This window comes from Dipodomys spectabilis, unplaced genomic scaffold (assembly GCF_019054845.1).
Source record: "Dipodomys spectabilis isolate Male_0828 unplaced genomic scaffold, ASM1905484v1 ptg000001l, whole genome shotgun sequence".
Lineage (NCBI taxonomy): Eukaryota > Metazoa > Chordata > Mammalia > Rodentia > Heteromyidae > Dipodomys > Dipodomys spectabilis.
The window spans coordinates 8,625,690-8,676,906 of record NW_024870678.1 but is presented as its reverse complement, the minus strand read 5'-3'; the positions used below and the strand labels follow the sequence as shown (position 1 = coordinate 8,676,906).

Genomic DNA, 51,217 nt, shown 5'->3' with positions numbered 1-51,217 from the left:
GGAGGAGGAGGAGGAGGAGGAGGAGGAATAGAGGAGGAGGAGGAGGAAGAGGAGGAGGAGGGAAAAGAAGAAGAAGAAGAGAGTGTAGTGGCTAGAAGTGGCTGTTCTCTGTCAGCATCATCCCACGTCTACTTGCATGTCCACGTTCCTCTGTGAGGGCCTCCATGGAGACAAGGGCTTGATCATTGTTCGTTTGGTGTGGCGACTACAGAACAAATTTGTGAGCTTAAATAATGCTTCTTTTCAAAGGAGGAGGCAACAATGCTTGCTAAGAAATGTACTCATTATCTTGCCCATGTAGTTGTAACCCCTCTGTATAGTATTTTCACAATAAAAAATTCTAGATAAAAACATCTTTATCTAGAGTTGGCACAAAATACATCAGAAAAAAAGAAAGAAAATGAACTATACAACCTGTGGATGGAGACGGGAGGGAAAAACTGGGAAAAGGCAAAGAAAGGAGTGACGTTGTCCAAAAAGAAATGTACTCATGACCAGATTTATGTAACTGTAACCCCTCTGTACATCACCTTTACAGTACTAACAACAAAGACACACAATTGACTAAATTTTGTGGTCATGAAGCTAGGTGTGTTTGTTTTCTGCTGAGGTTACCAGCGACTTTACCACAGGCTGAAAATAAATCTTCTTTATGAGGCCTCCATCAAAAATAGGAAACTCAATAGATTTTAAAGATTAAAAAAATGCTTCTTTCTTCCAACTCTAGTTCCAAAATGAGTCCTAACTAGCCTAACTAGATCTCTCACTGAAATAACTCTTACTCTTCTGCATTATTTTGAAATAAATCTCCTTCCACCTTTATTGTCAAGGCAGACATGATAATACAGACCATTTTCCTGCTTGAAACCTTATCGTGTAGGTCACTTTACCTGCTTTCTTTCCTGAGGTGAGGGGTGATTTTACATAGAAACAAGGATTCTGGGGGACATAAAGCTCACAGATTCTAAGAGGTGCTGAGAGCCATAGTTTTCACTGTATAAAATGAGTAAGTAAGAGTATCCTAGGGATAATCACTCAGGCTGTGCCTGAGCAGGGACTCCATCCTCCAAGACCTTCATCCCAGCTGGAGTATGGTTGGGGAGGGAGGGAATCTTATCAGTCGGGAGGAAGATTGCATCCATGACATTCTGAATTCTCACAGTATTGCTGACTTGACCATACCACAGCCTTTAGAGTTTACTATCTCCTTCTAGTGCCCCATCCCCTCTCTCTGAGCATATAGGCCTTTTCTGTGGTTATCAGGCTTTCTTACCCAGCACTCTAAATTTCCCCAAACAGCTCAGAAATGTGCTGTCAACTGCATTTTATTTATTTTATTTTATTTTTTGGTCGTGGGGCCTGAACTCTGGGCCTGGGCACTGTCTTTCAGCTCTTCAGCTCAAGGCTGGTGCTCTACCACTTGAGCCACAGCGCCACTTCTGCCTTTTTCTGCTTAAGTGATGCTGAGGAATCGAACCCAGGGCCTCATGCATGCAAGGCAAGCACTCTACCATGGAGCTACCTTCCCAGCCCCTGCCAACTGCATTTTAGTAGGCTTTGTGAGTCTGCTTCTAAAACACTTTGCTCTACCACGTTTAAAGTAGGATTTTAAAATTTGGAATCAGCAAACTTAGCTCAAATATCTCTTTGTTGCCTAGATATTCTTGAACAAGCATCTTAGTCTTTCTACTTTCATATTCCTATCCTCTGAGATGTCTGTTATTACAGTACTATTTATTTCTCAGACAGTTCTTGACTTAAGATGAGAAGAAAACGTATGAAAGCCAAATTGTCAACTATAAAGGTTATATAAGTATAAGTTTTTATTAATCTGCCATTGAAAAGTCTCATTTTCCTGAGAGCATGGCGCCAATGGACCATGGCACTGATAGGAATACCTTCAATTTTGTAGAATTTTATTCCAGGTATTCACTTATAAGAATAACCTGTAGCAATTAGTTTTTATGCAGTGCATTACAATGTGTTTTATAGAACATATCATCTCTTTGATAGTCACAATTATTCTGTGAGGTGGGTATTACTACTGCCATTTTCCAGATGCAGAAACTGAGCCACAGAGCAATAAAGAGGCTTACCTAAGGCCACACCACCAGTAATGAGAAGAAGTACAGCTTAACCTGAGCTTTCTAATTCCTCCCAAGCTCTTTCAACTATGTCACATTCTTCTTCAAAATAATCACTCATCTGTCACTTTACAGGAAAAAGGTTTCAGAGCAAGTAAGACAATTGTCTCAAGCTGCCAAAAGTAGGAACTTACTTTCCTAAACTGAGTTTAATGCTTCTATTTCTGAAATGGCTTTGATCCTGCAGTTGTCAAGATGAGATTTCTTGTTTAAACTTTAAATATCCATACTTCTGCATAAATAAACAGAACCTTCAATAGCTCAGGAACTATCAAAGGAAAGCTAAGGGCTTATATTTCTCTGCCAGAATCATTATACATTATTAAACGGTAGAGCACCCATACAGAGCAACAGTTCTGTAAAAGCAACAATTCACCCATTTATCACTCCTTAAAATGACTGATTGCTATTTGTGAAGAAGAAGAAAATAACAGATACATTTGAGTATTGTAATCTCACAGATGGAGGTCTGCGTGCTGAGGTCAATGTGATATCCATTTACACTGTTGACCAGGTTTGAACCCAGGATTTACTACCCCCAGATTGCTGATCCTGTCTCTCTTATTCGTACAACAATCGATACAAGACTGAATAATGCTAACATTGAGATCTATCTTGGATTGTGAGGGTTTCTGTTTGTGATTTTAGAACAATGCATTGGCATGAGAACAAAACACCACTCTTGAATTCCCTGGGGCTAAAGAATTTTTAGTGTTTCTCCTCTGACTTCACACTATCAGCTTTCATGGGTCTGGATTCCATCTCATCCCCACAAGTGGAGCAGTTATTCCATCAGTGCAGGTTGCGTTAGGGACCAGACAGTCCCTTGTCCATGAGGTTCGGTCTCCTTTTCCACAGAGAGCAGAAGCTGTAGAGTGAGAAAGTCGCACTCGTGCCTCAAAGCCAGGAGGAACTGGCAAAAGCAAAGGAAAAGGAGAAAGGGACGGGAGCACTTGTGAGACAGAAGAAAAGAGACCAAAGACCACACCCTTCACCGAGTGCCATGTCTCGTCGCACACCCAGAAGACCAGAATACCGTAAAATTGTAAGGTCTTTTATAAAGAAGTTTGTTTTTTTCTACTTTGTAGGAAATGTTTTGAGTGATTTGTCTTTTCCCAATGTGTTTTGGAAGGTGATGCTACAAGTAGAATGTTTCAATGAGGCAAAGAGTAGGTTTTGGTGGGGATTACCAACGGCACCTCTGGGGATTGGCACAATTACCTCTCACAACTGTAACAGAATAATCAATTCTTGGGAAAGATTTCAAGGCCTACTTTTCTGAGTAATTACATACATAAAGGTGTCATTTTTCCTTTTGTCTCCCACAGAAAATATGAAAACATGAGGCAATTCTTCACCTTCCATGTGCATGGTTAGGAAATGAAATGTATAGAAAAAACTATGTGACAAATTAAATAGGAATAAGATAGTCAACGTTATCTAAAGATTGTGACGACAATATATTTTCTAGTCTTCTTTGTATTCATAGCGTCTGTACTATTATCTTTCCTAAATATTCCAAATTAAGAGGTATTTTAAAATTTTAACTTTTCCACAGATTCAGTTTATTTTATCCTCTTATTATCATTTTAACCATTTAGATGTTGCATATGTAAATCATGCTTCATTTTAAAGCCATATTAATTATTTCAGGAGGCTGATGGGCATTTGGTATGATTAAGTAATTTCAGCCTTGGGTAGTTCAGACTTGGTAATTAGTTGGCACACTCTGGTTGGAAACACCTACAGACCCTTCTTCTCTCTAGCATTCTGGAACCGTGATTGTTTTCTAAGGGGCTCTCAAATGCTAAACCATAGAGCATATAGTTCATACAGTAGCTAAATGACTTAATTATGCATTTAACAAAATCTTTTTATCCTGATACATCCAAAATCTCTGCAAATAGTAGTACTTTTTTCATATCTGAAAGTGATGGCTTTTTATTTTGAAAATCTAAGAGATAATTTCAAGTTTATATTTCTTGGAATTTGAGACCCAAATGGAAATGTAGTTTGAGGTACAACCTGTGGTTGTGAGGCTGAATGGAGAAAATGGACTTTTATGGATAAAAAACTTGAATGTTTAAAAATACAATAGTATATTGAGAGACAGAGATAGAGAAGAGGGTAAGAGATAGAAATAAAGGGGGGATGAGAAGAGAGAGAGACTATTTGTGTGGCCAAAATTACAAATGGGCACAATGATGAAGCTATGTTGTGTAGATAGAAAACCATTTTTCTCATTTCCTTTTATGAAACTTGTATCACTACTGTTAACAAATTTTTCTCTCCTTCTGTCTGTCTCTATCTGTCTCTCTCTCTTTCAGCTTGGCTTTTTTTTTTATGCTGCAGTGTTGACACATAGCAGCACTACTTTTTCTGCAGTAGCTCCTTTACATTAGATAGGTATCTATTTGTAATGTATTTTCTTGTGATAATAGGATTAAGTTCTCAGAAAGTTTAAGAACAGAAAAAAATTGAATACTGATGACCCTTAAAATTGTTTAATAGGGCTGGGAAGGTGGCTCAGTGGTAGAGCGCTTGCCTTGCGTGCTCGAGGCCCTGGGTTCGATTCCTCAGCACCACATAAGCAAAAAAAAAAAAAAAAAAAAGCTGGAAGTGGCGCTGTGGCTCAAGTGGTAGAGCACTAGCCTTGAGCTGAAGAGCTGAGGGACAGCGCCCAGGCCCAGAGTTCAGGCCCCACGACCAGACCCCCCCAAAAAAAATTGTTTAATAATATGCTGTTTATGTGACTTATGTCCTTTATTTCCCACTAAAAGCATTATCATACTCATTTTTCTATGCCTTAATTACATATATTACCTATCAATAGATAATATGAATGAATATATAAGTATTAATAAGCATCTATGACATTTTGGTTTATATTTTTCACATGAATTATCTCCCTATGTGCCAAATAATATTAGATTAGATTCTGTTTCCTTAGAGTTATTTAGTGATAATAAATACTTTACCTTACTGTCATCATATAAATCCATGCCAAGAAAGGGGACACTGGTGGCATTGGCTTAACTTCAGAAATATTTGCATCAAAATAGTGTAACACATTATAGAAACCACTTTGTTAATCAAGAAATTGATCAGAGTTAAAAAAAAAACATTACTATGCTTTTAAAATCCACACATTATAAGACCCTCTTCCCTTATGAATGAAATAGTCCAAGATACCTGGTCTTAGAGACAGGGAGGGAAGCCTTTTGCAATCTGAAATCCACATATGGTCTTGGATGGAAGTGCAAGAGCATGTGAGAAATAATGCTATTTCCGTGGAAGGAGACCTGCCTCAGTCTCCTGCTCACTTTTTTCTCCAGGCAGACTAGTGCCTTCACATACTTAGTGAGAAGTGCTGTGTCAGAGTAGAGGCCTGGAGCCTTGACTGGAAATTCTGGCTCTGGCCATGCATTGCTGGTTATTTTGGGCAATTTCCTTCATCCTTGTGAAAGCTCATTCTCTCTTCTGTTGAGTGACAGAACTGGAAAAATTAGTTTAAGAGAAAAAAGATTTTTACGCAGGGTCTTGCTATACATCACAGGCTAGCCTTGAACTCATGGCTGTCCTGCCTTACCTTCACAAGTGTTGGCACTACACCTAGCCCTGTCCTTTTCTTACTTACGTACTATTCAGTAGCAGAACCAAAAGACAGAGATTTTTTCCAAAATAGATCGATCTTTATTTTCTGTTTCCCACATGTTCAAACTGTCTCTGCCAAATGAGAACTAAATTAACCTCAGTTTTGGTTTTGACTTGAAGTTCACCTAAAAATAAAACATATTTTAGAGATCCTCTTTTTTTCTTTAAATAAGAAGAAAAAACATCCATGAACTTGCTCCTGAATGTGGAATTATCCTAAGAGACTCTTGGGCAGATGTGAAACTCATTGGGGATTATGCAGACTCATAGAAAGTCCAGCCCCCTTATCCCTTCCAGACGAAAACAGAGTAGAACCCAAAGGCCATTCCAGAGCAACTGGAAATAGTCTTCCAAATTAGTAATTAAAAAAATTCCTCCAGGAAAATACATGATAAATTATATAATTTAAGTGAACGCATAGAAAGGTTACCTCATATCTAGAAAATAGCTCTTTTCCTCAGCCTCAGCAACAAAGCCAAATTTAAGTACGGTCTCAAAGGTGACATTTGTTGAAATAATAGGAAGGTAGAAAAATGGAAAAATAAACAGATGCTTGCATAAAAACCCATCTACCTACCACCAAAACCCATCTCTTTTTTCCCCCACCAGAACAAAGACCTCTTTGTCCTCACCTACGGAGCTCTGGTGGCCCAGTTGTGTAAAGACTATGAAAAGGATGAGGATGTAAACGCATACTTAGATAAGATGTGAGTAAAAGGCTCTCACCTTTGTGGAATATTCATTGTTTCTTAGCATTATATACTTTTTTTTCTGCCTCTAACAGCTTGCTCTACGGTTACAATGAACCACATCTGGAAGGTGAATTTAATTTCTTCTCCTGACACTTGGGCTGATATTATAAAATCATAAGTATTTCCTCAGGCATCTCAACTGTGAAATGCCTTTGCTTTGAGTTAGAAATCATTTCCTTTTTGGCCTCTTATACTCAGAAGATGTGGCAAAACTGAATTCTTCTTTTAGTGATATGCTGGAACCTCAAATTTCATTCTTTTCTTCAGTTTTTCCCCCTTAATATAATATTACAATATAAAAATTTGCCTTCATCACAATAGAAAACCTAGCAAGTATGTGCAAACACTAACGGGAGTTGTCCAAGAACAAAACCAAACCATGAAGAATTATAGGTTGGAGATTTTTCTTTTTTTTTATTGCTTGGATGTTTTTACCATTACTGTAATTGACTTGGAAATACATTAAATAGAAAACCTTATTTTAAAAAAAAATGAAGCACATTCCTGTATTAATGAAGATTGCTTCGTGCCCAAATTTAACCTTCTAAATTCTTCCAAATAATTATATAATCATCATCTTAATGCCAAATAATAAAATCTGTCAACATTTTTAACTTTCAACTAAGGACTATGAAAAAATTGCAACAGAGAAATATCTGGAAAATATGTTAGAGATGTCTTAGGCTGGTGAAAGTGAAAGGGGAAATTAAGCCTAGCATTTTAGACTTTAAAAAAGATTTCATTGTGTTTTCCCTTAGAACACAGAAAAAGGTTACATTAAGAGGAAAAACTTGAAAGGTTTTTTGTCTTTAACTTTTTTTCTTTCCATGTACTATTCTCTTTATTCATTTTGGAAAATTCCTTTCGAGTTTTGGTACATATGCTTATTTTCTTTTCTAATTTTAATGTTTGCATGTCTTCTAGATTAGACAGGTGCATGCCTGTAAAAGCCAACTACCACCCACCTAAGACTTGCCTCACTCACTTCTTCAGATGAATCTGGTGCAGCTGATAAAGCTGTTCTATGCTTTGGTCACACTTAAACATCTAATATAGCACTATCAGAAGTGACTTTGGTTTATTTGATTTCTATTAAGTTTGCCTTGTTTGATAAAAGAGCTGTAGAAAATGAACAAGAACATTTACTTGACTAAAAATATATTTGGCTAGTTGAATGCAGATGTTAATAAATACAAATAAGGTATTAGTTAAAAATAAACTGATTAATAGCTTCCAACAATGTGGAATAAATATTTATATTCATTAATATCTTTCGACAATGCTTTTTTGTTCACTTAAAATTTCATCATAAATACTGTATTTGTTTTGGTGCTCTAGTAAATGGAATTGACTTATAATTGCATGTCATATTGTTTATTGCTACTGTGAATACAATAGATTTTTGCATATTGATATTATATCCTACAGCCTTGTTGAACTGTTTTACTAGTTCTAATCATATAGTATATAGATACATTTTCTCTATACAAGATTGTGTCATTTACAAATGATATAATTTTTTATCCTATCTAATAAATAAATAATATTTGAAAGATAGCAGGGAGGCTTGGTCTTAAGAAAAAATTTCCCATTTGATTTTCTTTAATAGATTTTGAAAGCATTTTACATTTTTGATTTGGCATATTAGTAACCGCTTTGTAGAAACCTTTGACTAGAACAAGAAATACACAATGCTGCCCTGTGTATAATGCCCTGACTTCCATCGCTCTTCTCACTGGCTGAATCTATGGTTATCTATCATGATGATTAGAAAACATGGAAATGGCCATGCGTGATGGTTCAGAATTATAATCCCAGCACCCTGGAGGATGAATTCAAAGGATTATGAGTTCAAGGACCAGCTGGGCTACATGGTAATTTCAAAGCCAATCTGGGATACATTAAAATACCCTGGTTCAAAAATCAAAAGAAAGGGAGGAAGGAAGGAAGGAAGGAAGGAAAGAAAGGAGGGAGCAAGCGAGGGAAGGAAGGAAATGATAAAATTGACTGGGTGTGTTGCTTTCTGTGGACTATGGGACACTATGAAGCCCATTGCCAAAGGGTTGACTTGTCAACATTTGGTTTGTGCAGACCACGTTATTTTTTCCCATCATCTACAGGGGTTATGGCATTGGGACACGGCTGGTGGAAGACTTTTTGGCTCGTTCCTGTGTGAGAAGATGCCATAGTTACTCAGAAATTGCCAACATAATTGCTCAGGTAAATGCATTTCTTTTTCTCACTGTAAATTTTTATTGGTTGCTTCTGATGTTGGGGTTCAGATCTGAAGCCTCGTGCATGTGTTGTAAATGCTCTGCTGCTGAGCTACATCCCTAACTCTGTCAAAGAAGCTTTGATTCTTTCTGAGTTTGGTGGTTTTCTGTTCTAGTTGGACAAGTTCCATGTATATACATTTCTAGGTGCTGATAGAAGGGATTCTGATTAAGAAGCATTTTATTTCCCCACAGAGAAAAAGCTATCCTAAGCTGAAAGAAAAATGCTTCCAGGCACTTATGCATCTATAGATTTTCTCAACTGCACTGTGTGTGTGTGTGTGTGTGTGTGTGTGTGTGTGTGTGTGTGTGTGTGTGTGTGTGTGTGTGTCAAAGTGAGACAAATATCTTGTGAAGGCAAATGGTAGGAGAATAAAATAGATCATCTTAAAGCCCCAATTATACTCCAGTTTTCTTACGTAGCCTTTGCCAGCAAGTAAAGAAGATAGTCTTTGGCAATGTTATAGACTATTGTTATAATTCTACCCAGAGCAATGCTTTTTTAAGAGAAAAATCAAGTTTCCCATAGATGCATGTGCTGTAAGAACAAACACCGCCCTGATGTGTAGAAGTTGGAATAGTCTGAGACTAGCTCCATTTTCTTATAAATAAAATTGTGAAGTTCATCTTTAGCCGGTATTCCTTGGATCTTCAGGCCTATGGTTATTAACTAAGCAATGCTACTTTGTGGGAGACTCAGAAAGCACCCATACATAGGAAATATTTAGGGGGTCCTGGTATACTGCCCCAACATTCATATAGCTTACCTAGTAAGTCAGTCTCATTCTTATTTCCTCTTCTAATCCTTGATATTGTTAGATATAATCGTTCTTATTTCCTCTCCTAATCCTTGATATTGTTAGACATAACCGAACTTGACTCTTCTCATGAGTGTCTGCAACACTACCATAGGTGCTCTGTGATTCTTCATGCAGTCTTTTCCTTTTTATCTTTTATGCTTAGTAGCGCTCTGAAATAGACAGACTAGAAGTTTATTATCTCTATTCTCCAAATATGAAGCTATATAGCAGAATGAATGTGAGGAAATTAAAAAATAGTATATTTGAAAAATTATGCATTAGCAGTCCACTTACTGAAATGATTACTTTAATTATTTCCTGGTTAGTAAGACATAGACTGAAATTGGAATCATGCAACCTTAACACAGTGAGTTTATCATTTAAGCAGGTTTTTTTTTTAAAGTCACTTTCCATTTCTACTGGCAGAATATAAACTAGATCCTGAAGAAAAGGATTAAAAGACAAAATAACTTTTCCCTAAACAAAGTCTATAAGAATACTAGTCATTTTAGTGGAAAGTAAATAGAGTAAAAATATAAATATAGATGATTGTGTTTATTTGTGTTTCTAGTTGGTAGCCCTCTCAGGCCTGTTGGTTAGTAAGGCTCATTCTTTCAGTCATGATAATAGTTGGATAATTACTTTCTTGACCTGTGCTCAAATGTATTGTATTGTCTTCATATGAATATATAATGTTAACAATAAAATATGTCTAAGAAGAGCCAAGCCTGCAGATTCTTATGGCAGAATATTGGCTGATAATTTGAGAAAATAATTATACAATGTGAAAGATGAAACTTGTCTCATACATTTAAGGTTGCTTCTTCAGCTTTGGTATTTGAAAAAGAAAATAATTCCAAGGGCAAATTAGAGTCTATTCTAGCAATATGTTAGTAGAATCAGTGAGTTTTCATTTCTTCCTCTGGATATGTTTATACATATATGATATTTTCCTTTAATAATATAGTCACTCATAGCGTTTTGCTTTTTGTTTTTGTTTTGGGTTTGGTTTGGGTTAATTTGGTCTGTTGAGATAGGGTTATAATATGTAGCTTAGGCTGGCCTTGAACTTGTGATTCTTCTGCTTTTGCCTCCCTCGTGTTGGAATTACAAATTTGCTCCACTATGCTCAGCTTCATTTATGTTTAAACAGACATAATTAAAGACAGATTTTAAATTTCTCCTGAATAAAGAGCAATGGACAGTTGGATGTGGTGATATCAAAACCTCATTACTGGAAGTAGCGCTGTGGCTCAAGTGGTAGAACGTTAGTCTTGAGCTGAAGAATTGAGGGACAGAGTCCAGGCCCAGAGTTCAAGCCCCACGACCGACAAAAAAAAAAGGTTAATATCCAGAGTATACAAAAAGTTAAAAAAAAATGAAACAGCAAAACCTCATTTCTGATTTTATTTATATTTATAATTGGTATAATATATAAATATAAAATATATTAATACAATTATAATATATAAAATCAGTACAATACACTATATATTATGTGTATTACTAGGTGTTATTCCTTCTTGCATCTGAAGAACAGAACTTACCTGGAATGTGCTCAATACCATACATGCCCTTAGTCCAGAGAATATTGGCTGTTGGTCTGACTGAGCTCTAGTTAGAATAGTACTATCATGTGGATACTCTTCAGTTGTTTGCTGCTGTTATTCTTGATCATGTAAAAGTCCAAATACTGAAGAGCTTCTATGGACTTGAAAGGGATATTTCCACTTATTCATTTAAATCAGAGAAAGAAAGAAAAGCTTAGATTTCTCTGGTAAGATTAAAAACAAAATCAGTATAAGAAATAACTTTTAGTTAGGTGTGGTAGCTCACACTTGTAATTCCAGAAATTATGAGTCTAAGACAGAGAGATTGTGAATCGGAGGTCAGCCAGTGTCTACACAGTGTCTCAGAAAATTGCCAAGAAAAAACTTTAAAAATCATTATTATCCTCAAAACACCTGCTAACAAATATTCTGTAAAAGGTATGCCCCAGGGGCTGGGAAGGTGGTAGAGCGCTTACCTTGCATGCATGAGGCCCTGGGTTTGATTCCTCAGCACCACGTAAACAGAAAAGGCTGGGGATGGCACTGTGGCTCAAGTGGTAGAGTGCTAGCCTTGAGCTGAAGAGCTGAGGGACAGTGCCCAGGCCCAGAGTTCAGGCCCCATGACTGACAAAAAAAAGTTATTCCCCAAAGATAGGGGCTGGTGGCTCATGCCTCTAAATCCTACCTACTCAGGAGGCTGAGATCTGAGGATCATTGTTCAAAGCCAGCCTAGACAGGACAGTCTATGAAACTCTTATCTCCAATTGAAAGTGGCCCTCAAAATGACAGAGTGTCTGCCTTGAGGAAAAGAGCTCAGGGACAGCACTCAGGCTTCAAGTTCAAGCCCCATCTCTCTCTCTCTCTCTCTCTCTGTGTCTCTGTCTCTCTCTCTCTCTCACACACACACATACACACACTCACACACACACACACACACACACACACACACACACACACACACACACACACACACACAAAGGTATTCCCAGGAATAGATAAGATGAGTGGAGGTCTCACATGACATTTCCTTGTCCCGCTGCTCCTCTATGTCAATACCCTCCGTGTCCTGTCAGCCATGTGAAGAACACACAGTAGGTGTAAAAGTGGACATAACAAGGCCAATATTAAATACAGTGAATCTTTCTTTGGGGTCTGACCCAAGTTTTGCTACTTGGTAATATTTAATAAAAACTAATTGAAAGAAAGTAAGAGAGAAAGTTGAAAAGGAAGAGGGGAGGAAGAGGGAAGAAAGAACGAGAACTATCTGTTCAAATCCTTTGAGGAGAGAGATTTTTTGATCCCGGGGGTCCTGAAGATGCTCCCCACTGCCTAACACATTTAAGCGCCCCTTGAGTCCCTTTCATGAGGAACTCTGCAATCCATTTAACAATTTGGTCTTCAGTGGGCAGAAGTAGAAGAGAAGCCCTTTCTATACACCCCATTAAAGAAGAAAAGGATTAAGAAGGACTAATGAGACATGTTGGATGGTGTGTACAGAGATAATAGGATTTCTATCTCAGCCAGAAAGAAAAGAAAAAAGAAAACCCTATAGAATGTTCCCCATTGCAGAAAGCTATTTTGCTTTTAAAGGAAATAAAGCAGCTCCCAAAGATACCTTAATTTTGATCATTTTAGAAATGAGTCTGTTTGCTATAAAACTGGGGGGAAAAAACCCATGCACTTTATTTGCTTTGCAAATATCCCTTGTCTGAATGGAGTCTGTATGGCTATTGTGACTTAAGTCCATTGCCTCTGCTGTCTTCAGTGAACAGGGAAAAGCTCCACTTCCACTTATGCAAGATCCTTCTTGACAATTAAGAGAACATTTTATCACCTTTACCCCTGCTCTCCTGGGCAGAGCAATTGTCTCTGGTCTTTGCCCATTTTCTTTTTTTTTTTTTTTTTTCTTGTTTGGCAGATCTTTTATTTGAATGCTCATTGTGGTCAGAATGTTGAAGTGACTTTTTTTTTTTTTTAAAATTTAATTTAATTTTATTTGTGAACATACTGTACAGAGGAGTTACAGTTACATGGGCAGGATAATACGTACATTTCTTACCAAGCATTGCAGCCTCCTCCTTTGTTTATCCTTCACATCCCTTCCCAGCCTCCCCCCTCCCCCCCTAATACCAATCCTTCCCCCCCCCCCCCCCACCCGCACCAACGTTGTAAAGCTCCTTTTGGACATGACAACTTGTACTTCTCATTGTTGCAACAGGTCCACCTGCCCATTTTCTTTAAGGGCTTGATTTTTACTCCTTAATCATCTTCACTTCATAGGAAAAAGAAAAAAAAGCTATGTTCGCTTCCATCAGGTCACCGATTTCAGAAGTCTTTTGACCCGGATGAGGGGGTCAGATTTTCGTTATGAACCTGCCCACTGATGCATGGCTTGTAATTAGCAGTGTTCACCCAAAGATCTGGCCTCTGGCAGCATTATCTCATTCATCTTTGTAAGCTCTCCTCAGAGGAAGTAGGGTAAATGATACTGAGTCAGTGTTGGAGAACTAGGGCAGAGTCACCGGAAGCTTAGTCACATGCTGCCCTCAAAACACAGCAGGCAGGAAGAAGGCAGCGGTTGTACTCTGCTGCGCTGTGCTCCTAGACCACACATGGGCAGTGCACCATTGTCCTTCTCCTCCAAAACCCGGCACCCAACACCCTGGCTTTCACAGAACCCAGGATCTCCAAAGAGAAAGAGAATGCATAGGAAGAAAATGGACTCAATGAAGTCGAGCGATTTCTCAGAGTTAGCAACAGCCCATCAGAATGAGTGTTCTGATTTTACCCTCGGCTCTGCACTTCTTCATCCTTCAAAGAGGAGGAGGAGGATCGTGAGGACTAGAGGATTGTCTCAGTGGTAGAGCACCTGAGCAGGTAGTGCAGCACGTGTGAGGTCCTGAGTTCATAACCCTACTACTGCCAAAAGAAAAAGAAAATGGATGGTGTAGCCTTAAGTATTCTTCTTCTTTCTTTTCTTCTTCCCCCCCGCCCCCCCCTTATTTCTCTCATTTGCCTTTTCTAAAGAGGTCACTCTAGCACTAAGCATATGACAAATTCTCTCAGTATGCGCTGGACCTCAAATTTTGCCCTCTAGTGGTCTGAAAAGAAATTTCATGACGGAGTCCAGTCCGTCCCAAACTTTATATAAAAAAGATCTGGTGGTCAGTCTCCAAATTCAACTTCCTGTAGTATTAAAGTGGACCTGGCTCTACATGTGATTTTTGTCATCTATCAGTTGACTTTTTGTGATTACATAAAGAAAGATTGTATAGTTGGTCTTCTGATTCTATTGTGTCATATCTGTCGATTCAAACAACCACAGGTTAAAAAAAATTGAAAAATAATTGTCTTTACTGAACATGTACAGGCTTCTTCCTTGTTGTTAGCCCCTAAACAATATGGTATGACAAATGTTTATGCAACAGTCTTATATATTAAGTATTACGGGTAATGAAAAGATGATTTCAGGAGAAGCTAGTCATGACAGCACATGCCTGTGATCCTAACTACCTGGGAGGCCAACATGTAAGGATTGTAGTCCAAGGCCAACTGGGGCAAAGGTATAATACCTGAAAGACAAACTAAAGCATCGAGGGTGTGGCTTAAGTTGTAGAGCTCTTGGGGGATTGGCCCTGAGTTCAATCCCTAGCAACACACACACAACACCAACACACACACACACACACACACACACACACACACACACACACACACACACACACACACACACAGCTACTGGATTATAAGCAAATACTATCTATGCCTGTGCCATTTTGTAGAGGGATTTGAGCATCCACAAAGCATGGTATCCGTGAGGAACCTGAAACCAGCTTCCTGTAGATACTGAAAAATAGCCGTAATTGCAAAACTTTGCAACATAGCAATGAATTACTGGCAAACAGATTTCCTTCATGAAACTTCAAGCTAGTTCCCACCTATCACTTATATCCTTTCAAGAACTGCGAAGTTAACCCCACTTTATTTAGGTAACAATTGAGACTTGTATGATATTACCACAGTGCTCTAACATCTTTAATGCTTCTGATGCGTTCCAGTGCTTTTTCTCATACATTTTTTCCTTAAAAGATACTTTTGAAGTTTTTTCCTATTATGATAACCATTCTGAGAAAAAATTGTAGTTGCTCTAAAATGAAAATATGTAATTTGCTGAACAATCATAGCTGAATTTAGTTGTAGAAGAGAAATATTAGATTTAAATGTTATTTACAAATCTACATGTTGTCTTCTAGTTTATAAGAGAAAGTTAGAAAACATTGTTGTATATGCTTCTAGTCTAAGAACTAGGAATATCTCTTTATTGCATGAAAATATACTTCAGAATCTCCAAACACATTTATGATAAAACATTTTTATTACTTGAGGATACTAATTAGAGCTAGATGATCTTTGCAAATCAAGAAAACTTAGGAAGACTGGGCTTAGCCAGGAATACCAGTAAAGTAATTTAGGGCTGGGGATATAGCTCAGTGATAGTGTTTCCCTAGCATGTACAGGGTCCTGGGTTTGATTGCTAGCACCATACACATAATTTATACACAAGGATCTTTGATCTTTATCAGGAGGCAAGTGATGGCCTAATCATGTCCAATCAAGTAGAGATTAAAAGAGAGAGTCTACATTCTACTCAGCCACAAGTCCACTGTGTGGTTATTATGCATGAGTTGTTCTGTTTTGGGAGCCTCAGTTTCCATATTTGTCAGATGAAATTTCTTTCAGCCATAGTTTTCCTGATTTTCAGATATTGCTTTCCTTAGCTAAAATGTAGACACTGAATTATTAATTACACCCATCACAGCTGACAGTGAAGGGTGTAGTTTCCAAAGGCTCTCAGAGCATCTATACCTTCTAGCATCAGATAGTAGTTACAACCTCTTAGTCTTGTACAATTTCTCTTCATCAGGTTAGGACAGCTTTTTATTGCTACTTCTCTGAGGTACAATAGAGGAACCTTTCAGTTCACCATTCACATCAGTGGTTCTAGTACTTAATAGGAGGTTTAAATAGAGAAATGTACAGTATGAAAAGATGTAAAAACCTGTCATGCTGATCTTTAGATTAAAATATTGGAATCCAATATACTGTACTTGTTGGGATTTTCTGGAAAGCAAGAATGAGATCATCTCTTTTTATAATATATAAATTGGAATTTTACCTTAATTAAATAGTGTAAGCAATGATTTTTTCGGTGAATGATATAAAATCAATGGAATACTTGAAAGGAAATGTTCATAGGAGGAATAAAAGTGAGTATTTCTAAAACAAGGGAGGAAATTTAAATGGGGACTGCAATAAATAGATAAACTCTAGGGCAAAGGATATCAGGAAATGCAGAGAGGAATCTAAATGGCAGACGATTTTACTCATTTTTTTAAAATGAGATTTAAGATTAGAATTGAGTCAGGCATGATGGCTGAAGCCTAGAATCCTAAACACTTGAGAAGTAGAGACTGGAGGATCGTGATCTGAAGCCAATCCTGAATAAAAGAAGTTTGCAAGACTGTACCTAAACCAGTGGTTAAGTGCAGTGGGCCACACCTGTTATTCAAGCTATGTGGGAAGCATAATGCCTGGGAGCAGTAATGTGCACCTGTCATCCCCGGCAGAACAGGGAAGCACAAGTAGGAGGGTTAGAGTTCAGGCCATCCAGGGCATAAAATAAGACTCTACCTAAAAAAAAAAAAAAAACAAGCAATGCAAAAGGGGTCCTGGTGGCATGGTTCAAGTGGTAGAACACCTGTCCAACAAATGTGAGGCCGTGAGTTCATTCTCCAGTACCACCAAGAAAAAAATAAAAGATTAAAATTGAGTCCATACAAAATGGCTCCAGCAAATTAGAATAGTCAGTAGTATCTGTTATTTTTCTTATTTGGGTGCACAGGTGGCCATGAACATATGATAAAACTCCATTCTACAGAATATCAACCTTCAACACAGATTTGTACTCAGAAACAGTGATTTCACCTTCCACAGAGACATCAACTCTGTGAGACATTTTTGTTAGACACTGCTGTGAGTGCCACAGCTGGGAATGTTAGCCAATAAGGAGCCAAAACACATGCACAGAAGACTGAATATAAAAAAGTATAAATGACATATAGGAGATTAGCTAGGGAGAAAAAGAAAAGAAAAGGGGGAAAAATTCAGAACCCTAGGACTGAAAGACAATACACAAAGGAGAAAGGCATTTTGAGGGTGGTTCTTCTTTCCAAACCTGAGCTCGGATCTGGTTTCAGAAGGCAAGACTGCAGGGCACAAGTGGTAGAGAAGGCAGCTGGGTTTCCAGGCTGATTCTCTGGAGCAAATCAAGGAAAGGCCCGCTGCAGCCAGATGAACATCACTCTCTTTTTGCAGTAATTTCTTAAAAAATTTTTTTTTTAAATTGACGCCTGTAATCCTAGCTACTCAGGAGGCTGAGAGCTGAGGATCATGGTTCAAAGCCAGCCCAGGCAGGAAAGTCCATGAGACTCTTATCTCCAATAAACCACGAGAAAACCGAAAGTGGCGCTGTGGCTCAAGTGGTAGAGCGCTAGTTTTTAGCTGAAGAGCTCAGGGACAGCGCCCCAGCCCAGAGTTCAACAACCAACAACAACAACAATAATAATAATTTTTATTGAAATTAAGTGATTACATAAATTTCACAAATTATCAGATAGTGAGACTTAGTTAAATTCACAAACACATTTTAACCTTTACAAGGCAAAATGTCATTATCATGGTCTATAATGTTTGTGAAATCTATGAGCTTTGACAATACAGCTATTTCTTCCACATCGGGTGATAGGTACGTTTCTTTCCTTTTGCTTAGTGTCAGCTGTTCCCTCTTCTCCTCTCATTCCCTCCCTCCCATTGCTGCCCTTGAGTTGCTTAGTTCGTTTTCATCAATGTCCAGTGCAGCTGATGGGCCCCTCTGTTGTGTATTTCCCCCTGTTTCCCTCTGATTCTGTGTCCTCCTCTTAGCTTCCCTCAGATGTTTTTGCAGTGTTTTCTAAAGCTCCTTCTATGGGCAAAGGAGGAACATACGTGTGCTCTACTCGGAGTATCACAGCACAGGGCAATGAACAGTGTCTTTTAAGCTGAAAGGGGATCCTCTGACCACCAGCACAGAAAGCATGAGCCATTCTGATGATTACTTATTCCTGTGGCCATTTCTGACTCTTTCACTCTTCCTTTAGTGGAACTCTTCTTGCCTTCACTACAACATAGCTGGATGGTAGGGAAAGTAAAAGAATGAAGGAAGGAAGTCATATTCTTCTCTGGCCAGGGCAATGCCAATTTCCTGAAAACAAAAGCAGTTAGGAAAGCACAGTTTCGGTATGAAAACTTCCTTCTCAAATAAGTACCTTCTGTTAAACCTTGTGAAGTTTACTAAATGTAGACACAGTCTTTTTTTTTTTTTCCTGTGGTGGGGCTTGAACTCAGGGCCTGAGTGCTGTCCCTGAGCTTTCTCACTCAAGGCTAGTGTTCTACCACTTTGAGTCACAGCACCACTTGCAATTTTCTGGTGGCTAATTGGAGTTGAGAGTCATATGGACTTTTCCTGCCCAAGCTGGCTTCAAACAGCCATCCTCAGATCTCAGCCTCCTGAGTAGCATGAGACTCTGGCACCGAGCTACTACTATCTGTCCTTTCTATGAATTTCTCAACTCTGATAACCAAATTTTCCTCTCAGAGTTCTACTCTTTCGTTTATTATTGCTGTAAATTCTATTAAAGAACTATAGAATACTGCAGGGAAATTGTTCTCTACTCTCTGGAATTCCCTTGGATATGCAAGGCACAGTGGCAGTTACCACCCAGATGGACTCTGGCGTGTGAGCTTGGGGTTAGATTTAAAATCCTTAATTATAAGGCTTTGATAGATTTTTAACTCAGTCAGATTTACTTTCTGAAAAATCTACAGGTTTTTACTGGGCCCAAGGTGAAAGTTAGTTTGCCTTGCATGAGTTGCAGTGTGGAGGTAAGTAACCGAAATTGACAGACTAACCTCAGAGAGGAAAGGGAGCTCATGAATAACCTTACACAGAAAACACAGCAACGTGAGTCTACATTTTTGTTTAATGTTCTAATCCATTGGTGAAATCTAAATGAATCATGCTTTGTGTCTGATCTTCCAAGAATTTTCTGTTGACTAGCATCATTAATACACATTTTTTTCTATTTTTCACCTCACCAAATATGTCTCACCAAGTATGAGCTAGGCACAGTGGTATGCACCTGAAATACTCAGGAGGATAGAGTTGGAGCATCTCCCGAATCCAGGGACTCAGTGCTAGCCTGGGAAACAGAGAGACCCAATAAGGAAAAGAATGCAAATAACAGCTTCCCTAAATAATAATTACACATGTCAAGTTGGTTGAATTTGATATTTTATCCAGTGAATGTATGGTTTGTTTCTGGACAATTTTCTCTCCCTATTACATTTGTGAGCTTTTCAAAGGGAGTGAAAATTTCTAACACCACTGTGGTTTGGTGTAGGATGTCATGCCTGTAGATATTCATTAAATGTTACCGAAGTGAACTTAGAAAATATTGAAAAAATATTGTCATATAGCCAGACACTGCTTCTTCTTCTATTCTGTCCAGAAGAGGGCAGTGACCCACACTGGTCTCTAAGTTGGACTGGAACAATATCTTGCACCACATACAGAAGGACCTTACTATTTCAAGCATACGTATCTCACTCCATTCAATCCAGTGTTCCAAATGTATTGGGTAGTTTATAATAAATAGCGAACCTTCAACAAGAAGATTTGAATGTCAACAGAACCTAGGCAGAAAAGTAACAGATTCTTATTAAATAATAGATGGTGACATTACCTTGAACATTTTTAATCAAAATGTTTCTATTTTCCTATTATCTGTATGTATATAGAAAGTTTCATAGGATAAGACTTCTTTCTTCTACTCTGAGGTCAGTTGTGGTTACAAAACACAAACACTAAATATGCAATCAATTCACATTTATATGTCATATTATTAGAAGTCAAACTCATCATGGAATCAAATTGTATTTGATTGTATTAGATTCCTTTTGCTTGCCAGCATTTGCATATTTTAGATCATAGGGCCTTATTCTGGGATGGAATGGTCAGACCTATTAGAAGAACAAATCATCGATCTTCTCTCTTTTTTTTTTTAATTTCCAAATTTTAGAGTGTACTCTTTTTTAATTGCTGTGAAGGCGATGTACAGAGGGGTTAATTACATATGTCAGGTAATAAGTACATTTCTTTTTGAACAGTGTCAACTTTTCCTTTTATTTTCTCAGTCTATCCCTCCCAACCCCACCTCCCCCACAAGTTGTACAGTTCATTTTCAACACAGTGTTCAGTGAGTATCACTGCTGCAATTGTTCACCCTTTGTCTCACCATTTCTGTGACCACCCTTTCCCCTCCCCCAAACAGATAAACTTACATACAAAACAAAAGGTACAAAAATTAAAAATAGTGACAAAGGAGAAAAACAAGAAGCAAAATAACATAAAAACTTTTGTTTCCATTTCTTGGAGTTTATTTCAGTAAACATCATTTTATATGATCATATGCCCATAACTATTGAGCATTTGTGATCCTCTCCTAAGAATATCCTCCTTTGGTCTCACTGTGTGAATATCTAGAATCCTGTATAATTTATCATGTCCAAGTGTATTTTGATTTTTTACCATCCATTATGTTTACATGTAGACTTATAGGCACTTTCTAGTTACAACATGTAAGGGAAACCCTGTGTTTCTTTGGGTCTGGCTTACTTCACTTAATATGATTATTTCCTTATGAATGGTACAATATCATCCTTTCTGATGGCAGCATAGAATTCCACTATGTATAGTATCTTTCAGGAGCAGACTTTGTTGGTTCTCTTTTCAGTCCCCTAGCATTTTGGTGATTCATGTATTCCCTACTTATTTTGTTCTAACATTCTTATTCTTTCTGCTCAGCACCACTGTCTCCAGCGCTCCACAGGTTCTGCTTCCTCTTTTCTCTGGGTATTTTTTTTTATTTTTTCCAAACTGATGTTTCTCTGTATATCTCTGTAAAGCTCTGGAAAGAGCCTTTAACTTGTCCAGTCAACCACTAGCCTCAGTTCTGTAAAGTTTCCATGCTAGGCCATAACACAACCCTAGACAAACTATAGAATGACTACTGTGCTCCCAAATGGCCGCTGGAGCATATTCACTGTGGCTAGAGTGGCAAGATAATAAGACTCAGAACTGACATCACAGCACCTCCAGGCAGGAGAGGTGACCTATGAGCACATTCAGAGATTTCTATAACAGAGCAAAGGAACTGCTAAATCTATGTCCCAACAATACAAAGTTATGTTAGTAAAATCAAATCAACTTCACCTGTGAATCCTCGCTCCCCCTTCCTCATCTTACTGAAATAGGTCATTCTTTTCTGTGTTCCAGAGACTAGAATGTGGGGAAACCATTAGAAGAGAACAGGGTCCATTTAAAATGCTTACTGTAAGGTACTGAAGTAAAGCAAACTCTTTGTTATGCATTCTGCAGATAATAATCAAGTAAGAAAACCTTAAAAAATGTTTCCCTTAGGAAATCATCCAAGTGAAACCACAGTGTTAGTGGAAAGCAAGTATTTTAAACCATTAGTGAGAATGAGGCAGACATTTCTTAGAACAGTAAGCTCAAAGGTATTCTTTGAGAGAAGAGAGGTAAACAAATCCTTCCTAGAAAAATGAGGTTGTTCTACTGTAGAAAGTGATAGATTTTCTTTTGAGCCTATGAAAGAACCAGTAATAAAAGGTTGCTCAGTTTCTCTAATCCTATAGGGATTTCTCTTTTGTAACTTTTTCCCCTTCTAAGTTCAAGCCTTTCTCTAGGCATTGTGTTTTTTCAAAGAATGTTGCTAGCGATAACCTGATTGTTTATGTGAATAGGAAAACTGCCCAGAGAAAATGAACATGAACCAGACCGCTGAGCCAGAGAGCCTGTGAGCTTGCTTGTTCTTCTTTTTCTTCTTTCCTTCCTTCCTTCCTTCCTTCCTTCCTTCCTTCCTTCCTTCCTTCCTTCCTTCCTTCCTTCCTTCCTTCCTTCCTTCCTTCCTTCCTTCCTTCCTTCCTTCCTTCCTCCCTTCCTTCCTTCCTTCCTTCCTTCCTTCCTTCCTTCTTTCTTTCCTTCTTCCTTCCTTCTTTCATTCTTTCCTCCTTCTTTCCCCTCTTTCTTTTTTCTTTTTTGTCAGTTATGGGGCTTGAACTCTGGGCCTGGGCTCTGTCCACGAGCTCTTCAGCTCAAGGCGAGCACTCTACCACTTGAGCCACAGCACCACTTCCAGTTTTCTGGTGGTTAATTGGAGATAAAACTCTCATGGATTTTCCTGCCCCAGCTGGCTTTGAACTGAGATCCTCAGATCTCATTTTCCTGAGTAGCTAGGATTATAGATGTGAGCCATCAGCGCCCAGCTTTCCTGTCTTTTTTCTTCTTTCTTTTCTTACCTTCTTCTTTTTTTCCTTCCTTCCTTCTTTATTTCCTTTTGCTCTTATTCCTTTTCTTTCTTTCTTCCCTTCCTTTTCTTTCATGTACTCTTTCTCCTACTCCAAAAAAAAAAGAGCTTTGTTTTGTTTTCAGGACTGGAGTTTGAACTGACTGCTTTGTGCTTGCTAGTCAGGTATTCTACCACTTGAGCCATGTGTATAATCCCTCCACAAAGTTTTGTAGTATTATGCTTTTATATTTTAATAACCATTAGTTCTTTTTGCAGAGGCAAAAAATAACTCTTCTTTCCTTTTGCATTTGTCTTCCTTCAGTTTTTAGATAATGAGCATTTTTAGAACATTTTTACCAAAACTTTCTATAATTCACATTCTAAATGTCATTACTCAGTACAATGTCCAACACCTTGAAGAGTATTGCCTTCATAATGCTAATGCCACATAGAGAGCATTCATATCTGACCTAGACTTGGTCTTTCATTAGGATAAAAATTTTATTTTCAATTTTAGAATTGGCTTACATTTGCCCACTTCTTTGATAGACAAAGAAATGTAATTGGAAAGAAGTAAAATATAGGAGAATCTGGAATCTATTGTGTTGCAACCTTTACCCTTCTGTATGCTAAAATCTTTTTTTTTTGTCAGCGGTGAGACTTGAACTCAGGATCTGGGCACTGACCCTGAGTTTTTTGTTTTTGTTTTTTTTCTCAAGCTTAGCACTCAATCTCTTTGAGCCATAGTTCCACTTAAGGTTTTCTACTGATTAGTTAGAGATAAGAGTCTCACATACTTTCCTGCCCAGGTTGGCTTCAAACTGTAATCCTCACATCTCAGCCTCCTGAGTAGTTAAGATTACAGGCATGTGCCACCAGCACCTAGCCATGTTACAATCTTTTGCTGATGTTATGGAGAACTCACTTTTGCTGATCCTTACATAAGGTGACATTAATATAACTCTTGCCTCATCAGATGGTATCACATCTCTGTGATGTATAGCTGCCAGCTTCACCAGATGGCAATGCTACTTCTAGGACATGGATGGGAAGGCAGTGACTAGTGCGGGATAACTCCCATTCAGCTCAAATCCACTCCACCTGAGACGACCTTTCAGGAAATTCCAGCAGTGAAGGACAGGAAAAGAGGAGAGTGCTGTACAGGAAGAGAGGAGAGGGAAGGGCAGCTACTGGCTCATCACTGTGAGTTACAAAGATCCACGCATCTTAAACCACGTGGGGACCTTGTCACTGTCTCATACTAGAATAATTTGGGAGTTTAGCTATTACTGTGTGTGCTTTTCACGCCAGTCAAAAGGTTGAAGTAGAAAAGTAAGATACTGCAGGGTCTAAGTAGAATTTGAGACCTAATCATTCCTCACCATGCACAGAGTAGAAGGGGTGGAGAAAAGCCAAGTGAAAAGGTCATTTGTGAATACGAAGATCCTGACAAATAGGGTGGAAACAAGGCCAGATCAAACAGAGCAGTTCTCAGCACACTGAGTCAGGCGAGGACCCAGGGACCAAAGCACCCTATAAGGCCCTTTCTCAACACTGGTCTAGAATTACTGCTTCCTTTACTCCCTCAACTGAACAAAATGCAAGATAGATTAAGCCTAAATATAAAATCTTTCCTTGTCATTGCTATTTTTCAAAGGCTAACTGAAAAATGAATGATGGAAGACTATTAAATTGACTTCCTTTTCCCTCCACTTTTTTTTTTAACCATATATTAAACTAAGTGGGAGCCCTTGGTAAATAGGCATTGAATTCCATAGAAGTCACAGCCCAATACAACATAACATTCCAGAGGAGGCTGGCATCCTCGTGAGCTGAATGCCATGCCATTTTCCTAGTTAATAACATTTTTGAGGGGAGAAAGGAGTGGAAAGAGAAGGAAAAGAAATTTTGTAGTCATAACATTACATTTGGACTATTTAAAAATGAGTGCATTTACAGTAAAAGTGACTAATAAAGTACCTAAGAAGCAGCTTTTTAAAGAAATGTGGCCACTGAGGCTTGATTCTCCCCACTGGGTAGGCAAGAGAGCTTTATGTAACTCTACACATATGTGATCTATTCTGCTCTGTGCCTCTGGGAGGGGCAGAAGAGTAGATGAAATAGAAGTTTTTCTTTGTGGAAAAGCATTTATGTACAGCCACAAGTTCTATGAATTTGTAGGACTCTGAATTGGGTAGACCCCAGAAGACCACATCAGCTGCTTATGGCACAGTTTTAATAGGAAAGCATCTGCAGGGAAATTAGCCTTCAATTTTAATTGAGAGACTTGAGTAATATTACTTGAGGCTTAATTCTTAGTGAATTCTGCAAACCTAGTACCACCTTTCATTGTATGAATATTTGTCTTTCTCTTCTATTACCATCAGAGTATACAGGAAATCTGGATTCACCCAGGCATTTTTTTCTCCCTGGAATTATTACCACAGAGGCTCTAGAGAAGTTTTGAATTTTCCATCTTAGTATATAAAAACTTGCCTACCCTAACTTTCCTTGGAGAATCTTGGTTTTTCTTTTATTGGTTTTTAGCTGCTTTGGAGCAAGGTTATAAGGTTATGAGGGAATGACATAAAATTGTAGGGAAGGCAAACCTTTACCTCTAAGGTTTTCTGTGTGTTTTGTTTTGCTTTTTTACTAAGCCTAAGAATTAAATTGACATGAAATAGATCAATGGTAACAAAGCATACACATTTATTTAATGTCAGTTGTACTTGGTGTGGGAGCTTCTGAAGGAAAAGCAGCGCCACTTACATAATGAACTGGACAAAGATGTTGCCAAAAAGCAAATGTGAAGAGGTTAAAAAGAAGAATTATTTTAATAAAGTCTGTACAGAATTCTCAATGGCAACTTCCTGTCCTCAAATCTAAGAATACTTTCTCATTGCAAAAGGAAGACATGCTTTTAAGAAACAGCATGGAATACAGGGTAATCTTGCACCTTGTGTTTTTCAACTATTTTTAACTTTAAAGTACATTTGTGTGTGACCTAACTCCTTCATAACAAACCTTAGTGTGTGGGTTGAAAACACCAATAGCTTCCTGAAATGCTCAGGTATATAGCTGTTATATATAACTATTATATATACTATGATATATAATTATTTATAATGACATTCTTTACCAGGAGATGAAAACTTTGGAGCAAATATTTGAGAAAGCAAACCCCTGAGGCATAAGCAAAATCTATTTGAACTTAACAACCCAAAGACATTTTAGGACAGCCCAATAAACTCTGGGCCATCCCTGCCTAGTATGATTTGTAGGTCATAGAAGTGAGATGTGCTCCAGGTTTGCCTTTACTTTATATCAGCACAATAGTTATCTATTTTAGGTACCGTAAAATCGTGTAGAGTATTTCAAAAATTCTGATACTCAAGCTTATGTTTGAACCATTAAATCACATTCTCTGAGAACAAATCACTTTTAAAATGCTCCCCAAATGATAGGTTATATCAGCACAGTATCACTTAGAGTATTTCAAAAATCCTGATACTCAAGCTTATGTTTGAACAATTAAATCATAATCTCTGAGAAAAAAATCGCTTTAAAAATACCCCAATGGGTATTTATATTAGAACAAGGGTCTTCCCTTCCCTTCCCGTCCCTTCCCTTCCCTTCCCTTCCCGTCCCTTCCCTTCCCTTCCTTTCTGTTCCCTTCCCTTCCCTTTCTTTTCCTTAGTATTCCTGTTCTGGGGCTTGAATTCAGGGCCTGGGTGCTGCCCCACTTGAGCCACAGCTCCTTTTCTGGCTTTTTTGGCGGTTAATTGAAGATAAGAGTCTCACAAACTTTCCTGTCTAGCCTAGATTCCAACCTTGATCCTCAGATCTTAGCTTCCTGAGTAGCTAGGGGTACAGGCTTGAGCCATTGGCACCTCACAGAGCAAGGGTTTTCAAACCATCCACAGAGCTCTTGGGTGAATGCTGAAGAAGTGGATGGCATGAAATGGCTGCCATTCCTCCAGACCTTACAACCAATTCTACCAGTCACCTCTCACGTTATTCTACCAGAGTCACTTCTCATGTTATTTCCATTATATGCTCCAAATAAAAAAATAAAAGTCACTGGATAAAATTGGGGGGAAAAGTTCACAGAAATGTCTGAGATTAAATGTTTTGATGGAAACAAAGACCCTCCACCAGTGGCTGAGAGGACTTGCTTATCTGTCAGAGTAAAGGAAGAGCTGAGAGCTGTGTTAAAATGGATGGAAACCGATGAAAGACAAATGTGTAGCTGCATGATGTTTGTGACTGCTTTGCTCCAGGCATGGACAGGGTCAGCGAAACCCACTCACACTCAGCCAACTGTTTAAGGAAGCAAACCAACCTCTGTGGAACTCTGATTATTATCCCTCATGTTTCCTCCCATGACTAACAAAACCCCAGGGAGAAATAACCTTGCTCTGTTGAAGCCATCAGCATTTATTATTACTGTAGAAACGTCTCCCTTTATGTTAAAATCCAGAAATGGAATGTTTGTACAAAGCATCCAGTCGCCATTTTCTAGGGGATGGACACTGCAGAGGATGACTACATTTTGAGCTTCTTTTTAAAGAGAAGTTCTTCAATATCACCCGAGTTCTTACTTTACTAACATGGTCCTATTCCTTGAAGTAACCCAGTGAATGTGATTAGGTGAATTAACAAATTCATTTCCTCATTTTAACCCAATATTTTATTACAAATTAAGATGTGTAAGGATTTCTTTCTAATATTGATATAGCTTCATGTTTGGAAAATTTGAAGTTATAAAAAGAAAGATAGAATCTGAAATGTATAAAATTAAGTGTAGGAAGTAATCTATACCTTAGATGAACTTTTCACTGATCAAAGTGCCTTCTTTGTCAATAGTCATTTTTATCTAAGGAAATGAAGCAAACCAGGAAGTTGACCTTGCTGATACAGTAGAAGTATCATTTTTTAGCATAGCTATCCCAAATATCGAAAACCCCAGATGTAAAAAGTGATCTGAGATGTGAAAGAGTCGAGGCGCTCAGAGGTCAGAGAACTTAGACATGGACCTCTAGTCTCTGTGTGCACCTAGAACGCAGTAGATTGGAAACACATGCACTACTGGCTATAACAATTGGAAAAAATTGAAATGCACTCATTCAACATCTTCATTTTACAAGCGAGGGAACATGCTTTTTAAAAATAGGTATTATTATCAAGTAGTTGTACAAAGAGGTTCCAATTCTATGTCAGGTTCTGAGTACAATGCAACTTGATTAATGTCACCGCTTCCATCATTCTGTCCCGTTTCCTCCTCCCCTTGCTACCCCCAAGTTATTTAGTTCAGTTTTTACATATTGTACATTGAGTATAATGACTGAATTTTGTCACCCTCCCTCCCTCCAGTTGTGCTCCTCTATCAAGGTAATATGCTTCTAAAGGTTAAATGAACACTCAGCATTATAGCACCATGAGACAGCATTTGTGCGGTGGAAGTTAGGAGTCACTTTTAGGTTCTATAGGTAAAAGTGGCTTAAGCACCACTAACCTTTGTGAGTTTTAATATTCTTTATAAAACTGGTACTAGTAATGTATCTCTCTCCATATGCTTGTGTAATTTAGAATCTAGAGTGAACTTAGTTTCAAAAATTAATAAAAGTCAGTAGTTGTCTCTTAGTAGTTGTGTCGTTCTCAATTCAAATCAACGTAGGTCCCTGGTAATCATACAGAGTAAGAAGGAGATTAAAGAAGAAACTCACCAACTAGATTTTCTTTAAACAAAACGTCATTTCACAATCCAAGGTATATCTTATGGGAGTAAAATGTATGCAAAAGACCTACCCCAAAGTATATTTAGCAAAAATACCAGGCACTCAATCAAAGAAAACATGCTATGAGAATATAAACAAAACATTATGAAAGGAATTTTAAAAAATAGAATAAGACATCAGGCAGGGCTTCTCTTCAGCAGCAGAAAGCCAAGTGAGGGATAACCAGCAATCAGCAAAAGAACTGACTTAAACATATTAATAATTTTGTTATAGAATTACTATAAAAATTTTCCAGCATACACGAATGTAAAAATAACAAGGCAATGCACCTCTTATTCAGCTTCAAAAGGTCAAAAGTACCAAATACTTTGCCATTTTGTTTAATCTTTAAACAACTTTCTCTATTCTCATCTACTTCCTTTTTCTCTTCTTTTTCCTCTCTTTTTCCCTCTCTGTTCTTCCCTTCCTCCCACAACCTCTCTCTCTGGAGTATTTTACAGAAAAATATAGATATCATGTCAACATATATATATATTTATATAATTAGATATAAATCAAAATGCCACTTAACACATGACAAAACTAATTCTCTAAAATTATGTACTACCCATCCATTTTCCTCTAAATATTTCAGACATTTTCTTGCCATTTGTTTGAAATAGGATACAAATAAAGTGCACATATTATGTTATCTCTATATCATATTTATTCTTTATTTCTGCCATTGATCTGTAGAAACACTGAGTAACATATTGTTTCAGGAAGCTTTCTGTCACTGACAAATATCTATGATAAACAACTTAAAAGGAGGAAAGTTTTTATTTGGCTCCAGTGTCAGTTTATGGTAGTTTGACCCCATGATTTTTAGTCTTGTAATGTGTCAGAACATCATTATACAGATAACATGGTAGAGCAAATCTAGGCAAAAAGAAAACGAGAGGAAGAGCCTAGTATCCCAATATCCCCTCTAAAGTCATGTCCACAAAGACCCAACTTCTTTATATTAGGCTCCAGATCTTAAAGAGTCCACCATTTCCCAATAGCTCTAGGGGCTGGTGACTAAGCCATTAGTACATAAGCTTTTGGAAGACAGTTTAGATCCTAGCTATAGAACCTTTGAAATAGAATGTTCTAAGGGCTGCAAGCTTCAAGTGGTAGAAGTCCTGAGTTCAAAGTCCAGTACCATCACCACCACCAACATCAAAAAGTTCTATATCTAGACTTAGCTGGGTGCATCTTCTTAATGTTAATTTTCTGCTTTCTGTCATTCATATTTTCTGAAAACTAGAAATTGTGTCCAAATATTTCATTGGCTTCCAATGTAAATTTTTAGAAAATAGTATTTCATGAGTGGCAGTGTTACTTATTCTTTTCTTGCATCACAAAGCACATATATCCGGTTGACATTTTTACAGATGAAAATATACATGTGTAGCTTCAAATTGCATGAGGCCTGATTCCTCTTGTCCCACCCCCCCCACACCTTGATTTTTTTTTCTAGCAGTTAAGAAGTTAATATTTATTGCCTAGATCTATTATGTTATTCAGGATTGCAAAAAATCTATATTTTCTTAATTCTGAAAAGTTCTACAAACAATAAAAAGGTCAGTAAGGAGCTATAAATTTCATATAAAACAAGATATAAATTGATTCAAAATAGATATAAAACAGGAACTTTTCACGTACTGGGATAACAATCACTTAGAAAAAGAACTGGGAAGAAGAAAAACAGTGACATACAAATAATGTTCACAATAAACCTGCAAAATTTATGTGAGATAAACTTAAAACGATCCTAATAGACAAAAGTGATCCTTGCACAAATGGAATACCCATGTTCTTAGACAAATTGATACAAGAATAACAACAAAAAATGTTTGACACAGTATATCCAGGGCAAATTCTGAATTTCTTTTTTTTTTTTTTTTTTTGGGTCCGGTCATGGGGCCTGAACAATGGGCCTGGGTGCTGGCCCTCAGCTCTTCAGCTCAAGGCTAGCGCTCTACCACTTGAGCCACAGCGCCACTTCTGGCTTTTTTTTCTGCTTATGTGGTGCTGAGGAATCGAACCCAGGGTCTCATGCATGCAAGGCAAGCGCTCTACCACTGAGCTACCTTCCCAGCCCATTCTGAATTTCTTCTAGTCTACCTTCACCCAAATTGCCTGCTTTATGTTTTTTAGAGCCCCCATTCCTACTGGACTAAGGACTTCTGTATCAGCTGAGAACTCACTAGAAAGTCAGATTTACTTGCCTCACTCCACAACTATTAAATCCGACAAGACACTCTAAAGATGCAATTCAGCAATCTACATTTTAATAAGTCGTCCTAATGATTTTAATATGTACTAAATTTGAGAACCACTATCCAAGTGGTTAGGAGTTGGCTAAGGTCTTCTAAACCTGCAGACTTGATCCAGCATGTCAGGGGTGGAGTTCTGTGCATTTCCAACCAACTTCCTCATGATGCTGATGCTGGTGTTCTTAAGGCAACACTTTGAGATATCAGACTTGAAGAACCATTTGTTTCCAGCTTACTCCAGGTCTTTTATGTAACCTCCCCTTTTCTAATTTGGTTCTCTATATTAATGGCAAATAATAATTTAACGTATTACTCCTCCCAATGATATGTTCACTTTAAATGGAATCTAGCCCACAGCACTGTGCTCCTTTCAAACAATTTTTTTTCTTTTTTGCTTATGTGGTGCTGAGGAATCGAACCCAGGGCCTCAGGCATGCAAGGCAAGCGCTCTACCACTGAGCCACCTTCCTAGCCTCAAAATTTTAAAAGTTTATTAAAAATACTTCTCAAGTATTTTTTTTTTTTTTTGCTGGAACTGTTTTGAAGATAGCATTTATGACTGAATTTAGCATTTATTCAACTAATCTATAAAAGATACACTGCCAACTGAAATCTAAAGAGGAATAAAACATTTAGGAAAAGCCTATGTATAGAGATAAGCTTTGTATAAATCTCTCTATAAATAGAATTGCCTGTTATTTTTCTCTTTCTACGAATTTTAATTCTTTTTTTTTGTATGTATGTTGTCTATTACTTCAGACAATACTTAACCCTCTACATTTAGTGGCTTAAATATTTATTTTAGCTCATGATTCCTTGGGTCAGAAATTCAGATAAGATGAGAAAGAGAGAGGGGGGAAGGAGAAAGAGAGGGGGGAAATGAGACAGGGCAGGGCAGGACATAGTGGGGACTTCTCTACTAAGCCAACAGCATCAGTAGAGCTGGCATGCATATTTAAGTAGAGCTTTGGATTTGGAGCCTTTTGTTCTAGCTGTTGGCTGGGCTTCCTACTTTTCTACTCTCCATGTATTGTGTTCTGAATTTCCAAAATGGACTCTCCATTCCTGTGTCTGCCACATAAGGATTTCACTCTGACTCTCTCTCCTTACTTCCCTATTCCCACTCCCTCCTCTCTTTCTCTACTTGAGAACCTTATATATCTTCATGACTTGGAGGATTCTAGATAATTAGACTTCTTACATGGTGGCTAGATTATTAACCATTGCATTTTGCCAAGGGATAAACTTAAATAGTAAAAATCCAATTTTATATTCTGTCATGTTTTTAATTGATTTATTAAGTCCAGATTCAAAGTATGAAGAATAGGCCTTTGTCTCTCAATTCGACCTATTCAGATGTATTTAATTTACAATGTGTAATAGTTAATCTGGGGCATTGATATAATTAGATTATAGGATACTTAGGTGGATGGTAAGCCTTCATTTCAGGATATGTCTGCAAGGAAGGTTCTAAAGTGCTTGTTATTTGAATCAGTGCACTGAATAAGGAAGATCCACCCTCAACTAATGTGAATGGGGCCCATCCAATTCATTGAGGACTTAGATATAACAAAAAGACAGGTGAAGGATACATTTGTGAGGTTCTGTCTTTCTTTGTCTCTTTCTCTCCTTTCTCTGTATATACATATGTGTCTCTCTCTTCTTCCTCTCTTATATTCTTTTCCTATTCTTCTCATTCTCCTTCTCTTAGAATTGTGTCACCCACACACTCTTGTCTTTGGACATCAAAACTCCAGGTTGTCTAACCTTTATTCTCTGAGATTTACAACATTGTCTTATCTGGGCCTCACTTAATGGGTTGGACGTATAAAAAGAGACAGATTCAAGTTCTACCCATGAAATATACTATCCTCTGCCTTCCAAAAGGAGAAAAAAATGGGGCAATATTAGAAATATTAGAATATTAGAAACCTATCTTAGAGAATGCAGAGTCATTAAAGTCTACGTAGAAAAACAGTTATGCCATTCTTTAGATCTTTGGTGATTCTTCAGGGCTCATGAAAAGCTTGGTCTCCGGTTTGGTGCTATTGGTACATAGTCACGGAAAGAGTTGGAGCACAGTGGGAGGTCTTTAGGTCATTGGGGCATGCCCTCAAGGAGAGAAATAGCTCTAAAGCCCTGTTCTTTTCTATTGTTTTTACTTCCTGGTCATACATGGCTTTGTTTTCCATGTGATTTCACCAGGGCAAACTATTTTGCCACAGAGAAATGGGACCAGTTTATCATGGGTTCAAACTTCAAAAACTGTGAGCCAAGATAAATCTTATTCCCTCATGAGTCAATTTATTTCAAGTATTTGTTTTAGTGACTGAAAGCTATCTAACACAAAGTATTAGCTGAAATATCTGAATTATGCCATGTTAGAATACATAGGAGTTTTCTGCTACTGATGAGTTCATCGGGTAGCAGAATGCAGCCTTCCACACAGCTAATTTTTATAGAAATTAATCATCAGGATTTTAAGTACTGCACCATATTTGAAATTAATAATGCCACCATTTTCCTGTTCAATTTAATAATTCTAGTGGCACTTCAAGTGTTCCAACTAGAAAACCACATGCATATTTTAAAATATATTTAGATACATATATACTTTATAATACATTACTAAATGTATAATATATTTAATGATGTGTCTACCAAACCTTATTTTTTGTAACAATGGCCAGTCATTTTCCCCACTCCGTTTCCATTGTTTGTGAATAAACTGAATGAGTTCTAAGACTTCTAAATTTATTAGGTGACCTTGAAGAAAAAGTTAGAGCCTTGCAGAAAAATAGCATATTAAAATTTTATATAAATTTATGGGACATATTTTAATGTCCTTTGATGTTTTCCTTGTATGGGAACGTACTAAATTTGTTCAAAGAACACTTTCCAATCCTTTGCTGCTGTGTAATAGAGCAATAGTAGAATAAGACAAGATGCCTGGGTTTGTTGTTCTTTGACTTCTGAGAAAGTTAGAAGTTTAAAAAAGAAGTCATCTTGGGCATGGATTGACTGTAATGTCTTCCATATACTTCAAGTATCGACTTGAGGAAGAATTGCAATTGCAGACTTCAGTGGATGTCTTCTAAAACATCCCTAGATATCTCATTTCAAGGTGCTGATACCCAATGTGTGTGTAACCTTCTCTGGAGGGTTACCATTGGGCTACTGACTATGTCTTACTTAGAATCATCTAGGCCTCACCCTCTTTTGTTCTGAAATAACTCAAAGCCACATAAGAAGCCCTAGCATTCACTTTAGATTAAGGTCAAGGCTCATGGCCCAGAATTGTCTATGATATTGATTAGACTAATATTCATCTGAAACCTCATTTTCTTGTGTCTATTCTGCTAAGAGGCTTCTTTTGAGCATATTACTTTTTAGGAAATCACTTACACACAGTTTCACATGTGAGGTATTGCTTCTAGGGACCCTAACCTAAGACAACAAATTGTCTATACCTCTGAAGTCTCCTAAGACCGGCTTGTCTCCTTGCCTGTTCCCTTTGGACACCCAAGAGCAGATGCAATTTGCTTCCTTTATCTTCACCTATTTTCTCCAAGACAGTTCATAAGACAGATAAGGTTTCTTGAACTTGTTTCCCTTCTGAGTAAAGTACTCTTCTACAGGGATGGGGAGCAAAAGTCAGGATGAATACATGACTCATCCCAGAGCCACGTGTTCCAGAGTAAGAGGATGAACCCCTCTTCTACTTACTGAGCTACAGAAAAAGTACCCCGGGCTGCTGGCTTGTTACTAGGCAGTTTGGAGATTCTTGAATGAGGCATCCCGGTCATGAGTAAGCTTCTTAATTGTAGAAAGCCGCTGGGGCTCAGGGTGACAGCAGCAGGCCTCAGAGCTGACTCCTCAATCTTCAGCTTCCTCCTGTTTAGCTACTTTTGTAGAACTGCTGATTCAGATTTCCACTAGCCAAAAGATGCATGTGGACCCCTGGTTCCTAGGTGGCTTTTTCAAGCTTAGCAGACTCTTTAGGGCAGGCAAGCTCCAAGTTAGGAAGCAATAAGAAGGTTTGTGTTTTTGAGTTTCACCTCTCTATTCTGACATCTCTGCCCTTTTCACGCCTATCTCCTTTCTCTCTTTCTCTCTCTCTTTCTCACATACATAACTAACACCAAACCTCTAAAACCTGAAGGATATAATACATACCTTTCTGCACTCACATGCAACAGTAAAAACTAACCACCAGGAATGTAAATGTGGGTTTTCTCCAACTCATCAGAGGGATGAGGGTAAGGTTAAAGATTTCACCTCTTTAGTCACATGGTTAGTTCCTCTGACAAATCAGTCCTCATCCTCAGACTACCCAGGAAACACTGGACACCTCATTAGCACACAAGAAGATACAGCATGGAAATTCCAAGGGTTTCAGAGGCACTCTGCCAGGAATGGGCATGAAAACAAAACAGATTTCTGATCAGTCACAACCACAGATTGTTGGTCTTAGACCTATGAGGATTTCCTTTCAGTTTGGCATCATGTTTCATGGTAGTAGAAGGCTAATATCCAGCTTTCTCTAACTAGCACACTAGTGATATGTGTACTTACAGTCTAAGACATACCTCCCTTTCCTTAAGTACAATTCCATTCAAAGACTTCAGGGAAATTTACACACACACACACACACACACACACACACACACACACACAGAGAGAGAGAGAGATATTACATGGTAGAATCCAAGTTTGCATTCCTAATAAATGGAAAACTGTAAAACAGTTTTTTCTGGTACTACTCTGAGTAGCAACCCCATATCTTCTCATGGCTGATTTACTCTGCAACACGCTCTATGCTTGTGTGGTCTCCTCTCTCCTCAATTTATATATTGAAGCCTAACCTCTATTGTAGTAAGATTAGAAGGTACAGAATTAATGTCCTTAAAAGGACCCTGGTGACTTTACTTGTCTTGACACCATATGGGGAAACAGTGAAGGGTCAGCAACTTGAGGGACAACTTCAACCCTGACCATGCTGGCAACCTGATTACCAAATTGCAACTTCTAAAGAGTAAAACATCAATTTATGTTACTTATAAACCACTCACTCTATGGTATTTTGTTATAGTAGCCCAAACAGACTAAAATACACTCATGGTTTCTGGATCCTCAAGCCTACAACCCATATAACATTAGTCCACAGAGTGTTTTTAATTTTAAAATCACTGTTGGAGGGAATGTAAACTTGTTCAGCCACTCTGGAAAGCAATCTAAAGGTTCTTCGAAAGACTAAACATAGAGCTTCCCTATAGCCCAGCAACTCCACTCCTGGGCATTTATCCTGATTTTGCATTCCAAATCAGGCCATGCTAAAGCTACCAACACAAGCATGTTCATTGCAGTATTGTTTACCATAGCTAAGATATAGAATCAATCCAGTGGACAAATGGTTTAAGAAAATATTATTATATATTGATATATGTATATATATACATATATATAATAGAATTCTACTCTTCTATTAGAAAGAATGATATTGTAACATTTGTAAGGAAATACAAAGGCTTGGAAAAAATAAGTGAAGTAAGCAGACTCAAAGAAACATAGATTGCATTGTTTCCCTCATTTGTGGTAACTAGATTGTGTCTATAAATCTACAAGTAAACACACAGGATGGTAAAAAACAAAAAAATACACTTGGACATGATAAATTTTATAGCTCTCTAGACATTCACACAGTGAGACCAAAGAGGGATATTCTTAGGAGAGGATTACAAAGGGTCAATAACTATGTGCTTAAGATCATATAAAAGGATGTTAATTGAAATGAACTCCAAGAAATGGAAATGAGAGTTTTTTCCTTTGCTACTGTTTTAGTTTTCTTTATCTTTTGTACTGTTTGTTAGTTTATCTGTCTTTAGGAGGGAAAGGGGGAGGGGATACACAGCAAGGGTGGGACAAAGATGAACAAATGCAGCAGTGATTCTCACTAGGCACTGTGTTAAAAATTAACTGTACAATTTGTGGGAGAGGGACAAGGAGGGAAAAAACTGGGAGAAAACGAGGGAAGGGGTGACACTACAAAAACAAATGTACTCATTTCCTGACTATAGCCCTTCTGTATATCATCTTGCAGTAGCAATAAAAATACATTAAAACAGAAAAGAAATGAACTTTCAGTTCAAGGAATGTTTTTTTTTTCTGCTGTTCATGGGGCTTGAACTCTGGGCCTGGACACTGTCCCTCAGCTCTTCAGCTCAAGACTGGCGCTCTACCACTTGAGCCACAGTGCCACTTCTGGCTTTTTCTGCTTATGTGATGCTGAGTAATTGAACCCAAGGCCTCATGCATGCAAGGCATGCACTCTACCACTGAGCCATCTTCCCAGCCCCAAGAAATGTGTTTTAATATATAATATTCAGGTATTTGTCTTTATCATCATGTAGTCATATAGGTATGTATATAGCTATATACAAATATAATTATCATTTTGGTCTGTGCAGTCAAATGTGACTGGGTCCACAAAAGTCATGATGCAGCACTGCATGCATGTGGAAAACTATAGATATCATACTCTTGCAATTGTTTGTCTTTCAGAACTGAGATCTTCAGGTTCTGAGGTAATGATTTTCAAATGGAAGGAACCAATTCATGCATCTTGAAAGGCAGTAGAACAGAATTATACAAGTATTCCTACTATGTTGAATACAGCTACAGTCCTTGTTGGCTATCTTGTTCCCTCACAGTCCACAACTTCTACCCCAGATACCATGACCAATATTTACAGAGACCCCTTGCAAAAGTCTATATGCTGAATTTTAAAATCTTAGAACTTGGAACAATGTGTGGGCCCACAGAACCCAATCCTCTACCAACGTAAGAGTCTGTTACCACTTTACATCAATTTGAGCCCATCCTGGCATTGTACTTGGTAGCTTCAAATCAGTTTTCCAAATCTGGCAATACAAGGTTGTTATAGATGCAAAAGGAAGCTGTCAGAATAGTATACTTCTGGACACTTCGAGTCAGTGATGATGAGCTATAGATTGTGGGCCGAACCAACAAGGACCATTGCTGTCTCATCGTCCTGGGAGCAAGGAGCCAAGCCATCTTCCACCACCCTGTGGAGGGTGCTGTAGTGTTGCCGACTTGGGTGGAAAGAATGCAACTCTGAAGCAGCTTCCCAGGCAGCAAAAGTGGGCATGGGAAAGACATCTGGTCTCTTGTTTTCAAAAAAGCATTTCAGATTCCTGTCACTCAGTTTGTTGGCATAGTCCAAAAATGTATTTTCCAATTGCTCTTTCTCCTTTTGTGCATATGTCTTCCAAAAGCTTAACTGTAAATAGCTCACATTAGACCGACAGCGTGCATAACAAGTGGTGAGCAGGGAGAAGAAGGATGCTGAACAAATCAGGATCCATCCTAGAATCTTAGGAAGAGAGAGAGATTGAGGGCATGGAAAAGCAGAATGACAACACAAGGGCAGTTCTACCACATTATTAGAATATGTCTAACTAAATTAATACAAGTTCTTACCACAGGTCACTGGAAATCACCTTAAACTTTTCAACACTTTTTAACAGTCAAAATAGAGTTCAAATTGGCCTTATACCTAGTCACCCAACCAAGATGGTTGCTATGTAAAATAACCAGAAGGCTAGTGAATAGAAAAGAATAAAAAGTATAGATTATTAAAGTATTGGATAAAGCTCACAAATGGTATTAGCTATTAGAGGGAAAACCTCTGTGCATGAGTAATTGTGGCTTTTGAAGGAATTACCAGTTTATTAGACAGGTATTTTTAGGCATATATATATATATATATATATATATATATATATATATATATATATTATATCTATCATCTCTCACTACATATCTATAATAAATATAATATTTATAAGTATGTTTATAAATATAATACATAATAAATTAAAATATATAATTTCACGTGACTATCTGCAGAGCAGCAGAATGGCTGTTATTTATTATCCATATTGAAGAGAGACAGACATGATATAATAAGGAGGCTGAACTTGTAAAAATAAAACAAATCCTGTCTAAATGCTGAGGATAAAAAAATAGCCATTCTTGATCTTGGGGATTACTTCTTCTCAAGTTTGGTCATTACAATAAAAGCAAACTCCCTGTTGAATAGCTATGGTCCTGCTGATTTTTAAAAATTATTTAGAAACAAAAGCCACATCATTCAAGATAGCTTCTAAAGTTCAGTATTTAAATTCTATTTTCCATAATTAGAATTAATTTAATATTTAGACAACTAACAGATTTCCTCAAAAGGATCTCTTGATATTTAGTTCAATGACCTATTAGCAGATGGATCATTTGAAACATCAATTTGCTACTAAACCCACCAAGACCATTACAGAACCCCAAATTAGCTTTAGATCAGTGATTTTCACACTCTGTCTCATTCATGAGGTGATCAGACTCTCACCTTTTACATATAGGCCAACTTTGGATTGACATTACTTGGGTTTAAATCCTAGATTTCCCCTCATTGTGGATATTGTCTGTACCTCTCATACTTTCTTCAGCTATAAAATGGGGGATGCACATCATAGAGGTATTTTGGAAAATCCAGTGAAATTTTCCTGGGCTCATCATTTCTCTTTCTCTACAAGTAGGTCACCTTACCTCCCTCAGTACCTGAGCTAACTAGCTGAGTCTGAAACTATTTGATCAGCTTTGGGTCATCTTTCCCCTTTTTCATGAAGTCAGCATTGACCTGCTCTTATCTGAATGTGGAACCTTCTCCTTCCTCAAATTCACAATATACACAGTCTAATTAGATTGCATTGGATGCTTCCACTTCAATCTCCAGTACATTCCTGTTTTGCAAGAGTCTCCTCCAACCTCTGGCAGTTTTCTCCTCAACTTAGGACATTATGATGTTCTAGAAGCTTTAGGTACACTTTTTGTCTCTTTAAATCTCTCCACAGTTCTCTAAAGTAGGTGGCATTACCCCTCACAAAGAGACAACTAGAGCTCTAGCTGTCGGCCACGAGCTCAGGGGCGGCAGTATCCACGTTCAAGCCCAAGGCCAGCTAACTCTAACACTGAGCTTTTTCCACTGTTCTCTTCTGTCTTCCTTAAGAATAGAGTCATCTAGCTGGATTTCTTGTTGCCAGGCCCCACCCATGGATGAATGCACTTTTCCACCGCCACCCACATACCCAATTATTGGTCTGGACTATACACTGCCTCCTGCCATGTGAACCTTATGGTCAGCATCTGCTATTGCTACATCAGCCTTCATCCACATCTTTCAGGTATCCTCCCATAGAAATCAGCCTCAGGTCCTTTTCATCCTGCTGAAAAGTCAACAGGTCATTGTACCCAGTCTTGGCTATGACAGGATGCGCCTGTGTTTACATAAGAAAAGCTTACCCAGTGCTAAGTGTGAACCTGGCACTGACTGAATGGAGCCTGGTGCCTGAGGACATAAACCGTAATTCCTGTGTTCTGTCATAACATTTGTAATTATTACCTTCCTTCAACAAAAGAAGGAAGACTTTTAGGAGCTCGGCAGGTTTTTATCAAAATGTGTTTTATACAAAAAGCAAAAGATTTGCTTGGGGACAATTTTTGGCTTATCAGTTTATAAAGAAAATGTGACTTTGCTGTCTATTATTTTGGAATATATGATTGATCCTAGAACAGACTTTGCTTGATGTGTATAAAAGCAGATCTTATTGAAAAATTATATTTAAGTACATACACTATTTTCAATGCATTTTTTTTCTAAAATGAGTATTATTTCTGACAAATTTTGAAGTTCTTCACTCTCACTGCTTGTTTTGATTTGGAGAATAGAATTCCCACTATTCACAAGGTCTATGCATCTGGATTTCTGGTCATGTACCTGAGGAGATGACTGACTAAGATATCCTTGTGTCAGTTAAGTGAAGCTTAAGTTTTCTCCTCCTAAATAAAACTGTCTCTCAAAATGTGAGTTTCTAAAGTAACATAAGAAGTTCTTTAGCTGTACAGCACAAAGAGTAAAATACATCATCTCCCTAGTGAATATGGTCGCTTTTCACTGAAAGTTATTTAAGACTACTAAGTCCTTCTTTAGATGGGAAATGCTTCTCAAGTTTGTCAATATTATTTATACACAGAAACAGCAATTGCGGGAAACCATTCAAGGGAATCTCTGTGGCAATTATGTTACAGGCAACAAAAGTAGTAGATCAGATGGCTCAGACATATTTTAATAATATGTTTGTGTTTCTCTGAGAAACCAGTTTGAAAATAAATAATTGATAGAAGGCAGTAATTCTTAATTACAGCCCCTCCATTAACACGCAGTTTAGAATTGGCTGTTATGCATTATTTACAAAGTCAACCTAGAGAGATTGTTTTAAAGTACTTAGGTATTTACATATGCATAACCCAGAGGATGTTTTCTTTCCAGAAATGGAAAAGATAAAATCCAACCAGCAATTTTAGGGAGCCATCCAGCTTTTAAAAAGCTTTTCCTGAGATTGTCTTAGCACTGTATCAGATTCCAATTTCCATGTAGTTTAATTATTCGGGCAAGCTTTAGACTCCTCCCCGAACAAGAGAACAGAGAGAATACTTTCAATTCATGTTTATGAGAGAGAGAGAAAGAAAAAAGATGAGTTTCTTCTTACCTGAGACTGGGCTTGAAGAGACAGTTTCACTTCTTCATTGTCCATGGGTAGCATGCTAGTTTTGCCACAGGATACTTTGTATAGCTCTTCCCAGCATTCTTTGGGTTTGCCGTGACAAATCAGTTCCAGAAGTCTGGAATTTTTCGTCCCGCTCATGGCACATTCATAAAACGTCCCATTAAGCAAAGCCACAGAAAGCCACATCACTGGAGCCACCAAAGAACTCAGAGTGATCTGTCCTAGGACATAGAAGAAGCGGCAGTTGTGGCCCCTGGGGAAGATTTTCCTGGGATTGACACAACAACCTGTGAAGAGTTTCCATGCCTTGTTGTTGAGAAAGAATCCAAGGATCAGTAACACCCAGGCAGGAGCAAAAAGGAAAACCAACCCATAGGCCATATTTTCAGTGCTACAGGGGCATTTGAAAGCCACCAGTGAGAAGAGGCGTTCACCTCCCAAGGTCAGCAAAGCCATGAAGCTGTAGCCAATAGCAGTTTTTTGATTCAGAAAGAACTTTAAAATGCTTTGAAAAGCTTCCATGTTGGACATACACAAAGAGGGGAACTGCTGCTCTTGCTATTGACACTGCAGCTGTGGCTGTGGCTGGGTGAGGGTGGAGTTCTTTCTTCATTAGAAACAACAGTCCTCCTTCTCTGGCTGAATTCAGCCAGATAAGGAAACAATGTCATTCCCTAGGAATGCGTATTTCCCAACAGTGTTCAGATAATGCCTCCTACTGGTGGATGCTGGGCCGTGAACTGGCTGCCTAAACACAGAAGTAGAATACATTCAAAGTGCATGGACTCCTTTTTAAATATTATTTCCATGTCCCTTGGATTAAAAGACAAAGAAATTCTCATGCAGAGAGGTTAGAAATTTTCCAGTGGAAAGAATCAACACTAGCAGAAATGGGTTTCAATCAGTTGGGAACCAAATCAAATCTCCACATTCAGACTTTCAAGATCATTTATTCTCTTGTTATGTGACTTACAATTTAGAAGACAGGGATTTATCTTATGCCTTCTGAAAGAGGTTTGAATGAAAAGATTTCCAACTTAATTTACAAATTAGGATGTTTTAAATTTGTATGCGAGGGTTTTAAAGACAATTGGAATTTTGAAGAAAAACAGGAGCTGTCATTTTTCTTTTCTGGGCCAGTGTAGTAACTTCTTCATTAGTAACTCTCCCTCTGGCTGCATGCCCCCTGTACCTACAATAGTAAAATCCACCCTCCACATTGCCACAGAGGTTTAAAATATACATGATTCTGCATAACCCATTCCCAGCTTTGGAGCTCCCCACTGCTCACAAGTTGATAGAAGCACAACTCCTTTGAACCTCGTTGTGGTATTTCATATCATATTCCTACTACTTACAATGCTTCTCATCTCTACCCCCACCTTGTCAGCTTTTCAAATGCTAACTAATGTCTTCATGAGTTAGCTAATACATGCTAATTCATGTATTCTGTACTAAACATGGTATCAAACATAGAATGAATGCCCAGTCAGCAACTGTTTTGCAAAGGGATATTGAACTCACATTGCATGAGGCATTTGGTAGGCCCAATATGTTCTAAATGAATGATCAAAGAACTTCTTATGGTTTTACACTATGACTAAAGAAAATTGCTTTCACTTCTTTTCCATGCTGCTCTTAATTTAAAACATTAGTTAATTAAGACGTTTGAAAGATGACAACATGTCAAGTTGACACATTTTTATTAATTAACTACAGACCTGTGTGTTTTGTGAAAAGAAATTGCCTTGGACTCTGAGCTAAAGAACTAAGTTATACTACAATCTTGGCTGTATCCTTTTTGCTTTTTCTGAAACAGAAAAGCTTGCTCATTTGAAAAGTAGACGTTCAAAAGAAATAGATTCCAAGATTTCTTCCATCTCTCCCTTGTAAAATTCAAGTGCTATAAAACACCATTTTTGAAAATTACTTTATGTCTCAGTTTTGTTTCTCCCACCAATATCCCTTACTCCTTCTCAGAGATCTGTTTGTCTACAATAATAGGATTCTCCTTCCATATACATCCATAGCTGTCATCAATCCAAAACTTACTTGGCTCTAGCCAGGACTTCCCTGTTGGGGCATAGGTGTCTGAGATCCCCTCTCCTTCAGGACCTTAGTTTTGCTAATATTAATGTGACAGATACCATACTGTTATGTCCATGAGTAATAATCTTTGAATCTCTCACTCTCCTAAAGGATATGCATATTTTTAAATGCATGTTTTGCAAAAATATTGCCTTATGGCAGTTTTCCATAAGCTATAATGTATCCCTTAGGATTTTCCATCAAACTAATAAAAGGATTAAACACCCTCACATGGCACAGGGTCAATAAATTGTAAAGCTAAGTGTGAGTCCAGATGTCCTCACTGAAGACTTGTCTTAATCCTACTGCTTCAATGCCTGGAACGGAGTATTTCATTATCCTGCTAATAGATATTTGTTCTACACCAACTGTTATTAAATTCCCCTCCTCATCTTTATTTTTAGGTTGCTTTCAAGATGTACCTGGGAATTACACCAAGTGTGACCTGTCACAATTCAAGCAGAAATGAATTTTCCCTGATTCTAGACAAGAATCCTTTGGCAGAGTTTGTGGAGGAGCTGCCGGCTGGGCGATCTTCTCTGTGCTACTGCAGCTTACTCTGTGGGGTTATCAGAGGTGCCCTGGAAATGGTAAGGGGAGAGAAAGAGAGAGAGAGAGAGAGAAGGAGAGAGGGAGAGGGAGAGGGAGAGGGAGAGAGAGAGAGAATGCATTTACTTCATTTTTCCACTTGTGTTAGTTATCTAGTACTGATTTAAAAAAATACCTCAAAATAACCAAGACACAGTTTCTAAGGATGAGAATTTTGGACCATTTCAGCTGGGTAACTGGGGCTCAGAACCTTTTCCAGGTTAGCACACGTGGATTTGAGTTACAACCTCTGCAGTCCTGACTGAAGCTGGAGACCTGCTTCTAAGCTTGTGCAGGAAACCTCAAGCGCTTTCTTGGCCACTGGCTAAGAAGTTGTGTGGATTTTCTAGCTTTATAAACAATTTTGTAGGTCACAAACTCACCATTACAGCTTGGTAACACGTGTTGCCAACCCTGGTACAACAAGGGTGAGGACCAGGCATTTCAGGCCATTTTGGAGGTTGTCTTCCATACCTGAATTATTCATTGGTATAACAAATTCAAATGTTAATATCTGTTAAATCCCAGGCACTGACGATGTAAAGATGAGCAGGATGCAATCACTACCCTTAAAGGATCTGATTCAAAGTCATATGTATAAAAAAATGTGATAAATGGCCAGGAGAGGACCAGAGGCAGGAAAGACATCTGTTAATTTTTAGTAATGGAACTGGATTTTGAAAGACAAATGGTAGGTGAAAGGTTTGAGTTAAAGAACAGGAGGAAAATATTTTAGGTAGAAAAATCCAATTGTCCAAATGAGCAAGAAGAGTATTTCATTCCAAGAACCAATAACTGTAATTCATCTGGCACAACTGACACAAAGAGGGAAAGAGGACTTGTTGGGAGAATGAGGTTTGCATCCTTCACAGAAATCAGATAAAAGAAGGAATTCAAGTCTGGGTGCTGATGGCTCATACCTGTAATCCTAGTAACTCAGGAGGCTGAGATCTGAGGATCATGATTCTAAAGTCAGCCCAGGCAGGAAAGTCTATGAGACTCTCATCTCCAATAAACCACGAGAAAACTGGAAGTAGTGCTGTGGCTCAAGTAGTAGAGCGCATGTATTGAGCAGAAGAGCTCAGGAACAGCGCCCAGACCCTGAGTTCAAGCCCCATGACCTATAAAAAAAAAAAAAAAGAATTAGAGTCAGTGCAGGTTTATCAACTTGAATTTTTTTTCTTTCCTCCTCTTTTTTATCCCAGTCCTGGGCTTGACCTCTGGGCCTGGGCGCTGCCCCTGAGCTCTTCAGCTCAAGGGGAGCACTCTACCACTTGAGCCACAGCGCCACTTCTGGCTTTTTCTACTTATGTGTGTGGTGCTGAGGAATTGAACCCAGGGCCTCATGCAAGGCAAGCACTCTACCACTGAGCCACCTTCCCAGCCCTCAATTTGAAATTTTGAACTTTGTGTTCTAGAAATTTTATTCCACTGTCAACATACTAGACAATAGAAGAAGGTTCAGCTTCTCCCCTAGCCCTTTATCGAGAGGATCAATGCTGAAAAGCAGAGAAAGAAGGGCAGTTAGGAAGCCTATGATGCTGACCTCAAACAAAAGCCAAACTCCTTAGAGTGGTCATCAGGATCAGTTTGAGCAAGGTTTATGAAGGTAGACAGGTTGTGAGCTGACTTAAGGGACAAGGCTGAAAACAGGATTCAAGAATAACTTTTAGTCCGTGGAACAGCCTGTAGGTAAGGTTGCACTCTGACCAGGAGAGCAAAACCAGGAGTTGATTGGGAATTTGAAGAGGCAAGGAAAAAAACTCATGTTTGAATCTGCTTTAGTTTGGGTGCCTAACATACCACACAGACACACACAGACACACACACAGACACAGACACACACACACACACACACACACACACACACACAAAGACAGAAACAGAGACAGAGGGACTGAAGACATCCAGTGTCTGAAGCTTACAAAGGGTTGTGTCTGAAGAATCATTGGAATCAGCCAACAATGAATAGGGAGAGGCTGTAGAGAGAGAAGAAAAGGAAACCTCATACAGAACCCAAAGTAACAGTGAACTAGGAGTAAGTTACAGAATACAAAGACTGCAAAGGATATCAACAAAGAGTAAATAGGGCTGGGGAGGTGGCTCAGTGGTAGAGCGCTTGCCTTGCATGCCTGAGGCCCAGGGTTCACTTCCTCAGCACCACATAAGCAAAAAAGAAAAAAAGCCGGAAGTGGCACTGTGGCTCAAGTGATAGAGTGCTAGCCTTGAGCTGAAGAGCTTAGGGACAACGCCCAGGCCCAGAGTTCAGGCCCCACGACCGGACCCACCTCCCCCACCCCCAAAAAAAGAAAGAGTAAATACATGTGGCTTAGTGGTAGAGTGCTTGCTTAGCATGCATGAAGCCCTGGGTTTGATTCTTTAGTACCATAGAAAAAGTCAACAGAAAAAGCTGAGAGTGGCACTGTGGCTAAAGTGGTAGAGTGCTAGCCTTCAGAAAAAGAAGCTCAAGAACAATGCCCAAGCCCTGAGTTCAAGCCCCGGGACTGACAAAAGAAAAAAATCAAACAAACAAACAAAAAACCCACCCCCCCCAAAAAAAAACCAAGAGTAAATACAGGTGAAAATATATCAGGAAGAACACAGTATCTCAGGCTAAACAAGATCAATATAGAGACAGTGAAACAAGACCTCAAAAATATTCACACACCTTACCAAAGGATCGTGGAAAACTTTGGTTAAGTTTTTATTGGGAAAGTAGAAAGAGAAGAAGACTGTCATAGTCTATTGAACTGCTATTGGAAGCTTTGGAAGAAGGAAGAGTCAACAAAGTCTCATTTTTCTCCCAGAACTTTTGCTGTTAAGAATGATGGGGCCGGGCTGGGAAGGTAGCTCAGTGGTAGAGTGCTTGCCTTGCATGCATGAGGCCCTGGGTTCGATTCCTCAGCACCACATAAGCAGAAAAAAATTTTTAAAAAAGCCGGATGTGGCGCTGTGGCTCAAGTGGTAGAGTGCTAGCCTTGAGCTGAAGAGCTGAGGGACAATGCCCAGGCCCAGAGTTCAGGCCCCACGACCAGATCCAAAAGAATGATGGGGCCAGCTAGTAACCGAAGTCTAGGCATATATTGACCTACTCACTAAGGAGCTGCATATGTAATTTTAAAATATTATTATCTTTAAGTAGTTGTACAAAGGAGCTGCCATTTAACAAAGCAGTTGTGAATACAATATATTTTGATCAGTGTTATCATAAATTCTAATTATTTATAATAATTGGGAAGAAGAAAGAGGTAGTTCAAAACCATAAAGCAACAGAAACAATAAATTATTTGCAAAGATCCTTCATAATTCTATTCCAGCACTTTTGTAGGATTGTCCATCTATATTAATATAGACACATAGATTTTGATGTAGTTAGATAAAGACAGTAAAATGAAATTCACCAATCGCTGAAAGAGAGGGGGAAAATAAGGGTTTCAGAACAAAGTGGAGGGGGTAAAGTTGTTCTATGTATACTGTGTGTGTCTATGGTATTACTACAGTAAAACCACCTCATGATCTTAATATGTACTAACTAAAAGAAAATTATAAAAAGAAAAGGCTGAGGATAAATTTGGATTTTGTGTTTCAAAGTGCCATCTATATCCTTCTATTTGGTAGTAAGTACCACAAAGGATGGTATTTGTACTCTGGTATTTGTACCATGTGCCAGATAATTTGGCACATGGAGATGGATTCGATAATTATTAATTACTTATTTGCTATACTCAGACATTTTTAAACTTGTGATTGTTTGTAATTAGGTACTTCTGCTAATTTATATTATTTATCCTAATGATATTAAATGATTCTGAACTAATTCGGTACAGAGGGTGGTTGAGTTTAATGAATACTGAAATGAGCCCTAAGAACTTCCTTCATTTGTCTAAAAAGTGGGAAATGCTTCCAAAAAGAAACGAGAGCCAGCTATCAAATATTCATGGCTGTAGTTTTATATTTATAATTTATTTAGTTGATATTTTTTTCAAAGCAACTAAAGCCATAAGTCATGGCTAAATGTTGCTAGAATAAGTTATTATATTATTTAGGGGATGACAGAAGGCTTTATTGTCAATCCATTTGGGAGGAAACTTTTAAGAATCCATTTATCCTTGGAAGTTCTACTGGACAAAGCACACTGGGCAAAGGCTATCTGTTCTGGAGATGGAGCCACAGTCCAGCTCTACGCATGAGCAAAGCTCAGCATGGTGTACGTGTTGGGGAATCCCAGCTCTGAAGCTGTCCTTCACTTAGTAGAATCACATGACGGAGGTCACGTGCTGCCAGACCATCTCTGGGCAACACACAGTCACTGTGGAGCACACTGGATTTGAGAGATGAAGAAATATTTAGAGATTTTTGAAAATTGAATGAAACAGTCCTATTTCTGTTTTTCTTTCCTAGGTTAATTTGGCTGCTGATGTTACATTCTTGCAAGACAGACTCAAAGGCGACAGTGTGACGGAAATAGGAATAACATTCCTGAAAAAGCTAGATGAGAAGAAATATAGACGGAAAAAATGAAGACTAGTGTGCAAACGTTCCACAGGGTGGCCGGCTGAGAGTGGATACGAGCTAACCATGCACAGCCATGGGACTTTTGAATTGCTTCCTTAGCATGGGCTTTGTAATGCTTCTAAATCAGGCAGAAATTCGAAATGCCCCCAGGCCTGCTTATAAATTACACCTTTTCAAACTTCATGTCCAGAGGATTTTTTTTTTCCAGTCCTGGGGCTTGAACTCAGGGCTTGAACACTGTCCCTGAGCTTCTTTTGCTTAAGGCTAGCACTCTACCACTTGAGCTATAGTGCTACTTCCTGGTTTTTCTTTTTATGTGGTACTGAGGAATTGAGCCCAGGGCTTCATGCATGCTAAGCAAGCACGCTACCACTAAGCCACTTTCCCAGCCCCATCGGATTTTATATATATAGGCAACTCTTATACAAGAGCAAGCATGTCTTTCACATATTACACAATCCATCCTCAGAGAGTGTATTCCATTTACTTACTGTAACTGAAGGGGGAAAAGAAAGACCCTCCTATATAAATGGTTTGTGTATAGGTGTCTAGTATTATCTCTTCACTGGAAAAATGTATTATATAATATAGCATAAAGCTTACCATATATTGGCAGTTTGTAGATACTGTAGATTGCATTCTCTGTAGAAATAGTTCTATTTGTGCCACTCTCATGTGTTTGAGAAAGTACAGTGGTGAGTTTTCTCATATATTGCTTTGGCTTTTAGTTTCAGCCTCCAGAGGCTACTTTTGATTTGTGGTCACTAAGGAAAGCTATTGATGGCTTGGATGCCAGTTCTTAAACATTTAAAAATAGTATTTTATTTCAATTTATTTAATTTTTAGACATCTACTCAACTAAAATTCCTTCCCTTCTTATGAAATATTGCTGAAGTAAATAATGGTCTTTGAGAACATTTTCTTACTCCAAAACTTAGTCACTTTGACTTCTAATGATCATTTTAATTCCATAAAAATTTTACAATGACTATTTTGTCAGCGACCGGAGCATATTTAAAATTCAAAAGTAACTGGATTAAAGAAACAATAATTACCATCAGCACACAAGGGTGGCTGACCAGAAGCTGCCAGGATGTGCACAAAACTCAAATCACAAATAAAAATTACAATCATTTTAATACTATAAGTTAATACTGATGGGACTGAGATTATACTCAATGGTAGAGTGCTTGCCTAAGCATACACAACACCCTGTGTTCAATCCCCAGTGCTGAAAATGAAAACAAAAACAGGGATAAATGATGTGGCAGTTAGTGATAGATACTAATTAGGACTCAGGAGACAAAAGATCCAGTCTCAATTCTGTTTTAGTGGTATAGGCAACCTATCCAGCTGTATTTTCAAAGGCCACAGGGATAGGCAGAGAGGACCCTATAGGATCATGGGGGCTGCTTGCAACCTTGACGGAAGGAATTTCAGGTCTGTTGCGCAGTGATAATTAGGTTCTGGAAGATGATATCTGCTAGCAGAAAGAACTTGGTCAAATACTGTAAACTGATGCTTTCAGAAGAATTATTGCCTACACAGCTTCTTTCTGTGATTTTTTCCCCCTTCTCCTACTCAGATACTTCTTTCTTATTTATTGCATCTATCAATCAAGAATCCATTGAGATCCAGGCCTAAGGACGCCTCTCTTAATCCAGCATCCAGCTATCCCTCTTGAAAAGGTTCAATTCTGTGAAATATGCTCTTACCTATATAATCTCCTTACTCCTTCTTCTCTGTTTTACCCACTCCTTTAAGACAGCTTAATTTGGTAATGTCAGTGACACTGAGTATTGAACTTGGTGATGGCTTCAAGGTAAAATTGATTCTCCTTCTGTTGTTTTCCTTACCCCACATGGAAAGGAGTATCTTGGCACTGAATGTCTGCTATGAAAGGTGCCCCACATACTAAAGTATAAGGCTCATTGATATTTAGTATATGTTCTACTTGGAAGATTATGAAAATCTAGAAAGTACCATTCACTAGAATTATGAGAGCCACATACATAGTTTCACATTTTAGCCATGTTTAATAGGTATAAAAGGTATAAAATGCATATCATTTTGATAATGCATTCCATTTTTGCTAGTTATCCAAAATATTATTTCAACATTGGCATTTTACATTCTTTTTCATACTAACAATGAACATCAGTGTGTATTTTAGCACATCTCAATTTAATGGTAAATCTCCAAAGTTTAAAGTGAAAAACATGGTACCCCCAACAAATAAGTTGTGGTTAGTGTTAACAACTTTAGTTTTAAAATCTAAATTGACCAAAATTAAGCTGAATTAAAATTGTAGTCACACCAGTCATTTTTTTAGTGGTCAACAGCTATTACACAGCATCATTTTAGAATTTCCAGTCAAAGTTCCATTGAGACTCTTCCTTTGATCTGGGAAACAAGTAGAAAGATAGTATCAGAGAGCTATGAAATGCCCTCTCCACCAACTGAGTGGTGATGCAGAGAAACAGTAAACAGAGGTGGCACTTCAATCTTGTACTCAAAACATGTTTTCATTGCATTTGTGCAAAGTTGGCTTTTCTGATCTAGGGCATAACTCAGAGCTGTGCTATACTTACACTTTGCAAAAGTACTCACTACCCAAAACTTTGATCAACACTGAGTTTTTTTTATTTGGCAAAACCAAGCAGGATAAAATGTTCAGGGGAGAGAGATAAATAAGTGCTATTGAAATGAC

General features: G+C 38.2%; 2 protein-coding genes across 2 annotated transcripts; one reads left to right on the top strand and one right to left on the bottom strand.

Annotated features, from left to right (window-relative positions):
• Positions 1-3,147: 3,147 nt before the first annotated feature.
• Trappc3l (trafficking protein particle complex subunit 3L) lies at positions 3,148-48,513 on the top strand. The gene is made up of 5 exons (XM_042701052.1): positions 3,148-3,189; positions 6,408-6,505; positions 8,671-8,770; positions 43,809-43,994; positions 48,394-48,513. Exons 1-5 carry the CDS (start codon positions 3,148-3,150, stop codon positions 48,511-48,513), a joined length of 546 nt encoding a protein of 181 aa, XP_042556986.1.
• Positions 37,094-41,838, bottom strand: Calhm5 (calcium homeostasis modulator family member 5). The gene is made up of 2 exons (XM_042701006.1): positions 41,299-41,838; positions 37,094-38,069 (listed from the first exon to the last, which is right to left on the bottom strand). Exons 1-2 carry the CDS (start codon positions 41,836-41,838, stop codon positions 37,680-37,682), a joined length of 930 nt encoding a protein of 309 aa, XP_042556940.1. The 3' UTR covers positions 37,094-37,679.
• Positions 48,514-51,217: the final 2,704 nt, after the last annotated feature.

What these genes read in the sequence shown, in the direction of transcription:
- Calhm5 (XM_042701006.1), bottom strand. Translation starts at nt 41,838, where the DNA reads ATGGAAGCTTTTCAAAGCATTTTAAAGTTCTTTCTGAATCAAAAAACT. An exon ending in CTCTTCAAGCCCAGTCTCAG is followed by an intron (nt 38,070 to 41,298) that starts GTAAGAAGAAAC and finishes TCTCTTCCTAAG; the next exon opens with ATTCTAGGATGGATCCTGAT.
- Trappc3l (XM_042701052.1), top strand. Translation starts at nt 3,148, where the DNA reads ATGTCTCGTCGCACACCCAGAAGACCAGAATACCGTAAAATT. An exon ending in TTGCCAACATAATTGCTCAG is followed by an intron (nt 8,771 to 43,808) that starts GTAAATGCATTT and finishes CTTTATTTTTAG; the next exon opens with GTTGCTTTCAAGATGTACCT. An exon ending in TCAGAGGTGCCCTGGAAATG is followed by an intron (nt 43,995 to 48,393) that starts GTAAGGGGAGAG and finishes TTTCTTTCCTAG; the next exon opens with GTTAATTTGGCTGCTGATGT.